General features: G+C 35.7%; 2 protein-coding genes across 2 annotated transcripts; one reads left to right on the top strand and one right to left on the bottom strand.

Annotated features, from left to right (window-relative positions):
• The first annotated feature begins 26,196 nt into the window (after positions 1-26,196).
• LOC145243596 (transcription termination factor 3, mitochondrial-like) lies at positions 26,197-42,712 on the top strand. Its single transcript, XM_080106584.1, has 5 exons — positions 26,197-27,053; positions 33,826-33,991; positions 36,616-36,683; positions 39,191-39,281; positions 42,332-42,712. Exons 1-5 carry the CDS (start codon positions 26,202-26,204, stop codon positions 42,607-42,609), a joined length of 1,455 nt encoding a protein of 484 aa, XP_079962710.1. The 5' UTR covers positions 26,197-26,201; the 3' UTR covers positions 42,610-42,712.
• Positions 38,260-43,407, bottom strand: LOC145243597 (histone-lysine N-methyltransferase SETMAR-like). Its single transcript, XM_080106585.1, has 2 exons — positions 43,200-43,407; positions 38,260-38,602 (listed from the first exon to the last, which is right to left on the bottom strand). The coding sequence occupies exons 1-2, from the start codon at positions 43,284-43,286 to the stop codon at positions 38,378-38,380; spliced, it is 312 nt and encodes a 103-aa protein (XP_079962711.1). The 5' UTR covers positions 43,287-43,407; the 3' UTR covers positions 38,260-38,377.
• Positions 43,408-65,000: the final 21,593 nt, after the last annotated feature.

Below are 65,000 nucleotides of genomic sequence, written 5' to 3'. Positions count from 1 at the left end.
CTTTCATATGCCGCCTGTTCAAACTGTTCAAACATGGTCGCCAGTGATTTACATTTCAAAATACACGCATTAATAAAACTAGCTCCAAAACTATTTGTCTCTGCTAATTTTCCTTGCGATATTCGTTTTCAGCATACCTGAACAAACTGAACAGTACGAGTTTTCCGGAGACGAGTTTTCCCGGGACAAGTTTTCCGGGCACTGGTATAAATGCTATAGATTCATCAGAGCACATCCCATTAAAGTACTTGTAAACAGGGATACAACACTGATGCGATGGGACAGACTTTGGAGATTGACCTATAGCACGGGGCCTATTAGATTAGATACTCTTTTTTTGTTGTTGTTTTTGTGCTCAACGATAAAAACCGACTTCTTCATTTGTGTTTGCTTCTCATTTTCGCTTTTTCTCTGATAAGTGTTTCGCTAATGTGAAAAGAAAACATGTTCGAACGTTTGCTGACATTTATTGGATGTGTTGCTACCAGTATTTTGCTTAATTTTCGAGTTTGGAGCGATTATCGAGTCTCACAAGATGTCTGTAAAATGTCAGACACTTATTTATTGTTCTAACTTAAAACTGTGCGCTACTTTTGTTTGTGTTAAATAAACGTTTTAAAATAAATTAAAACAACAAAAATGTGATCTAGGTAGGTAGAAGGGTAACTTATCTTGCCTTTGGTAACATTCATTTTTTTTATATATTTATTTGTTCACTACTTTTTCGTTTTGTTCTTATTGAATGCGAAATATTCGCCGTGGAATTTCCACGGGTCACGATTATTTCGTTTTATTAATCTTAAGTTTCATAGAATAAAAAGTTCAGACACAACTTTGTGGAGCCATTTTTAATCGATTTCATTTAACTTCTGTTTGACCCCGGCACGTGCAGTGCAGAGAACACGATCCTTTCTCTTCTTCCCCCCACTTTCTCTCTTCTTTAGCTTGCTGACAAGAAGCGATGCTTATGTGTGCGTGTGTGCGTGCGTATGTGTGTTGTCGGTTTCAACAAAATTTTAAAAAATAAAAACTTTTTTACCGACCGGCCGGATGAGTGTTGTGAGGTGTGGTTAGAGTTTATGAAAATAAATGTTAGCAATAAAAACTTTTTACAATCAAGTTAGAAAAAAGAAAACAATTTACTTCCCCACCAAATTATCGTATTATTGGAGCCCCCGATTCTTCTTTTTTTTAGGCGATGTAATAAACCATATTTTGGAGTAGGGTTGCCTCCTCTCTTTATTTTGGTTTGTATATTTTTCATGTTGCAAAAATGCTCCCGGGAGATCTTTTTAGGATTCTAAAGGTTTGCTTTTTTTTTTTACACTTTTTAAATGTAAAAAACTGTAAACAGGCAGTTTACGATTTGAAAGGCATCGTTAAAATGGTATTTTTCTCTAGTTCTTTCAACTTTATATTTTTATTTCGTCGTCTTCAAGTCCAATGTACATAAGTTCCTGATGAGCCGTTCCTCTTAAGTAATCCAATTTACCAAATTGACACTTCTAATGATTACTATGATATTGTCCAATTGACAACTGTACACACTTTAACCCTTATCCTCGAGTGGCCTCTGGGGCTTGATAAGTAGTGATTCCTATATAAAATAAAAAATATTTCAATACTATGATGGTGAATCTATAGTCAGTCTGTGCTGATTTTCCTTGCGATATTCGTTTTCAGCATACCTGAACAAACTGAGGGTTGGCCACTTTCATATGCCGCCTGTTCAAACATGGTCGCCAGTGATTTACATTTCAAAATACACGCATTACTATCTCGAAAACTATTCGTCTGTCTGTGCTAATTTTCCTTGCGATATTCGTTTTCAGCATACCTGAACAAACTGAGGGTTGGCCCCTTTCATATGCCCCCTATTCAAACATGGTCGCCAGGGATTTACATTTCACAATACACGCATTAATAAAACTAGCTCCAAAACTAGTAGTTTGTCTGTCTGTCTCTGCTAATCTTCCTTGCGATATTCGTTTTCAGCATACCTGAACAAACTGAGGGTTGGCCCCGTTCATATGCCGCATGTTTAAACATGGTCGCCAGTGATTTGCATTTCAAAATACACGCATTAATAAAACTATCTCCAAAACTATTTGTCTCTGCTAATTTTCCTTGCGATATTCGTTTTCAGCATACCTGAACAAACTTAGGGTTGGCCACTTTCATATGCCGCCTGTTCAAACTGTTCAAACATGGTCGCCAGTGATTTACATTTCAAAATACACGCATTAATAAAACTAGCTCCAAAACTATTTGTCTCTGCTAATTTTCCTTGCGATATTCGTTTTCAGCGCATACCTGAATAAACTGAGGGTTGGCCCCTTTCATATGCTGCCTCTTCAAACATGGTCGCCAGTGATTTACATTTCAAAATACACGCATTAGTATCTCGAAAACTATTTGTCTGTGCTAATTTTCCTTGCGATATTCGTTTTCAGCATACCCGAACGATTTTAAAATGGACAGTCTGAATGTTAACGAAGCAAACACACACACACACACACACACAAAAAGACACACACACACACACGTAAACTCAGTGAAAGTGTCTACTGTCGATAAGCTAGTTGTAAATTAGATTAATGACTCTTATGAGTTTTAGTCTACCCACCCTTTACAACTGTGATACAGTAGAACAGTCCGTCTCTGGACAATTAGCAGTGTATCGCATAACTCAATGACAGTGTCGAATGTTAACTAGCTAGTTGTAAGTTAGGTTACTGGCTCTGATGAGTTACACTCTAACCACCCTTAATAACTGTGATACAGCGGAACAGTCCGTTTTTGGACAAGTAGCGATGATCGCATAACTCATTGAAAGTGCCGAATGTCTATTAGCTAGTTGAAACTTAGATTACTCGCTTTGATGAGTTTCAGTCTAACCACACTTAATAACTTTGATACAGCGGAACAGTCCGTCTGTTTCGCATAACTCATTGACAGTGTCGAGTGTCCATTAGCTAGTTGTAACTTCGTAGCCAGCCGAAAAGTCCCTTTAAGAAGAGACTTGAAGATAATAATTATTGTTGTTATTTGTATTGTTATTCTTATCGTCAAGCCATGCACGTGCAGAAATCCATTTCCAACTCAACTGTGTTAAAAAAACTTACTTCTTCAACGAGACAAGAACGCCGACACTCGACTTCGCACCGATACGCGAATGACGATTCATAGAAATTAAAGCTGTTGATTTTATTGAATGTTACAACTTTGCCCCCACTCACACACACAGACACAGCGACGAACGATCTTGGCGACGCTTTCGATTGTTCGAGCGTTGTCGGCGGCGACAACCGGAAATGGCAAACCCTGTGTCAGTCAGATTTGTTTATTTCACGCCAATTTGAACTGCAAAATAATTCGTTTTAACTAATGAGACCTGTGGAAATTCTAAGGTTAATCCTTCGGAGTTAAGACAACAAAACGTAAAAGTTGAAAAAAACAAAATACAAATCAAATGTATATGTAAATGTTACCAAAGGCAAGATAAGTTACTCTTCTACCTACCTGAACAAGTGTTTTAAGTTCTGCTGCGATATTCGTTTTCAGCATACCTGAGCCAAACTGAGGGTTGGCCCCTTTCATACGCCGCCTGTTCAAACCGTTCAAACATGGTCGCCAGTGATTTACATTTCCAAATACACGCATTAATAAAACTAGCTCCAAAACTAGTAGTCTGTCTGTCACTGCTATTTTTCCTTTCGATATTCGTTTTCAACATACCTGATCAAACTGAGGGTTGGCCCCTTTCATATGCCGCCTGTTCAAACATGGTCGCCAGTGATTTACATTTCAAAATACACGCATTAATAAAACTAGCTCCAAAACTAGTAGTCTGTCTGTCTCTGCTAATTTTCCTTGCAATATTCGTTTTAAGCATACCTGAACAAACTTAGGGTTGGCCCCTTTCATATGCCGCCTGTTCAAACATGGTCGCCAGTGATTTACATTTCAAAATACACGCATTAATAAAACTAGCTCCAAAACTAGTAGTCTGTCTGTCTCTGCTAATTTTCCTTGCAATACTCGTTTTAAGCATACCTGAACAAACTTAGGGTTGGCCCCTTTCATATGCCGCCTGTTCAAACATGGTTGCCAGTGATTTACATTTCAAAATACACGCATTAATAAAACTAGCTCCAAAACTAGTAGTCTGTCTGTCTTTGCTAATTTTCCTTGCAATATTCGTTTTAAGCATACCTGAACAAACTTAGGGTTGGCCCCTTTCATATGCCGCCTGTTCAAACATGGTCGCCAGTGATTTACATTTCAAAATACACGCATTAATAAAACTAGCTCCAAAACTAGTAGTCTGTCTGTCTTTGCTAATTTTCCTTGCAATATTCGTTTTAAGCATACCTGAACAAACTTAGGGTTGGCCCCTTTCATATGCCGCCTGTTCAAACATGGTCGCCAGTGATTTACATTTCAAAATACACGCATTAATAAAACTAGCTCCTAGTCCAATACCGGCTTCCATCTTATCTCGAAATTACTTATAACGGCACCAACTTACTTTCGGAAGAACCCCCCCCCCATCAGCCTTTTCTTTTATATCGTAAGCTTCTTAAAACGTTACTAGCTTAAGTTCAGAATAAAATCACGATTTTCTATTAACGGCTAATTTAAAAAAAACAATGTTTTGAACGCTACTAACTGAATTTCTTTCAACACAGTTTGCAATTTGGAGACGGAATTGTTTTTGTTGAGATAAGTGATTTCAATCATGCTTTTTATTTTAGATTTAAAATATTAACAACTCCATTTTATTTCAGTATTTAATTTGTGTATTTCTGTTTTATTAAATGCTAGCTTTTTTTTTTTTTCTTTTTTTTTCCTCGTACATATGTTTATTTATCTGCCGAGTTGATAGCAAAAATTACGAATTATACTCATTTTTAGTTCGTGTGAGGGGAATCTATCACCATACTTTCCCTTAAACACGTCTGTTGGACTTTTATTAAGTACAATACTTAATAGTTTTTTTTTTTTTTTTTTTTAATGGAGAGTAGAAAACGCATTGTGGATGCGTTATCGGCAGCTCCTGTTACTCTCGCTTCTTCTTATTTGTCCCTCAGTCCTCATTTTTTTAAATGAGTGATTTTTCGGACAAAGGGAGAAGAAAAAGCTGTTTTCTAGGTTGGCAGTATTTTTGCGAACAGTTGGCTGAGATGGCGGAAATTTTCTGTTTCTATGTCTATCCTTGTAGCCATGTCACTAGTAAGGGTGCTGGAGGTAAACGTTTTGTCTGGGCTGACGTTATCCGCCTGATAGTCAGGGACCCGAACCTTGGATTAACCACTAAGGAGGCTGTCCTATCAGCAGGTGCAAAGTACTGGGGCTGCTGCATTGCCATTTGGTGAATGGATTCTGGACCAAGCAGTAGCTTCTGGTGGGGCCTCTCGATGCCATACTAGTGGGTAATTGTTACGGCTTTACCTTATCATTAACTACAAATAAAAAATAAAAAAAAATTCTTCGTTTCTTTTTCTCTCTTAATTTCCCCTCTCTGTCCTGCTCTAAGTAAATCTGTCGACCTAGTCCACAAATTCCAAAATTTCATCATGACAAGTTTCAAGAAAAAATACACGATTAAACCCGGTTCTCCAACTTCCAACGTAGACCCCTACTACCATGTCTCCTTCTCCAACATCAGGGGTCTTCGTTCTAACCTTCCAGAGGTTGAAACCCAATTACAGGAGACTAAACCAGACCTTTTATTTTTAAGTGAAACTGGCATTGGACAGGCTATTTCCCTAGATGAGTTTGCAATTTCAGGATACTCTAACTTAACTTCTAAATCTGACCCCCAAGATCGTCATGGGCATGGAATATGTGCCTATATTAAAGATAGCTTTCCATGTGGGAGGGACATCTCCAGGGAAGATCCTAACTTACCCTATATGTGCTTCCGGGTTGCTTTAGCTCACACTACTGCATTTATATTTACTCTCTATCGCCCCCACAACAGTGGAGTTACTATCTTTCAAAGCATATCTGAGAAAATTGACCAAGTCCTTTCTACTTATCCTTCAGCTAACATTCACGTATGTGGAGACTTCAATGTTCACAACGTCGAATGGTTGACCCACTCAAACAAGACCGATGATGAGGGGAGGTTCTGTCATGATTTCTCCATTGCCTATGACCTCACTCAGATTGTTCAGGAACCTACCCGTGTGCCCGATAATGACGGCCAGTATGCGAGCCTACTAGACCTTTTTCTCACAACTTGCCCTGAACTATGTTCAGTTTCTGTTCTGTCGCCTCTTGGATCTTCCGACCACTCTGTTGTATCAATTAAGATAAAAATGAAATATAATAAGTCCCCAGACGTACCTCTTCATCGTACAGTATATCGATACACTAAGGCTGACTGGGATAGCTTCCGTACATTTATATCTGATATACCTCTGCATTCCATGTTTAAAAAGGATGTGTCCTCTATAGTATTAGACCTAACTGAATGGTTAATTGTAGGTATTGACCATTTCATACCCTCTAAAAAGTTTCAGAAAAAACCTAACAGCCAGCCATGGTTCTCTCCAGAATGTGCTGCTGCCATTGCGCACAGAAATCACTTTTTCCACTGCTTCAAACGTAATAGATGTATGGAAACTAAAGCCGTTTTCAGGACTGCCAGCAACCATTGTAAGAAAGTAATAAGGAACGCAAGAGTGTTGTATGCTCAATCTGTTAAGTCCAAAGTAGCTGAGCAGCGGCTTGGTTCCCACCAGTTTTGGCAAATAGCAAACAGAATCCTGAACAGAAGCGTGTGCTCCATCCCAACTATTATCAATGGACCTGAGGTAATCTCGTCAGCATCAGACAAAGCCAAACTCTTTGTCAAGAACTTTGCAGCAAATTCTACCCTTTGCGACCAAGACCGCCAACCCCAATATTTCCTCCTGTATCAGAAAACACGCTATGTGATATACGTATATCTGTACGTGATGTTGCGAAGCTAATCAAAAACCTTGATTCGAGTAAAGCAACTGGCCCTGATGGTATTCCAATTTTAGTACTCAAAAAACTTCAACCTGAATTAGCGCCCATACTTACAAAACTGTTTAAACGTTGTCTTAAGGAGAATAGTTTCCCATCTCCCTGGAAAATCTCATCAGTATGCCCTGTATTTAAGAATTCAGGTGATCGCTCATCCCCCTCTCAGTACAGGCCAATAAGTCTCCTGTGCGTCATGAGTAAGTTGCTAGAATCTGTGTTAAATACAGAAGTAATCAAACATCTCAACAAAAATAACCTTCTTAGTGACACTCAATATGGTTTCCGTTCTGCTAGATCTACAGCAGATGTCCTTACAGTTATATCGCATAGGATTAGCAAATCTCTCGACGGTGGCAATCTTTCTAGAGCAATTGCTCTTGACATATCTAAAGCCTTTGATAGGGTATGGCATAAAGGTTTACTTCATAAGATCGCTAGCTATGGTATAGCTGGAAAAGTCTTCTCAATTATTAAATCATTTCTTTCTGATAGGTTCATAAGAGTAGTAGTTGAGGGGCAAAAATCAGAAGCTCACAGTATTAATGCCGGTGTCCCTCAGGGATCCATCCTGGGCCCAACTCTTTTCCTGATCTACATTAATGATCTTCCAAATCATATCCTTACATCATTTGTAGACATTTATGCTGACGACACTACCATTTATGGTACCACATCTAAGACAGTAAACGACCAAGTTCTCTCCAATTCTCTCTCCTCTGATCTTGAGCACGTAGTACAATGGGGAAAGGAGTGGCTGGTTACTTTTAATGCATCTAAAACCAAGCTTCTCTCTTTACATCATCAACATTCTAATCCACATTTGTCATCAATTGAAATGAATGGCTCTCGTCTTCAGGAGGCCTCAAGTTTTGACAAGCTTCTGGGCTTGACCATTACTCCTGATCTTAAATGGAACACGTATATCAAATCTGTTGCCAAGGCCGCTGGAAAAATGGTGGGATCTTTCTATCGATCCAGTAGATATCTCACTGCTGATGCTATTCTCTACCTATATAAGAGCCAGGTACGTCCAAGGATGGAATACTGTTGCCACATCTGGGCAGGAGCTGCTAGAAAGGACTTGTCCTGCCTTGATAGAGTTCAAAATAGACTTCGTAGCCTCGTAGGAGATGTCCTTTTCTCCTCCTTGCAACCTCTATCTCACAGAAGAGATGTTGCGAGTTTGTCTCTGATGTATCGTTATTTTCATGGAAAGTGTTCAACTGAGCTTCAATCTTTGGTCCCCCCTCGCCAAACTTTCACAAGAAACACTCGTCTAGCTGAAAACACTATCAATAATTTCCCCCACTCTTTATCTGTGCCTAAACCTAAACGTAGATTCCATGAACAAACCTTCTTTCTTAGAACTGCACGCCTGTGGAATTGTCTTCCGTTTTCCTGCTTTCCGGCTGACTACAATATGGTTGTGTTCAAGTCTAAAGTAAATAAGTTCTTGATGAGCCGTTCCATATAAGTTATTAAATTTACCAAATTTTCATTACTAATGATTACTATATTGACCAATTTCTACTGTACACTCTTTAACCCTTATCCTTGAGTGGCCTCTGGGCCTTGATAATGTGGTGATGCCTTTGTAAAAAAAAAAAAAAAAAAAAAAACTAGTAGTCTGTCTGTCTCTGCTAATTTTCCTTGCAATACTCGTTTTAAGCATACCTGAACAAACTTAGGGTTGGCCCCTTTCATATGCCGCCTGTTCAAACATGGTCGCCAGTGATTTACATTTCAAAATACACGCATTAATAAAACTAGCTCCAAAACTAGTAGTCTGTCTGTCTCTGCTAATTTTCCTTGCAATATTCGTTTTAAGCATACCTGAACAAACTTAGGGTTGGCCCCTTTCATATGCCGCCTGTTCAAACATGGTCGCCAGTGATTTACATTTCAAAATACACGCATTAATAAAACTAGTAGTCTGTCTGTCTCTGCTAATTTTCCTTGCAATATTCGTTTTAAGCATACCTGAACAAACTTAGGGTTGGCCCCTTTCATATGCCGCCTGTTCAAACATGGTCGCCAGTGATTTACATTTCAAAATACACGCATTAATAAAACTAGCTCCAAAACTAGTAGTCTGTCTGTCTCTGCTAATTTTCCTTGCAATATTCGTTTTCAACATACCTGAACAGACTTAGGGTTGGCCCCTTTCATATGCCGCCTGTTCAAACATGGTCGCCAGTGATTTACATTTCAAAATACACGCATTAATAAAACTAGCAGTCTGTCTGTCTCTGCTAATTTTCCTTGCGATATTCGTTTTCAACATACCTGAACAGACTTAGGGTTGCCCCCGTTCATATGCCGCCTGTTCAAACCTGGTCGCCAGTGATTTACATTTCAAAATACACGCATTAATAAAACTAGCTCCAAAACTAGTAGTCTGTCTGTCTCTGCTAATTTTCCTTGCGATATTCGTTTTCAACATACCTGAACAGACTAAGGGTTGCCCCCGTTCATATGCCGCCTGTTCAAACCTGGTCGCCAGTGATTTACATTTCAAAATACACGCATTAATAAAACTAGCTCCAAAACTAGTAGTCTGTCTGTCTCTACTAATTTTCCTTGCGATATTCGTTTTCAACATACCTGAACAGACTAAGGATTGGCCCCTTTCATATGCCGCCTGTTCAAACATGGTAACAACTAATGTACATTTCAAAATACGCACATTAATAAAACTAGCTCCATAACTAGTAGTCTGTCTGTCTCTGCTAATTTTCCTTGCGATATTCGTTTTCAACATACCTGAACAGACTAAGGGTTGGCCCCTTTCATATGCCGCCTGTTCAAACCTGGTCGCCAGTGATTTACATTTCAAAATACACGCATTAATAAAGCTAGTAGTCTGTCTGTCTCTGCTAATTTTCCTTGCGATATTCGTTTTCAACATACCTGAACAGACTTAGGGTTGCCCCCGTTCATATGCCGCCTGTTCAAACCTGGTCGCCAGTGATTTACATTTCAAAATACACGCATTAATAAAACTAGCTCCATAACTAGTAGTCTGTCTGTCTCTGCTAATTTTCCTTGCGATATTCGTTTTCAACATACCTGAACAGACGAAGGGTTGCCCCCGTTCATATGCCGCCTGTTCAAACCTGGTCGCCAGTGATTTACATTTCAAAATACACGCATTAATAAAACTAGCTCCAAAACTAGTAGTCTGTCTGTCTCTACTAATTTTCCTTGCGATATTCGTTTTCAACATACCTGAACAGACTAAGGATTGGCCCCTTTCATATGCCGCCTGTTCAAACATGGTAACAACTAATGTACATTTCAAAATACGCACATTAATAAAACTAGCTCCATAACTAGTAGTCTGTCTGTCTCTGCTAATTTTCCTTGCGATATTCGTTTTCAACATACCTGAACAGACTAAGGGTTGCCCCCGTTCATATGCCGCCGTTTCAAACCTGGTCGCCAGTGATTTACATTTCAAAATACACGCATTAATAAAACTAGCTCCAAAACTAGTAGTCTGTCTGTCTCTGCTAATTTTCCTTGCGATATTCGTTTTCAACATACCTGAACAGACTAAGGGTTGGCCCCTTTCATATGCCGCCTGTTCAAACCTGGTCGCCAGTGATTTACATTTCAAAATACACGCATTAATAAAACTAGCTCCAACACTAGTAGTCTGTCTGTCTCTGCTAATTTTCCTTGCGATATTCGTTTTCAACATACCTGAACACACTGAGGGTTGGCCCCTTTCATATGCCGCCTGTTCAAACATGGTCGCCAGTGATTTACATTTCAAAATACACGCATTAATAAAACTAGCTCCAAAACTAGTAGTCTGTCTGTCTCTGCTAATTTTCCTTGCGATATTCGTTTTCAGCATACCTGAACAAACTGAGGGTTGGCCCCTTTCATATGCCGCCTGTTCAAACACGGTCGCCAGTGATTTACATTTCAAAATACACGCATTAATAAAACTAGCTACAAAACTAGTAGTCTGTCTGTCTCTGCTAATTTTCCTCGCGATATTCGTTTTCAGCATACCTGAACAAACTGAGGATTGGCCCCTTTCATATGCCGCCTGTTCAAACATGGTCGCCAGTGATTTACATTTCAAAATACACGCATTAATAAAACTAGCTCCAAAACTAGTAGTCTGTCTGCCTCTGCTAATTTTCCGGCTTTCTTGGGAGTGTTTTTTTTTTTTCCAGAAAGCCGTTTTTATCATGAAGAGATTGGAGATAATACTACGCTGGGGCAGCTTGTAAAATAAAAAATATCAAAGAAAACTTCTTCGATATTTTTGGGTAAAATTTTCAAGTTAAATTCAATTTTATCCTATCTTTTGCTTATTAAATTATTGGATGAAAGTACAGAATAGTTAACATGCCCCTCTCTACATTAAGAATGGCTTTCTTAACTTTTAAAGTAATGATTTCTTAAAAAATTACAATTTAATAACGAAAAAAAAGTTTATTTTTACGACCTACCCCAGCGTAGCATAAACACCCCAACCGAAAAGTCTTAGTAAAGAGAGAGGCAGGTAGGGGGGGGGGTGAAGGGCAGGAGAATTGGCACGTGTCAAACGAAGTTGAAATAAATCCATTTCGTTAACAAACTTTCAAATTCGATTGACACTTATGACACCCACCCCTGCCACCTCATGACAGCTTTTAACAGAAAGTTGATTTGCGTTGGTGTGTTTGAGTATTTGTGTGTACGTGTGTGTTCGTGTATATGTGTGTTTATGCGAGTGTGTGTGTGTGTTTATCAAAGTGCGTATGTATGTGTGTGTTTTCTGTATGTGTGTTTTTATGCGAGTGTGTTAGAGTGTGTGCTTCTGTCTCTGTTTATGCTCCTGCCCCTCTTTGATGTGGAAGCACATATTCTCTCTCTCTCTCTCTCTCTCTCTCTCTCTCTCTCTATATATATATATATATATATATATATATATATATATATATATATATATATATATATATATATATATATATATACACATACTTAGTGGCAGGGGCACGGAGAAGCTAAAGAGAGAGAGGGGGGGGAGGTTTAGCAGCAAACGGTGTTTGGTCAGATTCTATTCCTGATATCAAACTTCTTCAGTAATATAACTTTCAGCGAGTGTTTCAATTTCCCAAGTTTATTTATTTATTAAATTGTTAGGTGAAAGTACGGAACAGTAAAAAAAGAAAGGTTATTTTACGACATACTCCAGCGTAGTATAAACACCCAAACCTCCCCATTTTAAGAACGACTTTCTGAATACCCCCTACAAATCTCTCCATGTTAAGAACGGCTTTCAAGGTTGTTTTTTTTTTTGTTTGTTTTTTGTTGTTGTTTTTTTTTTCAGAAAGCCGTTCTTATCATGGAAAGATTGGAAGTGTTAATACTACGCTGGGCCCTGGGGCAGCTTGTAAAAAAAGATATCAAAGAAAACTTCTGCGGTATTTTTGGATACAATTTTCAAGTTAAATTCAATTTTTACTATGTCTTTTGCTTATTAAATTATTGGATGAAGGTACAGAATAGTTAACATGTCCCTCCCTATATTAAGAATGGCTTTCTTAAATACAAAGTTACTGATTCAACATGGACCGTAAACTGGAAAAGTACCCTTTTTCTTATTAAATTGTTAGGTGAAAGTACAAAATAGGTGATGAGAAGATGGAAAAGGCGGCTGTGTCAAGAATGCCTTTCTAAATAATAACGTTATTATTTCAGCACGGTCCGTAAACTGCAGAAACTTCCCTTGTTTCTTAACTTGTTTAACAATTTCGACAAAATCCGAACGTTTTCCCCTAATTTCGCTTTGGTTCGATGAAATGGTTCCTTGCATCGAAAATGAGGGGGATTATCTCATTAAATGCGACTCTTACATCTTTGAAGTCTTGATAATAGCTGCAAAATAGGCAATAAAACAAAATACTGTTAGAAACGCAGCCAATAAATATTTTATCGTAAAATTTATCGGGTGAGTTTCTAACCGTATTTTGCTTGATTTTCGAGTTTTGGGCAAGTATCGAGTCTCACCATATGACCGTCTAATGTCAGCCATTTTGTCTTGTTCTAACTTAAGACTCAACACTGCTTTTCCCATGTTTAGTTGTCAATATATTTTAAGCGATATATAATTAGATGTGTACCCTCAGCTACAGTCACCTTTCCTTACGCTGCGGGACCCCGGAGGAGGGAGAAAGATCTTCTAACGATCCATCTCATAACTGGACACCTGCATACCAATTCGTCCAAGTACTTTCGGAGTTTGCCCGCCACCTTTAGCCAACAATCACCAAAATACCACATTTACCCCATGCAAGTAATCTTACATAAACCATTCTCGGCTGGATTTAAATTTACAAAATATACGCTGAAACGGAAAATTAAGTTCGTGTTTTTATATAGATTTGAAATTTAAGAAACAGTAATTTACTATTAATAAAAAATAATCCTAATAATTTTTTTTTTTATGTATATATTTCGATTGATTTATGAGTCGACACTTACGGGTTAAATCAAGTCTAGGATGCGAGTTAATGCGACGAATAAATCGACAGTTGATGTTGAATTTTATGAGAAAATCACGATTATGTCATAGACAATTCGAAAGCGATTTTGAAGCCTTTAAACTATCATTAATTTATTCCTGGCTTGATGGGCCATCTATTTTACTTTACATTTCAAAATACACGCATTAATATCTCGAAAACGATTTGTCTGTCTGTCTGTGCTAATTTTCCTTGCGATATTCGTTTCCAGCATACCTGAACAAACTGAGGATTGGCCCCTTTCATATGCCGCCTGTTCAAACATGGTAACCAGTAACCACTAATGTACATTTCAAAATACACGCATTAATAAAACTAGCTACAAAACTAGTAGTCTGTCCTTCACTGCTAATTTTCCTTGCGATATTCGTTTCCAGCATACCTGAAGAAACTGAGGTTTTGCCCCTTTCATATGCCGCCTGTTCAAACATGGTCGACAGTGATTTACATTTCCAAATACACGCATTAATAAAACTAGCTACAAAACTAGTAGTCTGTCTGTCTCTGCTAATTTTCCTTGCGATATTCGTTTCCAGCATACCTGAAGAAACTGAGGTTTTGCCCCTTTCATATGCCGCCTGTTCAAACATGGTCGACAGTGATTTGCATTTCCAAATACACGCATTAATAAAACTAGCTACAAAACTAGTAGTCTGTCTGTGCTAATTTTCCTTGCGATATTCGTTTCCAGCATACCTGAAGAAACTGAGGTTTTGCCCCTTTCATATGCCGCCTGTTCAAACATGGTCGACAGTGATTTACATTTCCAAATACACGCATTAATAAAACTAGCTACAAAACTAGTAGTCTGTCTGTGCTAATTTTCCTTGCGATATTCGTTTCCAGCATACCTGAACAAACTGAGGTTTTGCCCCTTTCATATGCCGCCTGTTCAAACATGGTAACAACTAATGTACATTTCAAAATACACGCATTAATAAAACTAGCTACAAAACTAGTAGTCTGTCTGTGCTAATTTTCCTTGCGATATTCGTTTCCAGCATACCTGAACAAACTGAGGATTGGCCCCTTTCATATGCCGCCTGTTCAAACATGGTAACAACTAATGTACATTTCCAAATACACGCATTAATAAAACTAGCTACAAAACTAGTAGTCTGTCTGTGCTAATTTTCCTTGCGATATTCGTTTCCAGCATACCTGAAGAAACTGAGGTTTTGCCCCTTTCATATGCCGCCTGTTCAAACATGGTCGACAGTGATTTACATTTCCAAATACACGCATTAATAAAACTAGCTACAAAACTAGTAGTCTGTCTGTGCTAATTTTCCTTGCGATATTCGTTTCCAGCATACCTGAACAAACTGAGGTTTTGCCCCTTTCATATGCCGCCTGTTCAAACATGGTAACAACTAATGTACATTTCCAAATACACGCATTAATAAAACTAGCTACAAAACTAGTAGTCTGTCTGTGCTAATTTTCCTTGCGATATTCGTTTCCAGCATACCTGAAGAAACTGAGGTTTTGCCCCTTTCATATGCCGCCTGTTCAAACATGGTCGACAGTGATTTACATTTCCAAATACACGCATTAATAAAACTAGCTACAAAACTAGTAGTCTGTCTGTGCTAATTTTCCTTGCGATATTCGTTTCCAGCATACCTGAACAAACTGAGGTTTTGCCCCTTTCATATGCCGCCTGTTCAAACATGGTCGACAGTGATTTACATTTCCAAATACACGCATTAATAAAACTAGCTACAAAACTAGTAGTCTGTCTGTGCTAATTTTCCTTGCGATATTCGTTTCCAGCATACCTGAACAAACTGAGGTTTTGCCCCTTTCATATGCCGCCTGTTCAAACATGGTCGACAGTGATTTACATTTCCAAATACACGCATTAATAAAACTAGCTACAAAACTAGTAGTCTGTCTGTGCTAATTTTCCTTGCGATATTCGTTTCCAGCATACCTGAAGAAACTGAGGTTTTGCCCCTTTCATATGCCGCCTGTTCAAACATGGTCGACAGTGATTTACATTTCCAAATACACGCATTAATAAAACTAGCTACAAAACTAGTAGTCTGTCTGTGCTAATTTTCCTTGCGATATTCGTTTCCAGCATACCTGAACAAACTGAGGTTTTGCCCCTTTCATATGCCGCCTGTTCAAACATGGTCGACAGTGATTTACATTTCCAAATACACGCATTAATAAAACTAGCTACAAAACTAGTAGTCTGTCTGTGCTAATTTTCCTTGCGATATTCGTTTCCAGCATACCTGAAGAAACTGAGGTTTTGCCCCTTTCATATGCCGCCTGTTCAAACATGGTCGACAGTGATTTACATTTCCAAATACACGCATTAATAAAACTAGCTACAAAACTAGTAGTCTGTCTGTGCTAATTTTCCTTGCGATATTCGTTTCCAGCATACCTGAACAAACTGAGGTTTTGCCCCTTTCATATGCCGCCTGTTCAAACATGGTAACAACTAATGTACATTTCAAAATACACGCATTAATAAAACTAGCTACAAAACTAGTAGTCTGTCTGTGCTAATTTTCCTTGCGATATTCGTTTCCAGCATACCTGAACAAACTGAGGATTGGCCCCTTTCATATGCCGCCTGTTCAAACATGGTAACAACTAATGTACATTTCCAAATACACGCATTAATAAAACTAGCTACAAAACTAGTAGTCTGTCTGTGCTAATTTTCCTTGCGATATTCGTTTCCAGCATACCTGAAGAAACTGAGGTTTTGCCCCTTTCATATGCCGCCTGTTCAAACATGGTCGACAGTGATTTACATTTCCAAATACACGCATTAATAAAACTAGCTACAAAACTAGTAGTCTGTCTGTGCTAATTTTCCTTGCGATATTCGTTTCCAGCATACCTGAACAAACTGAGGTTTTGCCCCTTTCATATGCCGCCTGTTCAAACATGGTAACAACTAATGTACATTTCCAAATACACGCATTAATAAAACTAGCTACAAAACTAGTAGTCTGTCTGTGCTAATTTTCCTTGCGATATTCGTTTCCAGCATACCTGAACAAACTGAGGATTGGCCCCTTTCATATGCCGCCTGTTCAAACATGGTAACAACTAATGTACATTTCAAAATACACGCATTAATAAAACTAGCTACAAAACTAGTAGTCTGTCTGTGCTAATTTTCCTTGCGATATTCGTTTCCAGCATACCTGAAGAAACTGAGGTTTTGCCCCTTTCATATGCCGCCTGTTCAAACATGGTCGACAGTGATTTACATTTCCAAATACACGCATTAATAAAACTAGCTACAAAACTAGTAGTCTGTCTGTGCTAATTTTCCTTGCGATATTCGTTTCCAGCATACCTGAACAAACTGAGGTTTTGCCCCTTTCATATGCCGCCTGTTCAAACATGGTCGACAGTGATTTACATTTCCAAATACACGCATTAATAAAACTAGCTACAAAACTAGTAGTCTGTCTGTGCTAATTTTCCTTGCGATATTCGTTTCCAGCATACCTGAAGAAACTGAGGTTTTGCCCCTTTCATATGCCGCCTGTTCAAACATGGTCGACAGTGATTTACATTTCCAAATACACGCATTAATAAAACTAGCTACAAAACTAGTAGTCTGTCTGTGCTAATTTTCCTTGCGATATTCGTTTCCAGCATACCTGAAGAAACTGAGGTTTTGCCCCTTTCATATGCCGCCTGTTCAAACATGGTCGACAGTGATTTACATTTCCAAATACACGCATTAATAAAACTAGCTACAAAACTAGTAGTCTGTCTGTGCTAATTTTCCTTGCGATATTCGTTTCCAGCATACCTGAACAAACTGAGGTTTTGCCCCTTTCATATGCCGCCTGTTCAAACATGGTCGACAGTGATTTACATTTCCAAATACACGCATTAATAAAACTAGCTACAAAACTAGTAGTCTGTCTGTGCTAATTTTCCTTGCGATATTCGTTTCCAGCATACCTGAACAAACTGAGGTTTTGCCCCTTTCATATGCCGCCTGTTCAAACATGGTCGACAGTGATTTACATTTCCAAATACACGCATTAATAAAACTAGCTACAAAACTAGTAGTCTGTCTGTGCTAATTTTCCTTGCGATATTCGTTTCCAGCATACCTGAAGAAACTGAGGTTTTGCCCCTTTCATATGCCGCCTGTTCAAACATGGTCGACAGTGATTTACATTTCCAAATACACGCATTAATAAAACTAGCTACAAAACTAGTAGTCTGTCTGTGCTAATTTTCCTTGCGATATTCGTTTCCAGCATACCTGAACAAACTGAGGTTTTGCCCCTTTCATATGCCGCCTGTTCAAACATGGTCGACAGTGATTTACATTTCCAAATACACGCATTAATAAAACTAGCTACAAAACTAGTAGTCTGTCTGTGCTAATTTTCCTTGCGATATTCGTTTCCAGCATACCTGAACAAACTGAGGTTTTGCCCCTTTCATATGCCGCCTGTTCAAACATGGTCGACAGTGATTTACATTTCCAAATACACGCATTAATAAAACTAGCTACAAAACTAGTAGTCTGTCTGTGCTAATTTTCCTTGCGATATTCGTTTCCAGCATACCTGAAGAAACTGAGGTTTTGCCCCTTTCATATGCCGCCTGTTCAAACATGGTCGACAGTGATTTACATTTCCAAATACACGCATTAATAAAACTAGCTACAAAACTAGTAGTCTGTCTGTGCTAATTTTCCTTGCGATATTCGTTTCCAGCATACCTGAACAAACTGAGGTTTTGCCCCTTTCATATGCCGCCTGTTCAAACATGGTCGACAGTGATTTACATTTCCAAATACACGCATTAATAAAACTAGCTACAAAACTAGTAGTCTGTCTGTGCTAATTTTCCTTGCGATATTCGTTTCCAGCATACCTGAACAAACTGAGGTTTTGCCCCTTTCATATGCCGCCTGTTCAAACATGGTAACAACTAATGTACATTTCAAAATACACGCATTAATAAAACTAGCTACAAAACTAGTAGTCTGTCTGTGCTAATTTTCCTTGCGATATTCGTTTCCAGCATACCTGAACAAACTGAGGATTGGCCCCTTTCATATGCCGCCTGTTCAAACATGGTAACAACTAATGTACATTTCAAAATACACGCATTAATAAAACTAGCTCCAAAACTAGTAGTCTGTCTGTCTCTTCTAATTCTCCTTGCAATATTCGTTTTAAGCATACCTGAACAAACTTAGGGTTGGCCCCTTTCATATGCCGCCTGTTCAAACATGGTCGCCAGTGATTTACATTTCAAAATACAAGCATTACTATCTCGAAAACTATTCGTCTGTCTGTGCTAATTTTCCTTGTGATATTCGTTTTCAGCATACCTGAACAAACTGAGGGTTGCCCCCTTTCATTTGCCCCCCGTTCAAACATGGTCGCCAGTGATTTACATTTCAAAATACACGCATTAATAAAACTAGCTCCAAAACTATTTGTCTGTGCTAATTTTCCTTGCGATATTCGTTTTCAGCATGCCTGGACAAACTGAACGATACAAGTTTTCCGGGTACGGTTTTTCCAGAGACGAGTTTTCCCGGTACATGTTTTCCGGCCACTGGTATAAGTGCTATTGGTTCATCAGAGCACATCCCATTAAAGTACTTGTAAACAGGGATGCAACACTGAGGCGATGGGACAGACTTTGGAGATTGACCTATAGCACGGGGCCTATTAGATTAGATACTCTTTTTGTTTTTGTGCTCAACGATAAAAACCGACTTCTTCATTTGTGTTTGCTTCTCATTTTCGCTTTTGCTCTGATAAGAGTTTCGCTAATGTGAAAAAGAAAACATGTTCGAACGTTTGCTGACATTTATTGGATGTGTTGCTACCAGTATTTTGCTTAATTTTCGAGTTTGGAGCGATTATCGAGTCTCACAAGATGTCTGTAAAATGTCAGACACTTCTTTATTATTCTAACTTTACACTGTGCGCTACTTTTGTTTGTGTTAAATAAACGTTTTAAAATGAGTTAAAACAACAAAAATGTGATCTAGGTAGGTAGAAAAGTAACTTATCTTGCCTTTGGTAACATTCATTTTCTTATATATTTATTTGTTAACTACTTTTTCGTTTTGTTCTTATTGAATGCGAAATATTCGCCCTGGAATTTCCACGGGTCACGATTATTTCGTTTTATTAATCTTAAGTTTCATAGAATAAAAAGTTCAGACACAACTTATTCGAGCCATTTATAATCGATTTCATTTAACTTCTGTTTGACCCCGGCACGTGCAGTGCAGAGAACACGACCCTTTCTCTCCTTCCCCCACTTTCTCTCTTCTTCAGCTTGGTGACAAGAAGCGTGTGCGTGCGTGCGTGCGTGCGTGCGTGTGTGTGTGTGTGTGTATGTGTGTACGTGCGTGCGTATGTGTGTTGTCGGTTTCAACAAAATTTAAAAAAATAAAAACTTTTTTACCGACCGGCCGGATTAGGGTTGTGAGGTGTGGTTAGAGTTCATGAAAATAAATGTTAGCAATAAAAACTTTTTAAAACCAAGTTAGAAAAAAGAAAACCATTTGCTTCCCCCACCCAATTAATTATTGGAGCGTTTAAATTAAGATTCTTCTTTTTTAAGCGATGTAATAAACCATATTTTGGAGTAGGGTGCCTCCTCTCTTTATTTTGGTTTGTATGTTTTTCATGTTGCAAAAATGCTTCCGGGAGATCTTTTTAGGATTCTAAAGGTTTGCTTTTTTTTTACACTTTTTATTATCTTCGAAAACTGTACACAAATGTAAACAAGCAGTTTACGATTTGAAAGGCATCGTTAAAATGATAGTTTTCGCGAGTTCTTTCAGCTGTATAGTTTTTATTCGTCCTCTTCAAGTCGAATGTAAACAAGTTCTTGATAAGCCGTTCATCTTAAGTAATCTGATTTACCAAATTTACACTTCTAACGATTACTATGATATTGTCCCATCGACTACTGTACACTCTTTAACCCCTCGAGTGGTCTCTGGGGCTTGATAGGCAGTGATTCCTTTGTAAAATAAAATAAAAACATTTCAATACTTTGATGGTGAATCTATAGTAAGACTATGCTAATTTTCCATTGCGATATTCGTTTTCAGCATACCTGAACAAACTGAGGGTTTGCCCCTTTCATATGCCGCCTGTTCAAACATGGTCGCCAGTGATTTACATTTCACAATACACGCATTAATAAAACTAACTCCAAAACTATTTTTCTCTGCTAATTTTCCTAGCGATATTCGTTTTCAGCATACCTGAACAAACTGAACAGTACGAGTTTTCCGGGTACGGTTTTTCCGGAGACGAGTTTTCCCGGGACAAGTTTTCCTGGCACTGGTATAAGTGCTATGGGGTCATCAGAGCACATCCCATTAAAGTACTTGTAAACAGGGATGCAACACTGAGGCGATGGGACAGACTTTGGAGATTGACCTATAGCACGGGGCCTATTAGATTAGATACTCTTTTTGTTTTTGTTTTTGTGCTCAACGATAAAAACCGACTTCTTCATTTGTGTTTGCTCCTCATTTTCGCTTTTGCTCTGATAAGAGTTTCGCTAATGTGAAAAAGAAAACATGTTCGATCGTTTGCTGACATTTATTGGATGTGTTGCTACCAGTATTTTGCTTAATTTTCGAGTTTGGAGCGATTATCGAGTCTCACAAGATGTCTGTAAAATGTCATCTTTATTGTTCTAACTTAAAACTGTGCGCTACTTTTGTTTGTGTTAAATAAACGTTTTAAAATAAGTTAAAACAACAAAAATGTGATCTAGGTAGGTAGAAGGGTAACTTATCTTGTCTTTGGTAACATTCATTTTCTTATATATTTATTTGTTAACTACTTTTTCGTTTTGTTCTTATTGAATGCGAAATATTCGCCGTGGAATTTCCACGGGTCACGATTATTTCGTTTTATTAATCTTAAGTTTCATAGAATAAAAAGTTCAGACACAACTTATTCGAGCCATTTTTAATTGATCATTTAACTTCTGTTTGACCCCGGCACGTGCAGTGCAGAGAACACGGAAGCGATGCTTATGTGTGCGTGCGTGTGTGTGTGTGTGTGTGTGTGTGTGTGTGTGTATGTGTGTACGTGCGTGCGTATGTGTGTTGTCGGTTTCAACAAAATTTTAAAAAATAAAAACTTTTTTACCGACCGGCCGGATTAGGGTTGTGAGGTGTGGTTAGAGTTCATGAAAATAAATGTTAGCAATAAAAACTTTTTACAATCAAGTTAGAAAAAAGAAAACAATTTACTTCCCCACCAAATTATCGTATTATTGGAGCCCCCGATTCTTCTTTTTTTTAGGCGATGTAATAAACCATATTTTGGAGTAGGGTTGCCTCCTCTCTTTATTTTGGTTTGTATATTTTTCATGTTGCAAAAATGCTCCCGGGAGATCTTTTTAGGATTCTAAAGGTTTGCTTTTTTTTACACTTTTTATTATCTTCGAAAAATGTAAAAAAATGTAAAAAGGCAGTTTACGATTTGAAAGGCATCGTTAAAATGATATTTTTCGTTAGTTCTTTCAACTTTATATTTTTATTTCGTCGTCTTCAAGTCCAATGCAAACAAGTCCTTGATGAGCCGTTCCTCTTAAGTAATCCAATTTACCAAATTTACACTTCTAACGATTACTATGATATTGTCCCATTGACTACTGTACACACTTTAACCCTTATCCGATTAGGGGTGTAGGATAAGTAAAACGGTCTTATTTCTCTCATTTCCCCCTCCCAAACAGTTTCTATATTCTCCTCTCGCTGCACAATTATTTCACTTTTTATGTAACTATCGCTAGACGTCACATACCTGTTATGTTACTTAGCATTTTCTCTCCTCTTCTGATGAGAAGCATTAGGCTTCGAAATACCATGATATAGTTTTAAATATTTTACACCCCTAATTGGTGTATCATCCTTATTTAATAAACGAATAAATCTGTATACGTTTTTATATTGTTGTTTTCTTGTTTTATTGATACTCTATATGAGCTCCGAAACTGTTTGTTGAGCTTTGCATTGTCCCGATAAGTCTCCTCTTAAAGAATCGATCTTATTCTTTTTATTTTAACTCCTTATATATATATATGAAATACTGAAATGCCGTAGGATTGTGTATTACTGTAAACATAAAGTCCAAATAAATATTAGTATCAATATTTATAAGACAATCTTAAGCAGATAAAGAAAGCTCAATATGCGAGATAGAGCAATAATATAAATGGAAATTCTGAGTTATATATATATATATATATATATATATATATATATATATATATATATATATATATATATATATATATAAGGTGTTTTTAAAGTCTTACAATGCAGGAATGTACAGTCGTTATGAGAAGATAATTAATTCAATAATAAAATAAACAATGTTCGGCTCTTTACAAATAGACTCCTTTCTCCAAATTTACAACATGGCAAGAAAGAAGAAAAGGAAAAAAAAAGGAACAAAACAACACACTGAAGATGGAGTATACCTCTGAAATATATTTGTGATAAATTTCAAACAAGTAAAATATTTGTTTTCCTAATATTACTTTGTAACTTGATGCGTATTTTAATTTATTCAAATTAAAACAACGTTTCTATATGAACCCTCATCTCATCCTTGATGTTATTCTCGCGTTGCCTACGCACAATTCAAACATTTCAAAATACAACCACTAGAAACAACGCACGGCTCTTTACAAACAAACTCCTTTCTCCAAATTTACAACATAGCAAGGAAGAAGAAATGGAAAAAAAAAGAAACAAAACAACACACTGAAGATGGAGTATACCTCTGAAATATATTTGTGATAAATTTCAAACAATTCAATAATATTTTTTATTTACCTGATTGTTTTTTTTTTAAACTGTGAATGGTCCTTCCGAGTGCATCATTCATTATCAGTGGAGAAATGCATTTCCACTCTCTAGGCTGTCAATTGTAAAATGGCCAAGTTAATTCTTTATTGATTATTCAATATAGCGTAATGATTTCAAAAGTTATAACAAAATATGACGCTAGAATCAGAATATTTAGCACTCCAGCCTTAGTCGTTATTTATCTCTCCACAGTCGTTACTGTCTGACCTACCGACAGATGGATATGAAAGGTTGAAAATTAAGTGACTTTGAACTATGAATGTTTAGTTTTGTGCAAAAGTAACAGTAGGAGATATGTTTTATTCAATTTACCCTGCTAAAATGAACTGTTTTGTTTTCAATTTTAGCCCCTTAGAAGCAATTTTTGCTCAGATAGAGACTTTTTACGCACACAGTCACTTATATATATATATAGATAGATAGATAAATATAAAAATATTTCTTTGTGCTAGTACATTTTCGGTCTTAAATTCTATGCAAAAGAAACCATAAAAAAAATTGAATAAGTAATTAATTAATGCTCGTTTTTAAAGGAATTTGCAAATTGGTTAACTTTCACGCCGTTTGCATATCCATAACAGTATATTAAAAAGTTTATTTTGATAATTTTTAAATAGAAACAGTAGGCTTTTAATAAAAAGAAAACCCAACTTTAGACTAGCGAGTGTTTGGAGGTGTGTTGTAGGGGTAAATAAAAACAAAATGGAAAATAAAGAATAAGCGAAAGTAAAAAAAAAAACGAACGTGTAAGCTAAAAAACTTCTTTAAAAAATCAGAAAAACAAAAAAAAGCAGTGAACCTGATGAAAAAAAAAAAAACCGAACGTGTAAGCTAAAAAACTTCTTTAAAAAATCAGAAAAACAAAAAAAAGCAGTGAACCTGATGAAAAAAAAAAAACGAACGTGTAAGCTAAAAAACTTCTTTAAAAAATCAGAAAAACAAAAAAAGCAGTGAACCTGATGAAAAAAAAAAAAAAAACGAACGTGTAAGCGAACGATTTTAAAACTTCTTAAAAAAATCAGAAAAACAAAAACAAAAAAAACAGCGAACGTGATGAAAAAAAAACCGAACATGTAAGCGAACGATTTTAAAACTTCTTAAAAAAATCAGAAAGACAAAAACAAAAAAAAAACAGCTAACGTGATGGAAAAAAACACGAAAAAAATGACATAAATAACCCTGCTCCAATATTAAAACTTTAAAAATTAAAAAAAAAAAAAAAAAGATCTTACATCTCGGTTTGAACGTGTAATCTTAAAATAACGACGCTGCTCCTTAAGTGACTGAGCTATGAGCACGTCAGCAAAATTGGGTCGTTTTTTTAATAGTTAAAATAATTCAAGAAAGACCGTTTTTTGCACATGTGTATATGGCTAACTTGTCATGAAGGAACGATTTTTTGCTACCGCTCCCTGTGGAAATGTTCCCAGTTGAGAGTGAAGGAATTAATGTTTTTAGCCAATTTTTCGATATTTGTCGTCCGAAGGGTCGAGCTTCAAAATGATATGAATATCGTGAAAATCCGTCACCTGTGTCGAAAGTTTTTGTGAGACATACAAAAACACATACATTTTGCCTTTTATATATATACTAGCGAGGGGTACCCGGCGTTGCCCGAGTGTTTGCAGGTGTGTGTGAAAAAAACAGGTGCCCGTGAAAAAAAAACAAAGCCTTGATGACGCGCAGTTGGAAAATAGTAAAATGTGAAAAAAAAAACAGGTGCGCGTTTTTGATTGACGTGACGGCGATAGGTATTCAGCAGTTAGCATTTTGTGCGGGACAGTTTTTAATGAGGTCAATAAATCGGTTTGTTTGTTTTTAAAAACTCGCTCCCCTGTCTGATATGACGAAGTCGACATTGACTGGAAAAAATAAAACGTGAAAGTCGGACAAATTGAATAGACAGGCGAACCCCATTCGTAACTCATATATATTATCATTTAGATGTGATATAAAAAGTTTTAAGAAGGAATGAGCCGACCGAAAAGTCCAACGGAAAACCCTTTTACAGACATACACAATAAGTGAACACACATACATACATACACACATTTTCGCTTTTATATATATAGATAATTTATTTTATATCTTCACTAGCGAGGGGTGGGGTACCCAGTGTTAAGAAAAAAAAAAGTTTTGGTAGGCAGTTAGGCTCGAACCCGAACCCTTGAGGTTAATAGGCTGATGGATTCCTACCACACTACGATGGCAGAGGATTAAGAATGTGTGAAATAAAATCATTAAAAAGTGATGTGCGTGTTTAATGAGGTCAAACGCACTTAATGTTTCCGCAGTGAATTTTAACTGCAAGGTAGTTGTTTTGGGTTTTTGTTTTTACCCAACTTTAAAACTAGCTCCCCCTTTATTAGGGGAGTATCCAAATGAAAGCAATTGTCTGATATGACGGTGAAAACTGACATTGACCAAACATTCCTAGTTTCACATCAGTTTCGATTTTATACGAAAAAGCCGAACCAACATGAGACGACCGAAATAGCGAGAATCATGTAAAATTTCGATGTAAATAAATCTAGACGCGACGCGCGTTCGCAAATTGTAAATATTATTATCTAGGGTGTATATAAACACTTGTAAGTGATAGTGGACATACACAAAAAGTGCACACACACACACAAGCACACACACACATTTTCGTTTTTATATATATAGATTTGTCTTAGCGTTTAATTTCCAAATTATTATATGAAATTCTTTATAAATTACTTACAAGTTTTCATGCTTATTTCATTTCTTACATTTCTAGGTCTGTCACAATGTCTTTGAGGTGTTTACTGGTTGTCCTTCGTCAAAAGCAAAGAACAGTGCTAACTGTTTACCAAAGCCTTTACAAATATGGTCTACGTCCCGTGTCTCTGTCGGCTTTTCAATGCCACAATAAAGAAGAATCCCCCTCTTTAGTAGAAGAAGCAGAAATTCCATCGGAGAATGAAAGCATTCTCCATAAAAGACGAGACCCTAAAGAACATTATGATTATTACAGGAAACTTGTCAGCACCATCAAACAATTTGATAAGACGACGGTGCCTGAATTAAAAACAGCTGAGCATGAAAATCGCTCCGATTTATTACCAGAGGCGATTAAAAGTGACAGCTGTACGACATTTCAAATAAAAGACCCCAGCCACAAAACAGAATATGCTGACACACAACCTGATGCGTTCCAAGCTAATGATGCTGAAACGACTCATCGCAAGCTATCACTTAGTATTGATTCCAGCAGAGAACCAGCCAATTTCAAAGACACCCGAGAAATTTCCAGACCTTTTTTTGAAAGTGATAAAATATCTACCATTATTAGAGATTCAGAGGTCATGTCACCTTCGGAAGCTGAAGAAGCAACGATAGAATTGAATCGGAGCCGATATACCGACATGGCAACCTCCTCTAATCTAACCGTTTATGTTAGTGAATCCGAGACCCTCAAACAATTGATCAGCCTCGGTGTTGATTTGTCGCGCATCGAGAAGTTCAATGAAGCTGCTAATCTTATCCTCAAACTCGATTTTGAATCGGATGTCAAACCTTATTTGCTCTTCTTGAAGGACGTCGGAGTTCCGAGCGACCAGCTTGCCGTGATCATCACAAAGAATCCTTTTATCTTTAAAGTATGTATGATTCTCATTAAATTCTTCTTGTTGTTTTTTTTTACTTTTTTCACGCCAAAAAAGCCATATTGCCGCTTGGACGTAAGTCGTTACTATTTAGGATTGTGTCTACAACCCCCCAAAAAAACAAATTTACCAGAAAACCCATTAAACTTTATCAGAAAAATTTTAATTAAAATTTATTAGAAAACCAATCAAAATTTACTTTTAAAAAAGCCATTAAAATTTACTAAAAAAAAGTTTAAAAAATTAAAATTTCCTAGAGTACCCATTAAAATCAAATTCGTGGGTCCGATTCATTGGTTACAAGGAAAAGAGAAGCCGGCTACAGCAAAAAGGAGACAGGTCAACTTTATACACTACTACATCTAATGTACACAAGACTTCAGCTGTTTCCGTCATGCGCAACTGTTCTTATTATTGGTCGACTGTAAATTGAACAAAGAATGTCACGCATACAGGAGTTCGATTACTTGAAACAATCAGGGAAGGTATTAACGTCATTTTGCATCAGTTTGGTTTTATCAGCCAACTGAGAAACTATCCGGATTCGACTGGAATACTACACAACTGTAAAGCATCACTGTATGTGTGCATATATATATATATATATGTATGTGTGTGTATATATATATATATATATATATATATTTTTTTTTTTTTTGGTCACCCTGTATATATATATATATATATATATATATATATATATTTTTTTTTTTTTTTGGTCACCCTGTATATATATATATATATTTTTTTTTTTTTTTGGTCACCCTGTATATATATATATATATATATATATATATATATATATATATATATATATATATATATATTTTTTTTTTTGGTCACCCTGTATATATATATATATATATATATATATATATATATATATTTTTTTTTTTTTTTTGGTCACCCTGTATATATATATATATATATATATATATATATATATATTTTTTTTGGTCACCCTGTATATATATATATATATATATATATATATATATATATATATATATATATATATATATTTTTTTTTTTTTGGTCACCCTGTATATATATATATATATATATATTTTTTTTTTTTTTGGTCACCCTGTATATATATATATATATATATATATATATATATATTTTTTTTTTTTGGTCACCCTGTATATATATATATATATATATATATATATATATATATTTTTTTTTTTTGGTCACCCTGTATATATATATATTTTTTTTTTGGTCACCCTGTATATATATATATATATATATATATATATATATATATATATTTTTTTTTGGTCACCCTGTATATATATATATATATATATATATATATATATATACAGGGTGACCAAAAAAAAAAAACAAAAGCTAAATGAAGGCCATCTAGAACATATGCTGTCTAACGGAGAAAAAAAGGCCAAAGACCCATATGTTTTGATGTGATGTTTTAAATATAATAAACTAGTTATGACCAAAGTTTCATTTCATTCGGACAAAACACTAAGAAACAGGGCCTAATTAGAGTTGGGGCCCATTTTTTGGGGGGGGGGTCACCTTGTAAATATATATATTTATATAAGCAACAGTAGCAGCTGAATAACGCAATGGTTAGAAGCTCCGGCTGTTGTTTGGACGGTCGGGTTTCGATCCTGGTTTGAGGTAGTTGCTTGTCAAGCCGCACTGATGAACTGTGAAACTGCGAAACAGTACTGAATGTGGGTGACTATATTGCTCCCTAACTTGGGTTGAGCATATTGGGAAGTGATATACAAATTATCATTAGCATATTAAGCGATGCTCTTTGTGTAATATATATATATATATATATATATATATATATATATATAGGGTGACCCAAAAAAAGAAAAGCTAAATGGAGGCCATCTAGAACATATGCTGTAGAATGGAGAAAAAAAAGGCCAAAGACCTTAGTGTTTTGATGTGATGTTTTGGATATAATAAACTAGTTATGACCAAAGTTTCTTTTCATTAGGACAAAACAATAAGAAACGAGGTCTAATTAGAGTTGGGCCCGTTTTTTTTGGGGGGGGGTCACCCTGTAGTAATTGGATCTAACAACAATGTCACGATGCATAAAGTATACGATGGAATTTTGTTTAAATGTTTTCAAGTCTAGATCCGTTAGGGTTTAAAGACCCCATCAGATATGCAAACCTATAGGAACAGCTTTGGGTCAACACAGGTTGACCTTGACCTTCACACGGCATTCTATAAACAAACATTAAAAAAAAACGAGTTGTTGGGAGGGGGGGGCAATGGTCCGGCAAGATTTTTTTTTTTATTAGGAAACATTATTTTTATTTAATCAACATTTTTTTAATAAAATTATTTTAACAACATTTTTTAATTAAACTATTTAAACAACATTTTGTAATAAAATTATTTAAATAAAAATTTATAATAAAATTATTAAAATAAAACTTTTTAATAAAATAATTTAAACAAAACTTTTTAATAAAATTTTTTAAACAAAACGTTTTGATAAAATTATTTGAACAAAACTTTTTAATAAAGCTATATTTATTTGAATGACTTACACCATTCGGTGTAGGTTGCAAAAGTTTAAAGATTCTGTTTACTCTTCATTAAAAACATTCAAATGACAGCACCACGGCACCAGCCAAGATGATAATGATGCTGAAAACTCTGTCTATTAAAATCAGCAACAAACCCAGAAAACCCAATGAAAGGCCCGTCAAGATGGATTGAAATTAAATCTTTAATTGAGAAGGATATACCTAGTAGGAGTGAGGATGTTTCTAATTAGGAAACTGGTTGCCATGCCCAGAATATAACAGATGTTCCAGAAACTTCTCTCGTTGCAAACAAAGTTACAAGATTTGAAGAAATGTTATGGAAAGTAAATATCTGAGAGTGAATGTCACCACGACCAAAGTTTGAGAGTGAATGTTACAAAGATTATTGTCTAAGAGTGAATATTACAAAGACCAAGGTCTGAGAATGAATGCTTATATATATATATATATATATATATATATATATATATATATATATATATATATATATATATATAAATTACAATAAGTTTACCAAGGTAATCAAAATGGTAAACTTAAAATATATTATAAATATTAAAGAGTTAATATTTACAAGTAAAGTAATCTCAACCAGATGTAAAAGCTCAATAAAACCGAAAAGAAAATAGAGCTTATAATATGAACAAATGATTAATAAAACATGTTAAAAAACATCTTGAAATACTCTCCTTCTCATCAGAGGGCAGGAATTAGCAAAATGCGGGATCGGATTTTGCATGTAAAAGTATTTAGTGAAACTACAGATAAGTCACAGATCTTACTTGGTTAAAAAAAGGGTGAGGTAAGGGGAGTAGGAGGTAAAAGAAAAATGATAAAAAGATTTCACATGAATGGATAGTCCTATGAAGGGTAAAAAATCCAAGAATGGTAAAATCCAAAACGGTCGAATTAAAAATTTCCAATCCAACAGGTAAGTTCCAAAAGGGCCAAAATGATCCAAAAGGCAGAATTCCTTGGAAAAAATCACAAATGGAATGAGTATATAAATATATATATATATAAATATATATATATATATATATATAAATATATATATATATAAATATATGTATATATATGTATGTATGTATATATATATATATATATATATATAACTACTTCATTTACTCACATAAAATTAATATACGAAAGTATAGATTTATGCGTAAACTTTAAGTATTTACTTCAAAAGTGCTCAATACGTAGGTAGAGCTAGTTAGTAAGTTATAAAATGTATATGGCAATTAAGCTACACTGAATATTCCGCGTTTCATCCACTCTAGGACTCTTCAGGCTTATGCGCGAATTCTGTGGTTGTTTGTCGTTTTTATATGCGCATCTTCTATTGAGATTTTCGTTAGCCAAGCAGCTTTCTAGTATCCTTATTATTATTGTTATTGTCAATATTGTTTTGTTGTATCACAACTCATCAGTGCGGCTAGACATACACCTTTCCCCAGCCATGGATCGAACCTACAACTGTTGAGTTGACAGTCGGCTGTTCTAACTATCGGACCACAAATCAGTGCCGTAAGTATTTCTCCATGAGTGTGTATTAAATCCACACCCGCCCGTCGCTTACAGTGCTCAAACCATAAGTTTGTTTACAAACAAATTAATAGTGGGCTTCGCTTAATTGCTTAAATACGCGTCGGGTGAAAATATATTTACAAAGTGCTCAACCCAAAGAGGGGGGGGGGCTTTAATTGTCATCCACATATAGTACTGTTTCGTTGTATCACAACTCATCAGGGCAGCTAAAACCACTTCTTGGAAAAGCAGAGTAACAAAATTTTCTCCCATCGTTTAATGCAGCTCTGGGGACCGTTTTGACATGACTTTGGAAATCAAGGTTGCATAATCTGGAAAACACTTTCCTTTCAAAAGCAACTTCATGGCTCGGAAAGCGTGAAATTTAGAGAGATGATTAGAGAGATGGGAAGGATTTCATAGCCAAACTAGTGCTGGGACGATTCTAATATTTTTCCCGGTTCCGATACAATTACCGATTCCGATTCTTTATAAATCTCAAAATATTTACAATAAAGGTGTTATTTTTATCCGATTACTGTAAAAACACATGTTCAGTGTGCAGATATTTTGCTCAAACGTGAAAATACACTTGTGAAGGGGGGGGGTGATCTATAGATTTTAGTTTGACTGGTAATTTAGAATCAATAAATATTCATTATTTTATTATTACTACCAGCAGTGAAGATTTTGTTTCAAACAAAATCAAATAAAAAACAGAGATAATTAAAGGAATCGTTTTTGGCATCGGAAAATAAATACAAATTTTTCCGATTCTGATACTGATTCCAATATCGATTCCGATACCCCAAAAAGTTCGATTTTTCTGATTCCTGATTCTAATTCCGATTAATTGTCCCAACACTAATTGAAAGCCCAGTCAATGCAGTGAAAGTAGTTGGACTAACCACCTCCAAAGAACGCAAGAGTGCAGCCCTCCGCTGACAACGTCATGCCCACAGTTTTCTGGAACCAGGCTAAAGTAACTAACAAAATCAAGAAGCTGGGCAATATCAGCAAAGGTATCCTCCTCCTGCATGACAGCATTCCAATCCGCCAGATATATTGTATATTGTATTGTATCATATTGTATATATTGTATTAGGTTGTCCGGAAAATAATGGCCATTTCAGAAAGTCTGTTTTGAAATTGGATTTTATCATAGGATTTTTATTATATTTCAGGTAAACATCAACATGATTACTGATTTATATGTGCTCTTTAATAATTTCTTACTTTTTTCTTTCAGAAAACGTTTTATGAGCGAATGAGCCCATAATTTGGAATATGAGAAAAGAAGACTTACGATTACTTTTCCTGCATGAGTTTAAGCTTGGTAACAATGCTTCTCAAACAACTGCAAATATCAATTGGGCATGGGGAGAAGGCATCGCAAGTGATAGAACAGTACGAAGGTGGTTTCAGAAATTTCGTAGTGGTGATGAGAGCCTTAAAGATGGAGAAGGTAGAGGACGGCCATCTAATCTTGACAATGAAAATTTGAGAGCCATTGTTGAGCAAAACCCACGGCAGAGTGTCAGGGAAATGTCTCGGGAACTTGGTGTCAGCAGTTCAACAGTGTCGGACCATCTGAAGCAAATTGGCAAGGTGAAAAAGTTCGACAAATGGGTCCCACATGAGCTCAATGAAAATCAACAAGCTCGACGTTTTGAAGTGTGTTCGATGCTCTTTTTGCGAAACATTAATGATCAATTTCTTGACCGAATGGTCACCTGTGACGAAAAGTGGATCCTTTATGATAATTGGAAACGATCAGATCAATGGCTTGATTGTGATGAATCACCCAAACATTTTCCAAAGCCAAATTTTCACCAACAGAAGATTATGCTGACTGTTTGGTGGTGTGCAATTGGTGCTATTCATTACAGCTTTCTGGATGCTAATCAGAGCATCACGGCAGAGGTTTACTGCAATCAACTCGAAGAAATGCATCATCATTTACAAAAATTGAGATCTGCATTAGTGAATAGGCGTGGTTCAATCCTGCTCCACAATAATGCGTGGCCTAATGTTGCGAGAATGACACTGCAGAAACTCACAGACTTGGGATATGAAAATTTACCACATCCTCCTTATTCTCCAGATCTTTCGCCCACAGACTACCATTTTTTCAAGCATTTAGCCGCTTTTTTAAGCAACAAAACTTTCAGATCTAATGCAGAGGTTGAATCTTTTTTCAAAGATTTCTTAGCATCTAAGCCAAAGAATTTTTATCAACAAGGCATAAATGATCTAGTTGATAGATGGCAAAAATGCATGGCTGTTCAAGGATCATACTTCGACTAATTTCTATGTCTAGTGTCACCTATTTGATTAATAATTACTTTTTCTCTAAAATTGGTCATTATTTTCCGGACAACCTAATATCATATTGTATATTGTATTGTATCATATTGTATATTGTATTTACTCATATTGTATTGCTTTAGCGATTTTAAGTCCTTCATCAAATACAGAGTGTCCTTAAACCCAACCATCTATTTTAATTTCTATTTATAAAACAATTCTCATAAAAACAGAGTAACAAAATTTGGCACTGTCTTTTCTCCCATCTATTTTGATTACTAGTTCAAAATAGGCGCTTAATTTTGGGACACTTTGTATGAATCAAAATGTTCCTAAGCGTTTTTCTTAATTTTGCTATTCTTTCCTTTCTTTAATGACAGGCTAATATTGAAGACTTAGAAGCCATTATTGAATATTTTAAATCCAAAAATTTCCCAAAGACGGACATCCCGCAAATTCTGATCCGAGCACCACGTTTATTGTCAATGTCTGTTCCAAATATTGATGAAAAACTCGGGTTTTATCAGAAACTCTTCAAACTCACAGGTAAATCATTTTTCTTTTGTGTTTGGGTTCGTAGAAAGAATGTTTATACAGGATGTTCTCAGCATCCGAGGGACATCAGACATTTTACAAAAATAATGAAAAATTACAAATATATCCCTATCTCTACTTATATATAAAGGCATTTTGCATGTGTGTTTGTGTGTGTCTTTGTGCATGTGTTTATGTGTGTATTTGTGTGCGTGTGTGTACACGTGTTAGTGTTTTTTTGTGTGTGTGCGTGTGTATGTTTGTGTGTGGGTGTGTATGTGTATGTACATGTGTATCAGGGTTGGCAGTTTGGTTTCTGTTGAAATTTCTTGGAAGGTATGAAGCTCTTTATAACAGGGGTCAACAACCTTTTAAATCCAGCCCTTGAGTGAATTTTGTTTGTTCTGCCATCTTACTCACGATGCATTTGAATTTCTTTTTTTTTGTTTCGATATTTTTTTTTTTTTTTTTACATAGGCATCACCACTTATCAAGGCCGAGAGGCCACTCGAGGCTAAGGGTTAAAGAGTGTACAGTAGAAATTGGACAATATAGTAATCATTAGTAATGGAAATTCGGTAAATTTGTTAACTTATATGGAACGGCTCATCAAGAACTTGTTTACGTTAGACTTGAAGACAGCCATATTGTAGTCAGCTGGAAAGCAGGAAAACGGAAGACAATTCCATAGACGTGCATTTCTAAGAAAGAAGCTTTGTTCATGGAATTTAGGTTTAGGCACAGATAAAGAGTGGGGGGAATTATTGATAGTATTTTCTGCTAGACAGGTGAAAGTTTGGCAAGGGGAGGCCATAGATTGGAGCTCAGTCAAGCACTTGCCATGAAAATAACGATAAAGCAGAGACAAACTCGCAACATCTCTTCTGTGAGAAAGAGGTTGCAGGGAAGAGAAAAGGACATCTCCTACAAGGCTATATTTCTATAGTAAAATAAATTATATCATTGTAATATAGGATATAATTGTATTTATTACTTGATTTCTTGAAATGCTCAAAAGATTTATTTACAATAAATGGATTTTTGGGATGTGGATTGATTATTTATATTATTTGGATTCTTTGGACTACTGTTCTCATCTTGAGCGTGATTTTCACAACATTTCAATCAATGTAACCTCCAACCTTCTTCAGGTGTATCTTATCGAACTTGGGAATGTTTCTGTCAAACTCAGGAATTTGGACGGAATTTCGAATGAGACCCTTTATTTATTTCATGGCGGTAGTATGCTCTCGTTTCATTAGCCCTGACTGCATAGAGGTCCTAAGTAATTCGCAATTGTATTTTTTGGTCGGCCACACTGAGGATCGAACCTTCAACCTTCTATCACATTTTACAATTGATTTTTTCCAAGTATTCTAACCGCTGCACGATGGACCTTGAAGAAGGTCAGAAGTTACATCGGCTGAAACGTTGTGAAAATGACAAATAGGAGTCTTAAGAATCTAAATAATTTAATAACATTGTTGTCCTCCATGACAATTTAGCCAAAGCTGTTTGGCCCTCCTCCTTTTAATCAGTATAACTTTTTAGACCTCACGCTCAAAAAGGTTGCAAACCTCTGCTCTATGCCAATGGTTAACCAATCATTTAATGTCAGATGCAGTAGAGGACAACGCATCCTTTTTAAACATGCAATGCAAGAGTATAACTAATATGAACAATCTGAGGTGTTCCCAGTTAGCCATTAAGTATTGATAGGCTGCGATAGAGAGGGACATTTTGTTTTGATTTTAATGCCGGTATTTGAGTGATTGGAAGATCCTATTGGAGACAGAATGGCAGATGAGCACAGTTGATTTTTTACAAAGGGGTCACCACTTATCAAGGCCTGGGGGCCACTTGAGGATAAGAGTTAATGAGTGTGGAAATTTGGTAAATTGGATTACATCAGGGGATGTTTCATCAAGAATTTTTTCACGTTGTACTTGAAGGCGACCATATTGTAGTCAGTTGGAAAGCAAAGAAACGGAAGAAAATTCCACAGGCGGGCAGTTCATGTTATCTCCCTTTGTTTCTTCACTTTTTTTTTAAAATGGCAGGTGAGACAGTCACTTCTCCGATATTCATAAAATTTGACTCTCTTATCTAAAAACAAAACTACTTGATCAATCTACATGACTTTAAGAACATGATGTTTTCGTTTCATCATGGGGATATACATTATGCAGATTTTGTTTTTTAATATAAGGGGGGGGGTCTGGACAAGTCCCCCCCCAAAATAAACATGAATCTATTTTTCCTGTCTATGTAATGCATAGTTGTAAAAAAATAGAAAGGTTAAAAAGTGAAATAACAAATTAGAATATTTAGAGAGTTGGAGAAACGTACAAGATTATAAGTTATTAAGACCTTCCATAACTAAAAATTCCGATTTTAATTAAAAAAAATAAATAAATAAAAAGTATTTTTCGGGCTTTGAAAGATTTATAATTTATGTGGTCGAAAGCTGTAATTTAGACAATTAATTTTTTTTTTTTTTTTTTTTTTTTTGAGTGGGATAACAAATTAATTGTCCGTCAGGAGGATTTTTTTTTTTTTTTTTTGAGGAGGGGGTAATTTATAAATGTATTCCTTACATTTTGTTTTGCTCATTTTTCCTCTTTCATTGATTTCAGGCAGCCAAGTACGTGAAGTTGTTTGTCATCTTCCGAAATTGGTCAGTTACAATGCAAAATCAATCAAGGTTAGTATATACTAGTGTTGCCCGGGATACAATGAATTAATTTTAATTTTATTTTTTTCCATATTTGTTACATCATATATCTATTATAATAAAGTTGTATCTTGTTTGTTCACGATTTGGTTAATATATACAAAAGGTACACTGTTTAACAGACTTGCACATACTTTTTTATTTCTGCATGATTTCTTCATATACTATTTATTCAAAAGGAATCACCATTCAAAAGGTTATCTAATTTGCATATTACATTAAATAAAATCTGTTTTAATAATTAGCTTTCAATTTTTATTACAAATTAGTAATAGAATTGTTTTAAGTATTCTATTTAGAAATATTATATAAAGCTGATTTATTTTATTGATTTATTTATTTTACATTTAATTTAATTTATTTTTAATTATTATGATCGACATCATCTGCATTTAAAAACAGAAGTTTTCATTTAACTTATGAGTTATTTCTATTTAAGCTATGCGATTTTATTTCTCAATTTGAAGGATGAACATAGCTCTGTTTTATGGCTTTATTAGGTTAGTGCAAAAATAATGTAGCTTTTTGACATTCATCTTCAAAAGATCATAACTCCTTTCATAATAAACTTTATTAATCGAAATAAGAACCATTAGAATCGACACATTTTTTTTGCCAAAGAGAAACAAGTTTATTTATCTCATTAGCATAGAAATCCGGAGTTCTGGAAGCGATGAAGTCATTAAAGGCCGATTCGGCATCATCTCGGCTTTTGAAACATTTTTTGCACAGGAAGTTGTCGAGATACTTCAAAAAGTGATAATCGGTGGGAGAAAGGACCGGTGAATATGGCGGACGAGGCAGAATCTCGGAGCCCAATTCGTTCAGCTTTTGCATGGTCAGTTGCGCAACATGTGAGCGAGCGTTGTCATGGAGGAGAATTGGTCCCTTCATATTGACCCATCTCGGGCACATACATTGGAACTTCTGATGGTTGGTTGGTTGTTTTTGTTTTACGGCATATCAATCCTTTTCAGGTTATTTAATGCCGAATCCAAAGATTTTGAAGAAAAGTTTTTTTAATAGAACATATTTGTTGTTTTCAAGTCTGTTTCTATTTAACCCATAGTTGGTACCCTGAGCGAGAGACCTGGTGAATATGCCACATGAGCCCAATTAGTTCTGCAGGGTTAGTTGAGCAACATGCGGGTGAATGTTGTCATGGAGGAGAATTGGTCCCTTTATATTGACCAATCTCGGGCACATACATTCTGGCGCATTTTGTCAATTTGTCAGCAGTACTTCTTCACCATATTTTTTTCGCCTGGATTCAAGAAGCGGTGATGGATGAGACCAGCTGCAGACCACCAAACAGTCACCATAACCTTTTTGTGATGCAATTTCAGCTTCGGGAAGTGTTGTGAAGCTTTTCTGGCATCCAACCACTGTGCCAAATGTTGCCGGTTGTCATAGAGGATCCACTTCTCATCACACGTTACAATCCACTCAAGAAATAGGTCGTTTTTGTTGTGCAGAAGGAGCATAGAAGACACCTCAAAACAATGATTTTTTTTGATTATCGTTCAATTCATGCAGCACCCATTTATCCAACTTTTTTGACTTCCCAATTTGCTTTAAATAATGAACGACTGTTGAGTGGTCGAGCTTGAGTTCAACAGCAACTTCTCATGTGGTTTTGCGAGGATCGGCTTCAATTTAGGCTTTCAAATGTTATCAACTTCAGTCGGCTGGCTGTGACCGTTTTCAACTTCGAGGCTCTTGTCACCATTGCGAAATTTCTTGAACCACTGTTGTTCTACACGTTCATTAGTGGTTCCTGTGCCAAACACATCATTGATATCATGAACTGTCTTAGCAGTTTTTCGGCCTAGTTTGAACTGGAATAAGAAAACGTGTAGATTTAAATTTTGTCGATGCTGTTGAAAAGCCTGCAAAGAAAAAAAAAAGTAAAAAGATTGAGAATGGTAACGAATATCACAATTTGATAGAGCAAAAAACGCACTTCAAAATGATATTTTGGGGTATTTATTCGTTGTAAGCAAGGAATTTTTTTTAATTCAATATTTAAGAACTTGCCTTTATTAATTTGAAATTGTCCTAGAAAACTAATTGTTATTTTTCAAGAGATTTTTACAATGAATTTACCTTCAAAATTTAGTTTACTTGTTGGTTTCCGAATATCGCCATGAAAACATTTTTCATTATAAACTTTTTTTCACATGTAAAAATATTATTTCCTTTTAGGAATTAACTTTAGGCTTTAATCTTTCAAATACAATAAAAAAAAGTAATCGAAAACCTAAAAAAAATATGATAAATCGACTTTCAAAACCGTTTCCCTCCATCAGTTTTCCCCATGGTGGGGCCATGTGATGTCACACGGGTCTGAAAAATAGTTATGCAGGGAGAGGGTACCAATAAAAAACTCCTCAAACTTTCTTTTAATGTTTCTTTGTCTTTTTTAATTCTTGTAAAAAAAAAATCATCATTTTAATTTCCACCTTTTATTTTTTCAGGAGATCCACTTCCAGATGAAGGAGTTCCTTGGATTTACTAATTTTGATCTCCAAAAGATTTTCCTGATCACTCCACGGGTTTTTCTTTCCAGTTAGTATAAATCAGTATTTTATTTTGTGGGCGAAGAAGGAAGAAAAATATGTACTTCCCACTGCAGGGGTTTAAACTACAACCTTTAGTTAATCAAAGGAAATTAGCAACAACTCCCAAGATATCTTATTCTTAGGCAGAACTTCCCTTTGTGCGGATCTTTAGGGATGTGCCAGTTTTGGGAGTCACCAGTTTGGGGATCCGTACTTTGGGGAGTCATCACTTTTTCTGAGAGTTACATTTTGCAGTTTGGATTTGGGTGAAGTATTTTCGGTTTAGAGAAATGATTTTATTGAAAAAGTTTCACAGGGTTTATAATCAAATGTGAGAAAAACGGGAAACGTTATATGATAAAACAAAACAAAATAAATAAATATTTTATGTGTTTAAAAATAGAAGATCACAGCAATTGAATTATTACAGAATTATACAAATTATATTTAATAAGAGTCAATGTTCATTGTTTTTCATATTAGAAATATAGTTCAACGAGAAAGGTTGGGAATATTTCAAGATCAGCAGATGATAAAGAAGGTTTAAATATTGTGTATGTTTGTGTGTTCACTAATGTAGGTGTGAGTTGAGGCATAGCAGCATTCTCCAGGGCCCAACAGAGGTGGCGCCGGTTCAAGGGCTCTGGTCAACTTGTTCACTGAAAAAAAATCTGATTTTCTATATCCACCCGCTAGATTGAGTGAATTTTCATAATTTTTGGATATATTACTATTTTCGACATGACAATTAAGTAAGTAATATTGTTTTTGCTTAAAATGATATAGTTTGAAAAAAATTGATTTGTCAACTCTATCTTAACAAGCACCATATTATCTGTTATCTATAATTAACTAGCTAACTTTTCTCAATAACTACGCCTTGGAATTTTTTGAAATTTTGCACAAACATTAAACATGGTATGAGTAAAAAAGTAACAGAACGGATTTTCCAGGAAAACTCTGGTGCCTTTCGGGTTAAAATGGCTAAAATTGACACTTTTGTGCTTATTAAAAAAAAATTGATGCCTTGGATTTTTATAAAACTTTCTGAATAGTTGTAACTAACTGATTTCTATATAATTTTGTTTGTCTATACTTCGCGATAACTCTTTGGTGTGAAGAGGCGCCTGGCATTGCCATTGTCTATACTTCGCGATAACTCTTTGGGGAAGGGGCGCCTGGCATTGCCCGGTTGTAAAATATGGTTAAACAAATAAAAGAAAAACAAGACTTGGGTGCCATCTTATCATGTAATTAAAAGAAAAAAAAATGTCATGTTGTGGACGCCCGTAAAAAAGCAGAGAATTTTAAATGATAGGAGAAGAAAAAATTGAAAACAAAATGCTGCATGCTGGGCACGAACTTGCAAAACTTAAGTTCGCAAGCGAACACGTTATCGATCGGACCACGACGACCTAATCTAATCTAATGACATTGCAAGTTTAGCTTTTTAAAATGAAACAACAAATGAACTGTTTGCATATGCACAATTAACATTTCTACATGGAATAAGTGATGATTTTTTATAATTTTTCGATATTATGTGTTCAAGAGATCGCTCTTTTTACGGAACCACGTTCATGCTGCTTCGATGCAGATGACAAGTTTTTTGCGGACATACAAACATGCACATAAACACACACACAGACAGCTAAAATTTATATTATAGACTATCATGACTACCTGGCATTGCCCGAGTGGAGAGAAGTGGTATACTACGGCTATTAAGCAACCAACACCCAGAAAAAAAAATCAAAATAACTTTTGTTTCAATCAAAATTGTAACAAGTACCCATGCGAGCACAAAAAAAAAATTAGCCGCAGTTGGCAGGCCCGAACATGTAACGTGAAAGAGGAAAAGGAGGTGAAAAAAAGCTGTCACAGTCACGGCCACGGTGACTTATGACGTCACGGGCTTTCAAAATAACATTTTATAGACCTACGCTGAGATTGGTAGGTGTATGATTTGCAAAAATGTCGACAAAAAAAGTGACCCGTCCTTGCAAAAGATAGCCCAGTTGACCAGCACAGAATTAATCTTTTTGGCCAATTTATAGATATTTTTCATCCAAAAGATTGATCTTTCTAACGATACCAATTTTTGTCATGGTCCAATGCGTCTGTCAAAAGTTTTTGGCAGACATACAAATACAACAACTATAGAAGGCAGTAATTGCCGAGAATGCAGTTGGAAGATTCGGAGTTCCTATCCCGTCGCAGATACCACCTGACGAAGGCCAGAGGAATAGTTGGTCGAAACGTTGTGAGACAACAACTTAAAAAAGATGAGGATAACGGTCCGTAATAAAATAAAATTAATAAGTAATACTCATCTCAATAACTCTTATCCCCGAGTGGCCCTTGGGCCTTGATAAGTGGTGAATTCCATGTAAAAAAAAAAACAAAAAAAAACACAGACATACACAAACTAACATACATTTTCCTTTTTATATATTAGATGGTTCCCATATCATGTTAAATTCTGTACTAAGTCTACTAAATAATCGATTGTCACTCAGTATATATGTTGCCTCTTTGTTGAGTCATCTTTGTCTATAATTTTTTGGTTGGTTGGTTTTGTTTTACGACATATCAACCTTTTTCAGGTTATTTAATGCCAAATCTAGTTATTTTGAGGAACGATTTTTAATGGAGTATATTTTTTTTTGAAGTCAGATTCTATTTAACCCATAGTTGGGACCCTAACAGGTACTACCACTCCGGGTCAGAGTGGACCTGGGAGCAATGGCAATTAAAGGGTGGCTCCACACTCCCCAAGGCCCACAAGGTGGGGCTTCACCATCAGATATAGTTTCAGGTCATATCCAGGACCTATAATTTTTTGCTTTGTTTCATAACAATAGATGGTTTTATAACAATAGATGGTTTCATAACAATAGATGGTTTCCCTTTTCCTTCCATATATGGTCAGCCATACCTGACTTTTCAATCTGTCCACGTATTACGAAAAACAGTATCATTTGTTGTTTTCATTTTTATTTTTTCTGTTACCATGTTGAAACGCCATTTTTATGCATATTTTTTATTCCTTTGCAGATAAATATAATTTGACGAACGTATTTGTCTACGTCCACAACGAGATGGGCCTGACTCATGCCCAGTTGATAAAGTGGCCGAAGATCTTCCGAACGCGACTGCATCGAATTAAAGAACGCCATGAATTCTTGAAGCACATGAAACGTGATCAGTACGATGCCACTAAGGAGAACTATGTATCACTTAAAGCTCTCGTCTCTCAGGATGATAAAACCTTTTGTTTTGATATTGCAAAATCTTCAACAGCAGAATTCAACCAATTTCTGAAAACCTTGTAATTTTTTTTTTTTATATTTGAAAGAAAAAAAGTCTGTTTAATGACTTTTTATATTAATCTTTGTCTTAATTTTCTAAATAAACAAGAAAAAAATTATCCGTTGAGTCAGCCATTGAGCTCTGATTAGATTGTTTGAATTTTTAAAGTGAGATTTTTCACCACTTATCAAGGTCTGAAGGCCACTCGAGGATAGAAGTTAATGAATGTCAGGTGGTAGTGTAGTAAACGTTAATGGTGTGAGGTTAGTACAATTTGATTATTTAAGCGGACAGTTTAAAAAGAACTTGTTTACATTGGACTTGAAGGTTTCAATATTGTAGTTGGTTGGGAAGCAAACCAGCAGAACAGTGTTCCACATGCGGGCAGTTCTAGGAAAGAAGCTTTGTTAACGGCTTATGCATTTAGATCTAGGCATAGATAGACAGTGGAGGAAATGGTTGCTAATGGTTGTAACTAGTCGAGTTATTTTTTGTGAAATTCCAGCTAGGAGGGACCATAGATTGAAGCTCAGACGAGCACTTGCCATGAAAATAATGATAGGCTTGCAACGTGGAAAACAGGTTGCAGGGAAGAGAAAAGAGCATCACTTACTAGGTTTTGAAGCTGGTTTTGAACTCTATTAAGGCAGGATAGAGTGCACCGAGCAGCTCCTACCAAGATGTAACAACAGTACTCCATTTGAGATATAGCGCTGTGGTCATTCTTTTCCTACTCCTATTGTGAACATGTAGGGTGAACCTGGGTAATTCCACCCCCAACTTTACAAAAATGGCTGCCAAAGACAAAATAATAGATTTTACTAAAAGAAAACTTAACACACACATATATAGGTCAAAACAGTTTAATATGTAAAAAAAATTGAACTCATGTAACAGGGTCAGTGAAAAAAACATGTTTTAAATCAATTTCAATATTTACGAAAAAAGGGGGCAAAGCCCCCCCCCCCCATCTTCCTTCCATTCCCTTTGCCTCCTTTGAGCATCAAAAGTGTAAGTAACAATATAACTTGCCTACAGTGTCTTTTTAAAGGTAACTAACATGATCAAAGCCAGCATTTTTTTTTTTTTTTTTTTTACAAGGTGGTCACCACTTATCAAGGTCCGGAAGCCACTCAGGGATAAGGGTTATTGTAAGTACAGTACGTTAGTGTGGATATTTAAAGTGTCTACTTAAGGGGGGGGGCGGTTCATCAGGAATTTGTTTACGTTGGACTTGAACACATCCAAGTTGTAGTCAGGAGGGAAGCAGGCAGACGGAACAGAGTTCCACAGGCGTGCAGTTCTAAGAAAGAAGCTTTGTTCATGGAATCTACGTTTTGATTTAGGCATAGATAAAGAGTGGGGAAAGATTTTGACAGTAGATTCAGCTAGACGGGTGTTTTTCGTAAAAGATTGGCGTGGGGGGGACCAGAGATTGGAGTTCAGACGAGCACCTGCCATGGAAATAACGATAAAACAAAGATAGGATTGCAACGTCTCTTCTGTGGGAGAGAGGTTGCAGGGAAGAGAAAAGCCACAAAGTCTATTTTGTACTCTGTCAAGGCAGGATAGGCTGTATTTAGCAGCTCCTGCCCAGATATGGCAACAGTATTCCATCCTTGGACGTACTTGGCTTTTATATAGATAGAGCTCTACACCCTACACAAAGTAGGCTATCCTATTGTTTGACTGAAAAGTTTGTTCATCATTGTTGTCATCATCACCATGGGGTGACTGGTTTGACCAGCCCTCATCACTGTCCCCGATTTGTGAATCATCATCAGAGATGGTAGCATGTTCCTTCTTTCCCTTTCTCTTTACTTTCTGCTTTCTTACTGAGGAAGTTTCATCTTCATCGTTGTTGCCAACTCGGGCTGACCGTTTTGACTGCCAATCTTCATCACTTTCGGTGTCACAATTGAACTCCAGCTCGGACCCGTCATCAGCAGATATTTCCACTCTTGATTTCTTCCCTCTTCCTTTTTTCTCCCTCTTTTTAGCTGGCCCGAGTTTTGCTCTTTTAGGCTGCCTTTCTTTCTCTTGTTGTGCCATCCTCTGAATAAATTCAGCAGATGTCAGACTCTCACTCTCCCCATATAAACTGGCAACTGTTTTTACTAGCATAATCCTTCAGGACTCCACAGAATGCTAGGGGGTGGATTTCCACCAAGAGGCATAAATGATAAAACCTACCTGTTGACTATACTAGGCCTGAAATAGAAAGATTGAGCGTTTCAAAATGAAGAAAAAAAGGATAACAAATTCGTATAACCTGTGTCAGATTAAGAAATCAACATCTTGACTCTATGATCTCATCATAAAAAGTGCGAAAGGTTTTACTTACTTGATGGATGGAGTAGGATGATGTTTTCAAGCTTGAAGCAGTCAAATTTCCCACCAGCATGCCTTCTGGAAAGGAAATGCTTTTCAAGGGAAGCAACTCTATTAAATGGACAACTCAAGTTAGGGATGAAACAACATTCCTAACAGCAGTTATTTCCCATTATATGTAAAGGAGGTGGAATTACCCCGGTTCACCCTACCTACTTACTCTGTGCATTGCCATGATTCTTACATATTATGCCAGGCCAAAACCGTCTGTTAGCTCATCCAGTCAAAGACAAAACCAAAATCCGCAAGCTCAGTCTATAAACAAACAACAATGTCCGCTCCCTAAAAGTTGAATGGCACACTTGCAGAAACGAGATGTTTTCCAGATCAGACTGTTTTCAATTCAACTCCTACTTCTTTCTCTTTCTTTTCCTCTTTATACCTGAACAATCCTGGCCTTTTGTTGGCAATTATTGTTCGGCTGCTTAAAGGAGACATCCACTGAAGACTGTCTAGGACTATCTCTATTCATAGGGGTTTTATCCTACAAAAGCTGACCCCAGCATGACTTTCCCATTAAATGAAGCACTTATTTTTTTAAACAAAGAGGATATCTCTTGGGTGGTCTGACTTTGGCCAGAGATATTTTCTGCACTCTACACTCCCCACCTTTGCCATTGCCAACGAATGCACATATGTCACTCATATAACGTGTGAGAGGTGTTTGTATATACATTTTCGTTCAGCAAAATACAAAGAGTCAAAACCAGAAGAGTCTTACATCATTTCCAATTTGTTGTCTTGTTGCTACCAGATTAGGCTGTCTGAAGATATTGGCTTCCTGACCTAAAGGTCCTGGATATGACCTAAAACTAAGTCCGATGGTGAAGCCACACCTTGTGGGCCTTGGGGAGTGTGGAGCCACCCTTTAATTGGCATTGCTCCCAGGTCCACTCTGACCCGGAGTGGTAGTACCTGTTAGGGTCCCAACTATGGGTTAAATAGAATCTGACCTAAAAAAAAAAATATACTCCATAAAAAATCGTTCCTCAAAATAACTAGATTCGGCATTAAATAACCTGAAAAAGGTTGATATGCCGTAAAACAAAAACAACCAACAACCAATCCTGACCTAAAATGTACCAATTAATCATATGCTGATATTCTATTTGTACGCTCAACTTTACATAGAGAGAAAAAGACGGAACATACATCAACCTCGATTTCCAGGTTCTCGTTTTTCTCCAATTCTCTCTCGACCAGTGATCATAATTATGAAAATAGTTCTCCTTTCCTAACTTTGAAATTATCAAAACAACCATAGTAATATTGCAGGTGCGACCTCCACCCTTAATTTTCATCTCATTATCTAGATCGGGGGTCGGAAACCTATGACATACCTGCCGCACTTGGCATACCAAGCAATTTCTAATAGGACGCAGATGCTTCAGGTATTCTCCCTTTAAATGAAGAGAAATTACTAATTGGGTGTTTCTTTGTTAACCCCCCCAATTTTTCTTTTTTTCAATTTTACTAAAACATATTTTCCTTTTTGAAATGAAAATCATGGTTTGTTTATGTTGTTATAACATGTATTTCATAGTTGATTTTTTTTTTTTTCATGGTGGTCACCACTTATCAAAGCCCGGAAGCCACTCGGGGATAAGGGTTATTGCAAGTACAGTACGTTAGTGTGGAGATTTGATGAAGTGTTTACTTAAGGAGGTGGTTCATCAGGAATTTGTTAACATTGGACTTGAAGACATCCAGCTTGTAGTCAGGTGGGAAGCAGGCAGACGGAACAGAGTTCCACAGGCGTGCAGTTCTAAGAAAGAAGCTTTGTTCATGGAATCCACGTTTTGATTTAGGCACTGATTTATGTAAATATAGTTTCATTATATGTAAATATCAGCATTGATGGTTGCTGATTTATTTATATTTTCAGAAAAACATTTTTGTTAATTATACATGTAAAGAAAAGGAAACTTGATCATCAACTATTTCAAGAAAATTGGTTAAAAGTAAAGAACTTTACCTCATGCATCGTGTGGCTTGTGTTAGGAAAGAAAAAAAAAAGAAGAGAAAATAAAAATGGCCGCCCCTTGGTATTTATGGACTGAAAATCACGTGATGTGACGAGAAGGGGTATGCAAATGAGATGTGGTTGAGTCTCTCTATAAAAGAGCCGTCTTCTTTATTTTGGGCAACAGTTGGATTTGAGTTTGAGACTTTTGATCTGAGGTTGAGTTCAAATTTAACGTCAAAAAGAATATGGATTTTTAAGACAATAGATTATGCTAAAACTTTCTTTATTTTGGGCAACAGTCGGATTTGAGTTTGAGACTTTTGATCTGAGGTTGAGTTCAAATTTAACGTCAAAAAGAATATGGATTTTTAAGACAATAGATTATGCTAAAACTTCTGTAAAGTTGAATGTAATAATCAAAGAAGAAAGCGCCCTTGTGTGTGTGTGTGTATTGTGTGGTTATACAACTTACCTTTAGATGGGAACTGAGAGAGAGAGATTAAAGATGGCAGCCATGGATTTATAAGGTGTAGTCTTGTGGAATCTCACGAGATCTCATCTTCCACTGCACACGTATGCAAATGGAATGGAGTCAGTTTTCTAATAAAATGCCTGTTGGCAGAGGTGGTTGGGGGAACACGTGCTGGAAGCTGAGAGAGAGAGAGAGAGAGAGAGTTGACAGTGACGAGTTCTGGCTGAACTTTTGCTTATTGTATTTATTTTGTTTAATTTTGCTGTTTACCAGCCAATTTAGCTGCAACTTCATGAAAAAAAGCAATGGTTGGCAGGTTGAAAGGATTTATAAATTTTCTTGAAAATCATATTGTCTGCAAAATTTGAATTTTCATTGTATTAGTGTATTAGTTATCTTTGAATATGGCTGCTGATGACTATTGTTGTTGGAATAGTCAACTTTATTGTTTCTCATTCTTTACCCGTATATAGCCAGTTCAAGTCTCTTCTCCAAGGAATTGAGTATGCATATGGAGATCTGCTGGCTTAGTCGAGGCAAAATTTTAACTAAATTTGCTAGGTGTTTCTTGATGAGAAAAAGAAACACTGTCCTGACATGAATAATGAAAACTTGTTGAAGTTGATGTTTGTGACTGATAGATAGAGCTGTGACAACAGCATATTCTTTTTATTCTTTTGACTCTCGAGTATATATCTGACACAGTTAATCAACTGAGAACCACATCAGTCTATATAAAAACATATAAGATATTGACAGATATATGCTCAAAAGTCAAAACAATGAAGAGAATATACTGTTGTCACAGCCCGACTGATATGTAAGAGCGATGTAAACAATTTTGTACTATTTCTTGTATTCTTATTAACTAAGTTATCTTTAGACATTATTGTATGGATGGATGTTATAAATAAATAAGGTCAGACGGACTGGAGGTCTTGGAAGCTGGTCTCTGGGGGCCTTGTCTCATATAAGAACATTAGACAGAAAAAATTACATCCCAAAAGGTAGGATAAACGAAAAGTGCAAGTACTTTAAGTTGAAGATTGGCACAATGAGAAAAATAAAAACGTTTTAGGTCAAAAGTGTTGTGGAGACGCCCACTAAATAACATAGGCGGGTGAGTGAGATATATAAAGGTATCAATCACCAATACCGGGGGAGTCCGGCAACGACCGTCAAATAGGCAAGATGCTTATGCTGCCTCCAGTAAGACATGCAACACGCCACCTGCCGGAATATCTCCAACTGAAGTATATCTGAAGACATGTAAATATGTATATAACTTTTCTTCCTAATATATTATTGTATACCTTTACTTTCGTGTTCTTGTTAATTATTTGTGCAGGCACAACAAAAAGATATAACCCATTTATGCTAAATTTAAGGTTTTTAATATGGTCAAATTTGTGTTCATTTTTGCATTAAATACTAATGCCTAACTCTGCATTAAATGGATATCATAATACTTAGTTCACTGCACTTTATTATACCTAAGGTCCATAGTTTCCAAGAAAAAGTGGAAGCAAATATGGTACTATGGTGACTAATCCCCATTAATCCCTAATTGTGTACTAAAACCAGTCATTTCTGCTGTAAACTTTATTTGAGGAAACCATGCTTTTTCTTTTTAAAAAAAAATTAACTCTTGTTTTTGTAACTTGTTTCATTGTGTCGGTCAGCATTAACCATATTCAGGTTTAACTGGTTTCCTCCAAAGGAGAAAGTTTCATGGGAGTATGAAATTCACAAGCGGTCCAAAAACGTTGTGAAAATCACACTCAAGATGAGAACAGTAGTCCGATGAATCAAAATAATATGAAAAAAGTATTGTGAAACTTGAATTTAATCCAAAAAAACTATTTAAAAATAGCGCGGTGGCAAAAGTGCACAAGCACCAAGAAATATAATACCGATGACTTCAGAATTGACAATAATTGAAGCAAGCTCCCAAGATCTGAATCCCCCATCTTTGTTCTGACCTTCATCTTCAAGCAGATTTTGACCTTAATCAATGATGTCTTGTAAGTAAAAACAAACAAAAAAGTACAGTGTCATTAATTTATTAAGTCAATTTAACAATCACCGGCTGGTTAGTTGCATCATAAATTTCAAGACCCTTTAATTACCTCTATTAAGATGACCAGAGAGATAAGCAATTTCACATGGAAATCTTTATGCCTGCTTTGATTCTTGTCAAATTCAAAATGGCTGCGTTGTGGGTTGATTCATGTGTTCACAAGGATTTTCAGCATAATTTTTTTTTTACTCTTCCACATAAATGGCTACTATTTGGGATCATGTTTCCAGGGGACTATATAGCAAGATGTTTGTTTACATTACATTTAAACTTCTGCATGTCAGTAAAGTTAGGGAAACAGGAAACAAGGAGGGAAATCCAAAGTTTAGCAGTCTAAAGGAATAAACTATTAGCCTAGAAAACTTTTCAGCATCTAGGAACCTTTCCAGTGAACAGGTGGGATTTTGTTGCTAAACAGGTTTGTCGAGGATATGTATGTCGAGGGGGTACAAGTGTAATGAGTTCATCAGAGCACATTCCAATAAGATACTATTAAAAGGGATGCAACATTGTGGCGATGAGACAGGGGTCGGAGCTGGGTTGGTAATGTGAGATCTACTAGATTGGAAACTTTTTTGGACCCTAAGAGATAGGGAAACATGGGGAACAAGGTGGGCATATATCAGTTGTATGATTATTTTCTTAGCTGGAATAAGTATTTTTAGATAAAAACTGATGCAATTTAAGTTTTATCATTTAGTTTACAAAGAAGAAATACTAGTAGCAAACATATTCCATCTGCCGCATATCCAATAACAATCTGTCCAGCCAGGAAGTGTGCTCATCTCTCATCTCTCAGCTATGGGTTAAATAGTATTACTACTTGTGTGCCAGAAACTATTTCTGTCTTTTTATTCTTTCTTTTATTAGCTTACATTGTTGAGACAGAGAGAGATAGATAGAGAGAGAGAGAGAGAGAGAGAGAGAGAAAAATGACCGACAGACATATAGAGAGGCAGAGGATATAAGTGGTTGTTATTCTTATTTTCAGAGAGAGAGAGAGAGGGAGAGAGAAAGGAGGGGAAAGAAATAGAGAGAGAGAGGGAGAGAGAAAGGAGGGGAAAGAGAGAGAGAGAGAGAGAGAGAGAGAAACAGACCGACATACAGACAAATAGTCAGAGGATATAAGTGGTTGTTATTTCAGAGAGAGAGAGAGGGAGAGAGAAAGGAGGGGAAAAGAGAGAGAGAGAGAGAGAGAGAGAGAGAGAGAGAGAGAGAGAGAGAGAGAGAGAGAGAGAGAAACAGACCGACAGACAGACAAATAGGCAGAGGATATAAGTGTTTGTTATTCTTATTTTCAAAGAAAGAGAGAGGGGGAGGGAGAGAAAGAAAGAGAGAGAGAGGGGGAGGGGATCATTGAAGAGAGAGTGATAGATACCATATAAAATAAGAGGGGGGGTCAAACAAAATATGGTGAGAGAGAAAGAGAGTGATATAGAGAAACTGTAATAGATGGGTCACGTTTTTATAGAAGTTACTCCAGACAAGGCGTGAAGGCACTTGATGTAATGGGCTACTAGGACAAAAGATTATGATTGTAAAAACAGTAATATCTATTGACATTAGTCTTTGAAAAATCAAGGCTTTAGGTGGAAGGGAAACAGCCAGTAAAAAAAGGGTTCCACAAGTTTGCAGTTCTTGGAAAGAAGCTGCTGGAATGGGAAGCTGTATTACAATCTATATATCTATAAAACTGCAATTGTGTGTGTGTGTGTGTGTACATTTCCCTACCAAACTACTCTATCAATTTTCAGTCTACAGACTCGAGATTTGATATAAGGGGTATTTAGATTTGAGAAAATCTTTTTAATTGGTTTTAGGCCAGAAATTTGGCTGTCAAGGGGTCAAAGTTCAATGATTTGACCTTTGAAAACTCTACCAAACTCCTCTGCCAATTTTGGGTCTAAACACTTGAAATTTTAGGTGGAGGTTACTTGGACATAGATCAAGCTTTTTAATTTCATTTGAGCCCAAAACAATAAATGTTAAGGGGTCAAAATTTGGGTCAAAGTTTTATAAAAAATTACCATCTGAGGTCTCTATCAAATTACTCAGCCAATTTTTGGTCTAAACATTTGAAATTTTACATAAAGTGTATTCAGACATAGCACAAGTTTTTTAATCAGTTTTTGCGTGAAAATTTTGCTGCTAAGGGGTCAAAGTTCAAAAGATTTTACCTTTGCGGTCTCTAGCAAACTATTCAGCAAATTTTGGGTGTAAACATTTGAAACTTTACATAAAGAGTATTCAGACAGGCAGCAAGCTTTTTAATCAGTTTATGGGCGAAATTTGGCTGCTAAGAGGTCAAAGTTGAAAGAATTGACCTTTGCAGACTCTATCAAATTCTTCGACCAATTTTGGGTCTAAACACTTATAATTTTAGATGTAGGTTACCTGGACATAAGTCACACATTTTAATATATTAATACATATGCACATAAAGATATGAACAGTACATAGGGCCCAAGCAAAGCCGGGTAGAACTGCTAGTGATGTATAAAAAACAGCGAATTGATGGAGAGCATTAGACCAACGAGTCAAATGAGTCAGACCATTTGACATAATAGTATTTGGAGAAAAGACTGAGACTAGCAACATCATGTCTGTGAGAGAAGGGTTGCAGAGAAGAAATGTCCAGAAGAAATTTTTTTGCCGGGCTTCTCGACAAGCTTACATTTATTTAGAACTTTCCTTATACTTCCTAGATTATGATATCTCCGATTCCATGAACAAAGCTTCTTTCTTAGAAGTGCATGCCTGTGGAACTCTCTTCCGTTTGCCTGTTTCCCACCTAACTACAACTTGGATGTCTTCAAGTCCAACATAAACAAATTCCTGATGAACCGCCCCCTTAAGTAAGACACTTTATCAAATCTCCAATACTAACGATTACTAGGATACTATCCAATTGATTACTGTACACGCAATAACCTTTATCCCCGAGTGGCTTCCGGGCCTTGATAAGTGGTGACCTCCATGTAAAAAAAAAAACAATAAATATCTGTGAATGGACGTCATCTCTACATTCATTTTGATTGACTTTTAAAATATTCCCTCTATTCCGTCCATTTGTGTGCTTGTTCGTCTTTTTCGTATAAATAAAGCAAAACTCATCGAAGCAAAGCTGTCAGCGGCCTTCCCGCTTTGATAAATGTGGGGGAAACCCTTCATATCAGACAATTGCTATTCATTTGAAAGTTCTCCTTTTTCAGAGGAAGCTGGTTTTCCCCAACATCGTGAGGAAACAAATAATGGCAGAAAGCTGAAAGCATAACTGGCCTTCAGCCAACGTTCATTTCTGCACCTGCGTGATTCTTAAATTATTTGTGCAAGTCTATCTATATAAGAGCCAGGTACGTCCAGGGATGGAATACTGTTGCCACATTTGGGCAGGAGCTGCTAGAAAGGACTTGTCCTGCCTTGATAGAGTTCAGGATAGACTCCGTAGCCTCGTAGGAGATGTCCTTTTCTCTTCTTTGCAGCCTCTATCTCACAGAGGAGATATTGCGAGTTTGTCTCTGATGTATCGTTATTTTCATGGAAAGTGTTCGACTGAGCTTCGGTCTATGGCCCCCCCCCTCGCCAAACACTCGTCTAGCTGTAAACACTATCAATAATTCCCCCACTCTTTATCTGTGCCTAAACCTAAACGTAGATTCCATGAACAAACCTTCTTTCTTAGAACTGCACGCCTGTGGAATTGTCTTCCGTTTTCCTGCTTTCAAACTGACTACAATATGGTTGTCTTCAAGTCAAACGTAAATAAGCTCTTGATGAGCCGTTCCATATAAGTTATCAAATTTACCAAATTTTCATTACTAATGATTACTATATTGTCCAATTTCTACTGTACACTCTTTAACCCTTATCCTTGAGTGGCCTCTTGGCCTTGATAATGTGGTGATGCCTATGTAAAAAAAAAAAAAAAAAAAAAAAAAGTCAAATTTTTTTATTATAAGATGGCTAAATTTAAAAGCTTTTCACTTCCTGTCACATCTTAGCGTAGCGGTAAGATGTAAGCTTTTCTTTCACTTTCTTTTCCTCCTTCGCATCACGGGTTCGAGTCTGCCTGCCTACTACCACTTTTTTTTTTATATCCAAAACCCGAGCAACGCCGGGCAACGCCGGGCACCCCTGCTAGTAATATAAAAAAAAAAGATCAGCTATTTTGCACCCTTACTGAACCCAGATCAACTTGTAGATCAGCTGTATATTTCAACTGATCCAAAGGAGATGAACAGAAATGGTGTTAGTATAGATATTAATCTTCTGAATAATTTGTTCAGGAATGTATGGAAAAAAAACAGTGTTGTGCCTAGAATAGAGAATGAAGAGACACTATGTAGAGTTACTCACAAGCTTTGATCAGAAAGAAAAAACCTTATAATGTCAAGAACCTTACCATAATTCTGAAGTTTGTGTTAAAGACCAGAATGCCACACTCTGTCAAACACCTTCTGTCAGACTAAAGCTAATTAAGCAATTAAAAGCGACATAGAAAACATCATGGAATTTCCGCAGAATCCAACAAGTAATAAATCATTTCACTGGGGTTCAGTATCAGGGAATCCAAAAGAGGGTTGATATGCCACAAATAAAATAAACTTATTTACAAAGTGTGAACTTACATTGCTGCGAGTCATCTCCGTCCGATAAATCCAACGATTCTTCAGGCACGCTACCATCTTGCTGTCCAGCTAAGCTACTTTGATCGGGCGTGGTGCACGTACTCATCCCTGGGGTGAAAGAACTCCGTTGGCTACTCGAGCGTCTTGTTAAACCTCCGTGTTGCTTGGACCTGTTGAATGACTTGTTCACCATCTGCTATAAGGTAGAGAAAAGACAACAGACAAAAGTGTTGTAGCGAGAATACCTGACCATGTGAGAGATGCTGGTAAAGTTTTTTTGGGGAGGATGGGCAAAAACAAAACGCTTGCTGCAGTGAGACATGATTTAAAAGTTCTCTTGGTAGAAGGTGAGTTTAAGTACATTTTTGGGTTTGTATTACTGTACACATAGATTCGAAAAAGTTGTCAAAAAACAAATATATAACAAATAAATGTTATCAAAGGCAAGATAAGTTACTTTTCTACCAAACTGGAGATATTTTTTGTGTTTTTATTCAATGTAACATGTTTATTCAGCTTGAAAAACGTACATTGTTTACTGATGTATTGGAAAATTCAAAATGGCGCCCGACTCTCTCTTTAACACGGTAAGTTTGGGAAAAGGTATTATAAATAATAAACTAGATAAAATACTATTAAAAAACAACCGAATATATGTCAAGTTATGTCACGGTAACATATGTTGAGCGAATTTTTAACAGTATTTTGTCTAGTTTATTATTTATAACACTTTTTCCCGAACTTACCGTGTTAAAGAGAGAGTCGGGCGCCATTTTGAATTTTCCAATACATCGGTAAACACTGTATGCTTTTCGAGCTGAATAAACATGTTACATTGAATAAAAACACGAAAATTATATCCAGTTTGGTAGAAAAGTAACTTATCTTGCCTTTGATAACATTTATTTGTTATATATTTGTTTTTTTGACAACTTTTTCGAATCTATGTGTACAGTAAAACAAACCCACTTTTTTTTTTTTTACACATGTTTGCAAAGCATATCGCCACTTGGATGTAAGGGGCTACTATTTGGGACAATGCCTAGGAAAGATTAACAAGATGTTGGTTTATGTTACATTTAAACTTCTGCATAACAGTACAGCCAGGGAAGCAGGCAGCAGGAAGGGAATTCCAAAGTCTAGCTGTTCTAGGGAGGAAACTATTAGAATGGAAAGCTTTCTGGCATTTAGAGACAACAACAGTGAAGGGGTGAGATCTTATTGCTAAACGGGTTTGTCGGGGATATGTACGTTGCGGGGGTACAAGTGAAACAAGTTCATCAGAACACATTCCATTAAAATATTTGTAAAACAGGCACTTGGACGTAAGGGGCTACTATTTGGGGCCATGTCTACGAAAGATTAACAAGATATTTGTTTATGTTACATTTAAACTTTTTGCATATCGGTACAGCCAGGGAAGCAGGCAGCAAGAGGGAATTCTAAAATTTAGCTGTTCTTAATATTTTGGCCAAAAGTAATCAGTTTTGAAGAATAGCTGAAGTATTGTATCCATTTTGTGCTTCCATATCTCAATTGACAGACCAGCCGCCATGTTTGAAACTTGGGGTCTGGTTTCATACACCATGACCTTTTTTATTTACCCCTGAAAAACCGATGCGTTCCTCTAATCGATTCGTTTGGAAAATATATTGTTGCTGTTTTGCAAACACCCTAAGACAATGAAAACGCTGTGGTGGCAATAATTGACAACCTGATAACTTAATCAAATGAGAATCTTTACTTATATTTAAAAGGCACTTTGTGTGTCTGTATGTGTGTGTGTGTGTGTGTGAGCACGTTCCTTATGGACTCCAAAACTGTTGGGCCGATTTTTTTTCAAATTTCACACAAATATATTTTTTGTGTCTGGGAGTGTCCTTAGATAGGCTTTAGCTTTTATATTGGAATACCTTTCATAAGTATTGAAAGTCGATAACTGAAAAAAATCTGAGTGAAGAACAAACAGTCCAATCTTGACCAAAGTTAACACTCTTATACAACCTAACATCATAAATGTATTTGAGAAATTTTATCACTACACAAGCAGCATATAAAATCAACAGTAGATTCTTTGAAATGACAGGGGCACATTTGAAATGAATGTTTTTGCTTAAAGCACAAGTGAACCATGATACTTGACTTTTGCATTTTAAACTAATTCAAGTCATTGTATAAAAATAATTTTATAAAGTCTACAGTAGTAGGTTCTCTCTAATGCAATGTAGACTGCAATGTATTGTGGGCTAAGTCACTGCAGGGAGGTGTTGCAGAATTGTGGATATCAAGGTTAGCCCCGCAAACTAAAAAAAAAAAAATAATAATAAAATAAAATAAAAAAAAATTTAAATATATATATATATATATATATATATATATATATATATATATATATATATACTTGTTTATTGTTATATAAACATGCTCACATCCCGCTGCTACAAATAGCCACTTGTTTCAATCAAACAACAGATATCATCAGGCAGCGACTTGACTATTTGGGGCCATGTCTACGAAAGATTAACAAGATATTTGTTTATGTTACATTTAAACTTTTTGCATATCGGTACAGCCAGGGAAGCAGGCAGGAAGAGGGAATTCTAAAATTTAGCTGTTCTTAATATTTTGGCCAAAAGTAATCAGTTTTGAAGAATAGCTGAAGTATTGTATCCATTTTGTGCTTGCATATCTCAAGAGGGGACGTAGGTATAGGAAGATTAGAATCCTTTAGACCAAGTCATGTCAACGTGTATTCAATTGAAAATTTTTAAGTCCAAACAAGAGGGGACGTAGGTATAGGTAGATGAGAATCCTATAGACCAAGTCATCTCAGATTGTATTCAATTGAAAATTTCTAAGTCCAAACAAGAGGGGACGTAGGTATAGGTAGATGAGAATCCTATAGACCAAGTCATCTCAGATTGAATTCAATTGAAAATTTCAAAGTCCAAACAAGAGGGGATGTAGGTATAGGTAGATCAGAATCCTATAGATCAAGTCATCTCAGCGTGTATTCAATTGAAAATTTCTAAGTCCAAACAAGAGGGGACGTAGATATAGGTAGATGAGAATCCTATAGATCAAGTCATCTCAGCGTGTATTCAATTGAAAATTTCTAAGTCCAAACAAGAGGGGACGTACGTATAGGAAGATTAATCCTATAGACCAAGTAATTTCAACGTTTATTCAATTGAAAATTTCTAAGTCAAAACAAGAGGGGACCTAGGTATAGGTAGATGAGATTCCTATAGACCAAGTCATCTCAGATTGTATTCAATTGAAAATTTCTAAGTCCAAACAAGAGGGGACGTACGCATAGGTAAATGAGAATCCTATAGACCAAGTCATCTCAGATTGAATTCAATTGAAAATTTCTAAGTCCAAACAAGAGGGGACGTAGGTATAGGTAAATGAGAATCCTATAGACAAAGTCAAGTCAACGTGTATTCAATTGAACATTCTAAGTCCAAACAAGAGGGGACGTAGGTATATGTAGATGATAATCCTATAGACCAAGCATCTCAGATTGTATTCAATTGAAAATTTCTAAGTCCAAACAAGAGGGGACGTAGGTATAGGTAAATGAGAATCCTATAGACCAAATCATCTCAGATTGTATTCAATTGAAAATTTCTAAGTCCAAACAAGAGGGGACGTAGGTATAGGTAAATGAGAATCCTATAGACCAAGTCATCTCAGATTGAATTCAAATGAAAATTTCGAAGTCCAAACAAGAGGGGACGTAGGTATAGGTAAATGAGAATCCTATAGACCAGGTCATCTCAGATTGTATTCAATTGAAAATTTCTAAGTCCAAACAAGAGGGGACGTACGCATAGGTAAATGAGAATCCTATAGACCAAATCATCTCAGATTGTATTCAATTGAAAATTTCTAAGTTTAAACAAGAGGGGACGTAGGTATAGGTAAATGAGAATCCTATAGACCAAATCATCTCAGATTGTATTCAATTGAAAATTTCTAAGTCCAAACAAGAGGGGACGTAGGTATAGGTAGATGAGAATCCTTTAGACCAAGTCATCTCAGCGTTTATTCAATTGAAAATTTCAAAGTCCAAACAAGAGGGGACGAATGTATAGGAAGATTAGAATCCTTTAGACCAAGTCATGTCAACGTGTATTCAATTGAAAATTTCTAACTCCAAACAAGAGGGGACGTAGGTATAGGTAAATGAGAATCCTATAGACCAAGTCATCTCAGATTGTATTCAATTGAAAATTTCTAAGTCCAAACAAGAGGGGACGTACGTATAGGTAAATGAGAATCCTATAGACCAAGTCATCTCAGATTGTATTCAATTGAAAATTTCTAAGTCCAAACAAGAGGGGACGTACGTATAGGTAAATGAGAATCCTATAGACCAAGTCATCTCAGATTGTATTCAATTGAAAATTTCAAAGTCCAAACAAGAGGGGACGAAGGTATAGGAAGATTAGAATCCTTTAGACCAAGTCATGTCAACGTGTATTCAATTGAAAATTTCTAACTCCAAACAAGAGGGGACGTAGGTATAGGTAAATGAGAATCCTATAGACCAAGTCATCTCAGATTGTATTCAATTGAAAATTTCTAAGTCCAAACAAGAGGGGACCTAGGTATATGTAAATGAGAATCCTATAGACAAAGTCAAGTAAACGTGTATTCAATTGAACATTCTAAGTCCAAACAAGAGGGGATGTAGGTATAGGTAGATGAGAATCCTATAGACCAAGTCATCTCAGCGTGTATTCAATTGAAAATTTCTAAGTCCAAACAAGAGGGGACGTAGATATAGGTAGATGAGAATCCTATAGATCAAGTTATCTCAGCGTGTATTCAATTGAAAATTTCTAAGTCCAAACAAGAGGGGTCGTACGTATAGGAAGATTAATCCTAAAGACCAAGTTATCTCAACGTTTATTCAATTGAAAATTTCTAAGTCCAAACAAGAGGGGACCTAGGTATAGGTAGATAAGATTCCTATAGATCAAGTCATCTCAGATTGTATTCAATTGAAAATTTCTAAGTCCAAACAAGAGGGGACGTACGTATAGGTAAATGAGAATCCTATAGACCAAGTCAAGTCAACGTGTATTCAATTGAATATTTCTAAGTCCAAACAAGAGGGGACATAGGTATAGGTAGATGAGAATCCTATAGACCAAGCATCTCAGATTGTATTCAATTGAAAATTTCTAAGTCCAAACAAGAGGGGACGTAGGTATAGGTAAATGAGAATCCTATAGACCAAGTCATCTCAGATTGTATTCAATTGAAAATTTCTAAGTCCAAACAAGAGGGGACGTACGTATAGGTAAATGAGAATTCTATAGACCAAGTCAACGTGTATTCAATTGAAAATTTCTAAGTCCAAACAAGAGGGGACGTACGTATAGGTAGATAAGAATCCTATAGATCAAGTCATCTCAGCGTGTATTCAATTGAAAATTTCTAAGTCCAAACAAGAGGGGACGTAGATATAGGTAGATGAGAATCCTATAGATCAAGTCATCTCAGCGTGTATTCAATTGAAAATTTCCAAGTCCAAACAAGAGGGGACGTAGGTATAGGTAAATGAGAATCCTATAGACCAAGTCATCTCAGATTGTATTCAATTGAAAATTTCTAAGTCCAAACAAGAGGGGACCTAGGTATAGGTAAATGAGAATCCTATAGACCAATTCAAGTCAACGTGTATTCAATTGAAAATTTCTAAGTCCAAACAAGAGGGGACGTAGGTATAGGTAGATGAGAATCCTGTAGACCAAGTCATCTCAGATTGTATTCAATTGAAAATTTCGAAGTCCAAACAAGAGGGGACGTACGTATAGGTAAATGAGAATTCTATAGACCAAGTCAACGTGTATTCAATTGAAAATTTCTAAGTCCAAACAAGAGGGGACGTACGTATAGGTAGATGAGAATCCTATAGATCAAGTCATCTCAGCGTGTATTCAATTGAAAATTTCTAAGTCCAAACAAGAGGGGGCGTAGATATAGGTAGATGAGATTCCTATAGACCAAGTCATCTCAGATTGTATTTAAGTGAAAATTTCTAAGTCCAAACAAGAGGGGTCGTACCTATAGGTAAATGAGAATCCTATAGACTAAGTCAAGTCAACGTGTATTTAATTGAACATTTCTAAGTCCAAACAAGAGGGGACGTAGGTATAGGTAGATGAGATTCCTATAGACCAAGTCATCTCAGATTGTATTTAAGTGAAAATTTCTAAGTCCAAACAAGAGGGGTCGTACCTATAGGTAAATGAGAATCCTATAGACTAAGTCAAGTCAACGTGTATTTAATTGAACATTTCTAAGTCCAAACAAGAGGGGACGTAGGTATAGGTAGATGAGAATCCTATAGACCAAGCATCTCAGATTGTATTCAATTGAAAATTTCTAAGTCCAAACAAGAGGGGACGTACGTATAGGAAGATTAGAATCCTATAGACCAAGTCATTTCAACATTTATTCAATTGAAAATTTCTAAGTCCAAACAAGAGGGGACGTAGGTATAGGTAGATGAGAATCCTATAGACCAAGTCATTTCAACGTTTATTCAATTGAAAATTTTTAAGTCCAAACAAGAGGGGACGTAGATATAGGTAGATGAGAATCCTTTAGACCAAGTCATCTCAGCGTTTATTCAATTGAAAATTTCAAAGCCCAAACAAGAGGGGATGTAGGTATAGGTAGATGAGATTCCTATAGACCAAGTCATCTCAGATTGTATTTAAGTGAAAATTTCTAAGTCCAAACAAGAGGGGACGTACGTATAGGTAAATGAGAATCCTATAGACCAAGGCAAGTCAACCTGTATTCAATTGAAAATTTCTAAGTCCAAACAAGAGGGGATGTAGGTATAGGTAGATGAGATTCCTATAGACCAAGTCATCTCAGATTGTATTTAAGTGAAAATTTCTAAGTCCAACCGAGGGGACGTAGGTATAAGTAGATGAGACCAACACATGTCAACGTGTATTCAATTGAAATTTCTAAGTTCAAAACACTGTTAGTAAGTGTCTGGAAGTGCCTGATCGACGCCTACTGCCAGCTTGGGTGCATGTAGGCGTAGCAAAATGCCTTTTAATCTGCTAGGCACATCGGGACTTAGTTTTTTTTTCTGTTCTTTCTCTGCACCGTGTAGGTTGGCGTCTGGATGTGCCTCATCGATGCCTACTGTTACCTTGACATATCAACGTGTATTCAAGTTAAAACTTCTAACTTCAAAACGGGAGTTTGGTACCGGTAAATGAGAAGCTTATCAATCTAGACATGCTGAAATTTATCAGTTAGCACATAGGGGATGGCGTGAGGGGGAATAGGGATAAAGAATAAGAAAAGAGAGATAGACAGATCTAGAGAAATACAGAGGTATAAAGAGAGAGAGGCAGGCAAGGGAGATAAATTTCATGATTCAACTTATATGCTAATAAGAAATAGTTGGTGTATCAGGAACACAAGCATTGTTTTTACTGGTTAATTTTACATCAGAATACACTTTTAGATTTTATGTAGATTTTTTTCTATAGGGAACATGCAAATAGCACACATAACATCTAGACATATAAATATATACATAAAACAATTATAGTTATATCTGAACTAATCCAAAAAGACAATAATAATGAATATCATCACTTACCTTGGAAAAATATCCAGGCTGTATGCCTACTCACATTCCATCAAACACCAGAAAATCATGATCCATTGCTTGGTTGATTTTTTTAATTTTTATTTTTTCATACACATTTGTAATTGTGTTTTGCTTTATCAAGTATGTTTGTAGTTAATCTGTGGTGTTGGGAGAGGTGTTAACATGAATCAATTTTGCTTAACATTTTTTATATATATTTTCAGTTTACAGAGTCATTGCAGTACCAAGTCTGACACTGTAATTGCTTGAAATGTATTGCATTGGGAAGGATTCTTTTTTTTTTTTGAGGTGTGTGGGAATTTCAGTAGGGGAAGTTTCTACTGATTTCAGATTCCAAGACAGCAAAGTTGTATTTTATTGTTTGTGCATTCTTTTATCAAGTTCTTACAGATGTTTTTGTGTTATGAAAGTGAAAATGAATGACTTGCAAAGACATTTACATTTTTGCATTCTTTTTTAATTCTTCACCTTTTTTGTTTTAATGTCCCAAGAGTGAACCACCAAGACAGATGAGTCTTATTCAGCAGAGTGGAAAAAAAACAGGTTACCTTTGGTTGTCCTCAATGGATTTGTCCAGAGTATAATGTGTCCAAGTTATTGCCCTAATAAAGTGAGAACCATACCCCAAAACTAATGCAGAACTCTTATGTTATTGCACAGCTACAAGAGTTAACTTGTCTAGGATAAGTGCCATATAAATTTGCAGAAGTCACTATATAGCTCTATTTATTAACTGATATGAACTTAAATTGCTGAACATGTCTCAAAAATTTTCTACAGAGCTCTACTTAGAAATGAGCACTCTAAAAGACAATTTGTCTAACATAATTTTGAAATATGTTCTTTAAAGTTACCATAGAGCTCTCAAATATATTAGGCACTCAAATAGGAAACTTGTTTCAAATACTTGTCATATATATATACATATATATATATCAAAAACTTACAGTATATCTATACTTATGTATTGACATTTAGGTTTTCAAAACATACTGCAGAGCTCTTCATGTTTTCTGAATTTTATGCTTTCGTCTACTAATGTATTGAGCACTCTCAAAGTATATTCGTGTAGCTGAATTACCATACAGGTTTTTGAACGTCTATATTTAGCTCTACTAATGTATTGAACTCTGTCAAAATAAATTTATGCAGTTGAAATGCCATATCTGTTTCTCAAATGTTTTATTTAGCTCTACTAATATATTGAGCACTCTGGAAGTAGATTTGTCTAAAATAATTGGCAAAATGTTTCCAAATCTTACTACAAAGCTCTATAAATGCATTGAGCACTCTTAAAGTAAAATCGTCTTGCATAATTAAACAACACAATTGTTAAATTTACTACACAGCTATATTAAACTATGGAGCATATGCAAGCATCATTGGCATATATATATATATATATATATATATATATATATATATATTGTTTAAACGTACGAAAGAGCTTTACCCAGAGGTATAGAAGAGTGCTCAATGAGACACAGAGCAATAAAGACATTTTATTTAGATTTTTAGTTAATAATTACACTCTAAACAAGTGCTCAACACTAGACAGAGCTGATATTATAAAACGTTTATTTTATTACAAGAGATATAAATATTAAGATTTATCAGAGTTAATTAAGAGTGCTCAATGAGACATAGAGCAATAAAGACATTTATTAAGATTTTTACTTAATAATTATACTTTAAATAGTACTCAAGACAGAGCTGATATTATAAAACGTTTATTTTATTACAGGCTAAATAAACATTAAGATTTAACCAGACTTATATAAGAGTGCTCAATAAGATATAGAGCAATAAAGACATTTTATGTAGATTTTTACTTAATAATTACACTTTAAATAAGTGCTCAACACTAGACAGAGCTGATATTATAAAACGTTTATTTTATTACAGGCTAAATAAACATTAAGATTTAACCAGACTTATATAAGAGTGCCCAAAAGACATAGAGCAATAAAGACATTTTATGTAGAATTTTACTTAATAATTACACTTTAAATAAGTGCTCAACACTAGACAGAGCTGACATTATAAAACGTTTATTTTATTGAAAGAAAATTATATGTCAATGCTTTATCATACATAGAGTAATATTGACATTTTAGATTTTTCATTGAGAACCATAACATTTAGAATAAAATTATTACAATTTATATTACATTATGTCATATTCACACAAGAATACCAAAAAAAGTGGTTATCTAAATTGACGTATGCATTTTTCTAACTTATTACCTTGCTCTACTGATGTATTGAGCACTCTACATATAAGTCCTGGCATTTGAATTTCTATGTATATATTTTAAATCTTAACAGTTAGCTCTAAGTCTTGCCATCAAATTGCCATACATATTTCCAAAAATTTAACAACTATCTCTACTAATTCATTGTATATATTTATCTTTCTGTCTCTCATTATATATCTATCTATCTATCTATCTATCTATAGAAGTTAAAATATCTGTCTGTGTGTACATTTCTCTTAGCAATAACTCTGTCAACTTTAGTCTACAGATTCAAAATTTTGATGTACAGAGTACTGAGATTTTGGAAAATCTATGCAATTGGTATTTGGACAGAAATTTGGCGATTAAGAGGTAAAAGTTCAATGATTTGGCCTTTGAGAACTCTAAAATCTGCTCCGACAATTAGATTGAGATTTAGATATAGTTTCCTTGGACATGGATCTAAATTAATATCTTTGAGCCCAAAAAAAAAAAAATTTTAAGGGTTAATAATAGGGGTCAAATTTTAAAAAATTAACCGTTTTTTTGCTTTTTTTTTTAGTTGGGGAGGGGGGCAGCATACATCGCCAACCACCGGGACTACGCCAGGAACATATGCTAGTATAATTATATATATATATATATTTATTTCAATTAAAAAATTACTTCTAATAATTATGTGATCTTTATACAAATTGCCTCCCTTGAATATATATATATATATATATATATATATATATATATATATTCAAGGGAGGCAATTTGTATAAAGATCACATAATTATATATATATATATATATTCAAGGGAAACAATTTTTATATAGATCACATAATTATTAGAACTTTTATTTTAATAGAAATAAATATAATAATATATATATATTCAAGGGAGACAATTTGTATATAGATCACATAATTATTAGAAGTTATTTTTTTAAATGAAATAAATATATATACATATATATATATATATATATAT

This window comes from Euprymna scolopes, chromosome 22, assembly GCF_053919585.1.
Source record: "Euprymna scolopes isolate OS-2025 chromosome 22, ASM5391958v1, whole genome shotgun sequence".
NCBI lineage: Eukaryota > Metazoa > Mollusca > Cephalopoda > Sepiida > Sepiolidae > Euprymna > Euprymna scolopes.
This window is presented reverse-complemented; position numbering and strand designations above follow the sequence as displayed.

Bases quoted from the DNA above. Each gene is read 5' to 3' on its own strand.
- LOC145243596 (XM_080106584.1), top strand. From the start codon at position 26,202: ATGTCTTTGAGGTGTTTACTGGTTGTCCTTCGTCAAAAGCAAAGAACA. The intron at 27,054-33,825 runs GTATGTATGATT...CTTTAATGACAG, and splicing joins AGAATCCTTTTATCTTTAAA to GCTAATATTGAAGACTTAGA. The intron at 36,684-39,190 runs GTTAGTATATAC...TTATTTTTTCAG, and splicing joins ACAATGCAAAATCAATCAAG to GAGATCCACTTCCAGATGAA.
- LOC145243597 (XM_080106585.1), bottom strand. From the start codon at position 43,286: ATGGAGTACTGTTGTTACATCTTGGTAGGAGCTGCTCGGTGCACTCTA. The intron at 38,603-43,199 runs GTAAGTGATGCT...TTTTCTTTGCAG, and splicing joins AAAACCAGCTTCAAAACCTA to GCTTTTCAACAGCATCGACA.